Source organism: Eubalaena glacialis, chromosome 1 (assembly GCF_028564815.1).
Source record: "Eubalaena glacialis isolate mEubGla1 chromosome 1, mEubGla1.1.hap2.+ XY, whole genome shotgun sequence".
NCBI classification, from domain to species: Eukaryota; Metazoa; Chordata; class Mammalia; order Artiodactyla; family Balaenidae; genus Eubalaena; species Eubalaena glacialis.
The window spans coordinates 94,094,375-94,155,322 of NC_083716.1; the positions used below are offsets into that span (position 1 = coordinate 94,094,375).

Consider the following 60,948-nt stretch of genomic DNA (forward strand, 5'->3'; position numbering starts at 1 on the left):
TGGTATGAAGTGGTAGCTCATTTTGGTTTGATTTGCATTTCCCTAATGATTAATGATGCTGAGCATCTTTTCGTATAAATTGGCCATTTGTTTATCTTCTTTGGAGAAGTGTCTATTCAGATCCTTTGCCTATTTTAAATTAGTTGTCTTTTTATTGTTGAAGAGTTTTTTATACTTTCTGGACACTAGTCCCTTATCACACATGTAATTTCCAAATATTTTTTTCCATTCTGTATGTTTTCTTTTCGTTTACTTGGTAGTGTTCTTTGAAACACAGAGACTTTTAAATTTTTGATGAAGTCCAATTTATATATTTTTCTTTGGTTGTGTGTGCTTTTAGTGTACTATCTAAGAAATCATTACCTAATCTAAGATCATGAAGATTACACCAATGTTTTTGTCTAAGAGCTTTATAGTTTTATTTATTATATTTAAGGTTTTGATCAATTTTAAGTTAATTTTTGTGTATGGTGTGAGGTAAGGTCAAACTTTAATCCTTTGCAGGTGGATATCCATTTGTGCCAGCATCATTTGTTGAAAAGACTGTTTTCCCCCACTGAATGTCTTGGCATCTTTGTTTAAAATCAGTTGATTATACATGCATGGGTTTATTTCTAGACTTTCAGTTATATTCCATTGATCTATATGTCTACCCTTATGCCAGTGCCACACTTGATTAATGTTGCTTTGTAATAAGTTATTTATTTATTTCTTTAATTCTTTTACTATTTATATATTTGGCTGCACTGGGTATTAGTTGTGGCATGCAGGATCTTCGTTGCGACATGCGGGATCTTTAGTTGCAGCATACGAACTCTTAGTTGTGGCATGTGGGATCTAGTTCCCTGATCAGGGATTGAACCTGGGACCCCTACACTGGGAGCGCAGAGTCTTAGTCACTGGACCACAAGGGAAGTCGCTGTAATAAGTTTTGAAATTTGGAAGTGTGAGCCTTACAGCTTTGTTCTTCACTTTCAAGATTGTTTTGGACATTCTGGACCCTTTGCCTTTCTGTATGCATTTTTGATCAGCTTATCCATTTTGCCAGTTTAACAATGTTAAGTCTTTCAATCTGTAAATGCCTTTTCTTTTTTTAAAAAAAGTTAATTAATTTATTCATTTATTTATTTATTTTTGGCTGAGTTGGGTCTTCATTGCCGCGCGTGGACTTCCTCTAGTTGCAGCGAGCGGGGGGTACTCTTCATTGCGGTGCTCAATCTTCTCATTGCAGTGGCTTCTCTTGATGCGGAGCATGGGCTCTAGATGTGTGGGCTTCAGTAGTTGTGGCTCGTGGGCTCTAGAGCACAGGCTCAGTAGTTGTGGTGCACGGGCTTAGCTGCTCTGCGGCATGTGGAATCTTCCCGGACCAGGGCTCGAACCTGTGTCCCCTGCATTGGCAGGTGGATTGTTAATCACTGCACCACCAGAGAAGCCCATTAAATGCCTTTCAACCATCCCTGGTGGTCTAGTGTTTAGGATTCAGCACTCTCATAAATGTATTTTCATTTATTTAGGTCTTTAATTTCTTTCACTAATGCTTTGTAGTTTTGGGTGTACAAGTATTACACTTCTTTGGTTAAATTTATTCCTAAGTGTTTTTTTCTTTTTTGATTCTATTGTAAAGGAAACTGTTTTCTTAATTTCATTCTCAGATTGTTTATTGCTAATGTATAGAAATGCAACTGATTTTTGTATGTTTACCTTGTATCCTGTAAGCTTGCTGAGCTCATTTATTAGTTCTAATAGTTTTTTTGTGGATTCTTTATTATATATAAAATGATGTCATCAGCAAATACATTGTTTCACTTATTCTTCTAAAATCTGGATGTTCTTTATTTCTTTTTCTTGTCTAATTGCCCTGGCTAGAACCTTTAGTACAATGTTGAATAGAAGTGGCAAGAGCAAACATCTTTGCGTGGTTGCTGATTTTATGGTGAAAGCTTTCAATCTCACTATTAACTATGATGTTGGCTGTAGATATCAGGTTGAGGAAATTCCCTTCTATTCCTAGTTTGTTAAGTGTTTTTTTTTATTGTGAATGGCTGTTGGATTTTGTCAAATGCCTCTCCTGCATTTACTGAGATGATCATGCGGTTTTATCCTTTATCAATATGATGTATTACATTGAGTGATTTTTGTATGTTGAACCAACCTTGCATTCCTGGGAAAAATCCCATTTGAAGATAGCATGTAATAATTTTTATATGGTGCCAGGTTATTTTGTTGAGAATTTTTGGATCTGTATTGTTAGGGGATATTCGTCTATAGTTTCCTTGTCATGTCTTTATCTGATTTTGGTGTTAGGGTAATACTGGCCTCATAGAATAATTTAGAAAGTGCTGCCCCATATTTTATTTTCTGGAAGAGTTTATGAATTATTGGTATTGATCTTTTTTAACCATTTGATAGATTTTTTCTTCCTTTTTAAAAAAAATATTTATTTATTTATTTGGCTGTGCTGGGTCTTAGTTGTGGCACACGAGATCTTTGTTGCCTCATGCGGGATCTTCAGTTGTGGCATGCAGGCTCTTTTAGTTGTGGCATGCAAGATCTTTAGTTGTGGCATGCAAACTCTTAGTTGCAGCATGTGGGGTCTAGTTCCCTGACCAGGGATCGAACCTGGGCCCCCTGCATTGGGAGCATGCAGTCTTAGCCACTGGACCACCAGGGAAGTTCCTCTTCCAATTTTACTGAGATATAATTGATATACAGCACTATGTAAGTTTCAGGTGTACAGCATACTGATTTGACTTACAAGTATCATGAAATGATTATCTGTATCAGTTCATACAGATACAAAATTAAAGAAACAGAAAAAAAAATTTCCCTTGGGGTATGCGGGCTTCTCACTGCGGTAGCTTCTCTTGTTGTGGAGCATGGGCTCTAGGTGTGTGGGCCTCAGTAGTTGCGGCATGCAGGCTCAGTAGTTGTGACATGCGGGCCCTAGAGTGCACAGGCTTCAGTAGTTGAGGCACATAGGCTCAGTAGTTGTGGCACGTGGGCTCTAGGGTGCTCGGGCTTCAGTAGTTGTGGCTTGTGGGCTCTAGAGCGCAGGCTCAGTAGTTGTGGTGCATGGGCTTAGTTGCTCTATGGCATGTGGGGTCTTCCCGGACCAGGGATCAGATGTGTCCCCTGCATTGGCAGGCAGATTGTTAACCACAGCACCACCAGGGATGTCCCTAGATCTTCTGACCGATTTTTTGGTTTGTTTGTTTTTGTTTCTTAAATTAATTAATTAATTAATTAATTAATTTTTGGCTGAGTTGAGTCTTTGTTGCTGCGTGTGGACTTTCTCTAGTTGCGGAGAGCGGGGGCTACTCTTCATTGCGGTGTGCGGGCTTCTCATTGCAGTGACTTCTCTTGTTGTGGAGCACAGGATCTAGGCGTGCAGGCTTCAGTAGTTGAGGCTCACAGGCTCTAGAGCGCAGGCTCAGTAGTTGTGGCACACGGGCTTAGTTGCTCTGCGGCATGTGGGATCTTCCCAGACCAGGGCTCAAACCCGTGTCCCCTGCATTGGCAGGCGGATTCTTAACCGCTGCTCCACCAGGGAAGCCCTTCTGACCGTTTTCTAATCAAATATTTTTTCGAGTTTTATGAGTTCCTTATCTATTTTGGATATTAACCCCTTATTGTATGTATCATTTGCCTATGTCTTCTCCCATTCAGTAGGTTGCCTTTTCATTTTGTTGATGGCTTTCTTCACTCTGCAGAAATTTTTTAGTTTGATGTAGTCTCATTTTTTAATTTTTACTTTTGTTGCCCTTGTTTTTGCAGTCACATGCAAAAAAACCATTGCCAAGGCCAGTGTCAAGGAGTTTACTGCCTATGTTTTCTTCTAGGAATTTTATGATTTTACGCCTCTCATTTAAGTCTTTAATCAACTATGAGGCAGTTTTTGTGTATGGTGTAAGATAGGGGTCCAGTTTCATTCTTTAGTTCCTGGATGTCCAGTTTTCCCAACACCATTTATTGACAGACTATCCTTGCCCCATTGTATATTCTTGCCTTCTTTATCATAAATTAATTGATTATATGCATGAGTTTATTTCTGGGTTCTCTATTTTATTCCATTGATCTTTGTGTCTGTTTTCATGCCAATACCATACGGTTTTGATTACTATAGCTTTGTGATACACATTAAAATCAGGGTGTGTGGTGCCTCCATCTTTCTTGTTTCTCAAGATTGCATTGGCTATTTCAGATCTTTTGTGGCTCCATACAAATTTTAGGATTGTTTGTTCTATTACTGTGAAAAATGTAATGGAATTATTTTTTAATTTTTTTTAACAGTTTTTTAAAAAATTAATTAATTAATTAATTATTTTTTGGTTATGTTGGGTCGTTTCTGTGCGAGGACTTTCTCCAACTGTGGCAAGCAGGGGCCACTCTTCATCACGGTGCACGGGCCTCTCACTATCGCGGCCTCTCTTGTTGCGGAGCACAGACTCCAGACGCGCAGGCTGAGTAGTTGTGGCTCACGGGCTAGTTGCTCTGTGGCATGTTGGATCTTCCCAGACCAGGGCTCGAACCTGTGTCCCCTGCATTGGCAGGCAGATTCTCAACCACTGTGCCACCAGGGAAACCCCAATGTGATGGAATTTTGATAGGGATTGCATTGAATTTGTAGAGTGCTTTGGGTGGACATTCAAACACTTAAACAATATTAATTCTTCCAGCCCATTCTTTTTTTTTTTGTAACATCTTTATTGGCGTATAATTGTTTTACAATGTTATGTTAGTTTCTGCTGTATAACAAAGTGAATCAGCTATACGGATACATATGTCCCCATATCTCCTCCCTGTTGCATCTCCCTCCCACCCTCCCTATCCCACCTTTCTAGGTGGTCACAAAGAATGGAGCTGATCTCCCTGTGCTATGCAGTTGCTTCCCACTAGCTATCTATTTTAGATTTGGTAGTGTATATATGTCCATGTCACTCTCTCACTTCGTCCAAGCTTACCCTTCCCCTTCCCCGTGTCCTCAAGTCCATTCTCTACGTCTGCATCTTTATTCCTGTCCTGCCCCTAGGTTCGTCAGAACCTTTTTTTTTTTTAGATTCAATATGTATGTGTTAGCATACTTTTTTTTTCTGACTTACTTCACTCTGTATGACAGTCTCTAGGTCCACCCACCTCACTAGAGATAACTCAGTTTCTTTTCTTTTTATGGCTGAGTAATATTCCATTCTATATATGCGCCACATCTTCTTTATCCATTCATCTGTCAATGAACACTTAGGTTGCTTCCATGTCCTGGCTATTGTACATAGTGTTGCAATGAGCATAGTGGTACATGACTCTTTTAGAATTATGGTTTTCTCAGGGTATATGCCCAGTAGTGGGATTGCTGGGTCATATGGTAGTTCAATTTTTAGTTTTTAAAGGAACCTCCATACTGTTCTTCTTGGTGGCTGTATCAATTTACATTCCCACCAACAGTGCAAGAGGGTACCCTTTTCTCCACACCCTCTCCAGAATTTCTTGTTTGTAGATTTTTTGATGATAGCCATTCTGACTGGTGTGAGGTGATACCTCACTGTAGTCTTGATTTGCATTTCTCTAATGATAGTGATGTTGAGCATCCTTTCATGTGTTTGTTGGAAATCTGTATATCTTCTCTAGAGAAATGTCTATTTAGGTCTTCTGCCCATTTTTGGATTGGTTGTTTGTTTTTTTGATATTGAGCTTCATGAGCTGCTGGTATATTTTGGAGATTAATCCTTTGTCAATTGCTTCATTTGCAAATATTCTCTCCCATTCTGAGGGTTGTCTTTTCATCTTTTTTATGGTTTCCTTGGCAGTGCAAAACTTTTATGTTTAATTAGGTCCCATTTGTTTATATTTCCATTTCTCTAGGAGGTCGGTCAAAAAGCCTCTTGCTGTGATTTATGTCATAGACTGTTCCACCTATGTTTTCCTCTAAGAGTTTTATAGTGTCTAGCCTTATATTTAGGTCTTTAATCCATTTTGAGTTTATTTTTGTGTATGGTGTTAGAGAGTGTTCTAATTTCATTCTTTTACATGTAGCTGTCCAGTTTTTCCAGCACCACTTGCTGAAGAGGTTGTCTTTTCTCCATTGTATATTCTTGCCTCCTTTATCAAAGATAAGGTGACCATATGTGCGTGGGTTTATCTCTTGGATTTCTATGCTGTACCATTGATCTATATTTCTGGTTTTGTGCTGGTACCATACTGTCTTGATTACTGTATCTTTGTAGTGTGGTCTGAAGTCAGGGAGCCTGACTCCTCCAGCTCCGTTTTTCTTTCCCAAGACTGCTTTGGCTATTCAGGGTCTTTTGTGTTCCATACAAATTGTAAAAATTTTGCTCTAATTCTGTGAATAATGCCATTGATACATTAATAGGGATTGCATTGAATCTGTAGATTGCTTTGGGTAGGATAGTCATTTTCACAATATTGATTCTTCCAATCCAAGGACATGGTATATTTCTCCATCTGTTTATGTCATCTTTGATTTCGTTCATCAGTGTTTTATAATTTGCTGAGTACAAGGCTTTCACTGCCTTAGGTAGGTTTATTCCTAGGTATTTTATTCTTTTTTTTGCGATGATAAATGTGATGTTTTCTTACTTTCTCTTTCTGATTTTTGTTGTTAGTGTATAGGAAGGCCAGAGATTTCTGTGCATTAATTTTGTGTCCTGCAACCTTGCCAAATTCATTGATTTGTTCTAGTAGTTTTCTGGTGGCATCTTTAGGATTTTCTATATATAGTATCATGTCATCTGCAAACAGTGACAGTTTCACTTCTTCCTTTCCAATTTGTATTCCTTTTATTTCTTTTTCCTCTCTGATTGCCATGGCTAGGACTTCCAAAACTGTGTTGAAGAAGAGTGGTGAGAGTGAACATACTTGTCTTGTTCCTGACCTTAGTGGAAATGCTTTCAGTTTTTCACCAATGAGCATGATGTTTGTTGTGGGTATGTCACATATGGCCTTTATTATGTTGAGGTAGGTTCCCTCTATGCCCATTTTCTGGAGAGTTTTTTTCATAAATGTGTGTTGAATTTTGTCGAAAGCTTTTTCTGCATCTATTGAGATGATCGTATGGTTTTTATTCCTTAATTTGTTAATGTGGTGTATCACATTGTTTGATTTGCATATATTGAAGAATCCATGCATTCCTGAGATAAACCCCACTTGATCATGGTGTATGATCCTTTTAATGTGCTGTTGGATTCTGTTTGCTAGTATTTTGTTGAGGATTTTTGCATCTATGTTCATCAGTGATATTGGCCTGTAGTTCTCTTTCTTTGTGACATTTTTGTCTGGTTTTGGTATCAGAGTGAGGGTGGCCTCATAGAATGAGTTTTGTGGTGTTCTCCCTCTGCTAAATTTTGGAAGAGTTTCAGAAGGATAAGTCTTAGCTCTTCTCTAAATGTTTGATAGAATTCACCTGTGAAGCCATCTTGTCCTGAGCTTTTGTTTGTTGGAATATTTTTAATCACAGTCTCAATTTCAATGCTTGTGATTGGTCTGTTCATATTTTCTATTTCTTCCTGGTTCAGTCTCAGAAGGTTGTGCTTTTCTAAGTATTTGTCCATTTTTTCCAGGTTGTCCATTTTATTGGCATAGAGTTGCCTGTAATAATCTCTCATGATCCTTTGTATTTCTGCAGTGTCAGTGGTTACTTCTCCTTTTTCATTCCTAATTCTACTGATTCGAGTCTTCTCCCTTGTTTTCTTGATGAGTCTGGCTAATGGTTTATCAATTTCGTTTATCTTCTCAAAGAACCAGCTTTTAGTTTTACTGATCTTTGCTGTTGTTTCCTTCATTTCTTTTTCATTTATTTCTGATTTAATCCTTATGATTTCTTTCCTTCTGCTAAATTTGGGGGTTTTTGTTCTTCTTTCTCTAATTGCTTTAGGTGTAAGGTTAAGTTGTTTATTTGAGATGTTTCTTGTTTCTTGAGGTAAGATTGTATTGCTATAAACTTCCCTCTTAGAACTGCTTTTGCTGCATCCCATAGGTTTTGGATTGTCGTGTTTTCATTGTCATTTGTTTCTAGGTATTTTTTGATTTCTTCAGTGATCTCTTGGTTATTTAGTAGTGTATTGCTTAGCCTCCGTGTGTGTTTTTTTTTTACAGATTTTTTCCCTGTAATTGATATCTAGTGTCATAGCATTGTGGTAGGAAAAGATACTTGATATGATTTCAATTTTCTTAAATTTACCAAGGACTGATTTGTGACCCAAGATATGATCTTTCTTGGAGAATGTTCCATGAGCACGTGAGAAGAAGTGTATTTGTTGTTTTTGGATGGAATGTCCTATAAATATCATTTACGTCCATCTTGTTTAATATGTCATTTAAAGCTTGTGTTTCCTTATTTATTTTCATTTTGGATAATCTGTCCATTGGTGAAAGTGGGGTTTTAAAGTCCCCTACTATTGTTGTGTTACTGTTGATTTCCCCTTTTATGACTGTTAACATTTGCCTTGTGTATTGAGGTGCTCCTATGTTTGGTGCATAAATATTTACAATTGTTATGTCATTTTCTTGGATTGATCCTTTGATCATTATGTAGTGTCCTTCTTTGTCCTTTGTAATAGTCTTTTTTTTAAAGTCTATTTTGTCTGATATGAGAATTGCTACTCCAGCTTTCTTTTGATTTCCATGTGCATGGAATATCTTTTTCCATCCCCTTACTTTCAGTCTGTATGTGTCTATATTTCTGAAGTGGGTCTCTTGTAGACAGCATATATACAGGTCTTGTTTTTGTATCCATTCAGCCAGTCTATGTCTTTTGGTTGGAGCTTTTAATCCATTTACATTTAAGGTATTTATTGATACGTATGTTCCTATTACCATTTTCTTAACTGTTTTGGGTTTGTTTTTGTAGGTGTTTTCCTTCTCTGTGTTTCCTGCCTAGAGAAGTTCTTTTAGCATTTGTTGTAAAGCTGGTTTGGTGGTGCTGAATTCTCTTAGCTATTGCTTGTCTGTAAAGGTTTTAATTTCTCCATCGAATCTGAATGAGATCCTGGCTGGGTATAGCACTTTTGGTTGTTGGTTTTTCCCTTTCATCAGTTTAAATATGTCCTGCCACTGCCTTCTGGCATGCAGAGTTTCTGTTGAAATATCAGCCGTTAACCTTATGGGGATTCCCTTGTATGTTATTTGTTGCTTTTCCCTTGCTGCTTTTAATATTTTTTCTTTGTATTTAATTTTTGATAGTTTGATTAATATGTGTCTTGGTGTGTTTCTCCTTGGATTTATCCTGTAGGGGACACTCTGTGCTTCCTGGACTTGATTGATTATTTCCTTTCCCATATTAGGGAAGTTTTCAACTTTAATCTCTTCAAATATTTTCTCAGTCCCTTTCGTTTTCTATTCTTCTTCTGGAACCCCTATAATTCGAATGTTGGTGTGTTTAACGTTGTCCCAGAGGTCTCTGAGACTGTCCTGAATTCTTTTCATTCTTTTTTCTTTATTCTGCTCTGCTGTAGTTATTTCCACTATTTTATCTTTCAAGTCACTTATCTGTTCTCTGCCTCAGTTATTCTGGTATTGCTTCCTTCTAGAGAATTTTAAATTTCATTTATTGTGTTGTTCATCATTGTTTGTTTGCTCTTTAGTTCTTCTAGGTCCGTTTTAAACGTTTCTTGTATTTTCTCCATTCAATTTCCAAGATTTTGGATATCTTTTCAATCATTTCTCTGAATTCTTTTTCAGGTAGACTGCCCATTTCCTCTTCATTTGTTAGGTCTTGGGGGTTTTTACTTTGCTTCTTCATCTGCTGCATATTTCTCTGTCTTCTCATTTTGCTTAACTTACTGTGTTTGGGGTGTCCTTTTCACAGGCTGCAGGTTCGTAGTTCCCATTGTTTTTGGTGTCTGCCCTCAGTGGTTAAGGTTGGTTCTGTGGGTTGTGTAGGCTTCCTTTTGGAGGAGACTGGTGCCTGTGTTCTGGTGGATGATGCTGGATCTTGTCTCTCTGGTGGGCAGGACCTTGTCCCGTGGTGTGTTTTGGGGTGTCTCTGGACTTAGTATGATTTTAGACAGCCTCTCTGCTAATGGGTATAGTTGTGTTCCTGTCTTGCTAGTTGTTTGGCATAGGGTGTCCACCGCTGTAACTTGCTGGTCATTGAGTGGAGCTGAGTATTAGCATTGAGCTGGAGATCTCTGGGAGAGCTCTCACTGATTGATATTACATGGGGCCAGGAAGTCTCTGCTGTTCCAATGTCCTCTCCCACCTCAGAGTCTCAGGCCTGACACCAGGCCAGACCACCAAGACACTTTTGGGAAATCTGAGGTCTTCTGCCAGCATTCAGTAGGTGTTCTGTAGGAGTTGTTCCACATGTAGATGTAGTTTTGATGTATTTGTGTGGAGGATGGTGATCTCCACGTCTTACTCATCCACCATCTTGAAGGTCCTTCTAACCCATTCTTTCCATTTACTTGTGTCCTCTTCAATGTCTATCATTCAGTGTCTTATAGTTTTCCATGCACAGATCTTTCACCTCCTTGGTTAAATTTATTCTTAGGTTTTTCATTCTTTTTGATGCAGTTGTAAATGGGATTAAAAAAAAATCTCTCTCTCTAGTTCATTGTTAGTTTATAGAACTGCAACAGATTTTTGTATATTGATTTTGTACCCTGCAACTTTACTGAATTTATTAGTTCTAACAGTGTTTTTGGTGGAATCTTTAGGTTTTTTTATATACAAGATTATGTCATCAGCAAATAGAGACAATTTTACTTCCGCTTTCTGATTTGGATGACTTTAATTTCTTTTTCTTGCCTGATTGCTCTAGTAGGACTACCAGCACCAGTTGAATGTTAGAGAGGGCACCCTTGTCATTTTAGTTATAGGAAAAGCTTTCAAACTTTCACCATTGAGTATGGCATTAGCTGTGACCTTCCTTTTTTAAAAAATATTATTTATTTATTTATTTTGTTGTGCCAGGTCTTAGTTGCGGCAGGTGGGCTCCTTAGTTGCAGCTTGAGGGCTCCTTATTTGTGGCCCTCTGGCTCCTTAGTTGTGGCATGTGAACTCTTTGTTGTGGCATGCATGTGGGATCTAGTTCCTTTACCAAGGATTGAACCTGGGCCCCCTGCATTGAGAGCATGGAGTCTTACCTACTGCAGCACAAGGGAAGTCCCTGCTTTTTAATTTCCATGTATTCATGCATTTTCTTTAGCTTTCCTCCAGTTCTTGATTTCTCATTTTATTTCATTGAGGTCCAAAAAAGATGCATGTCATAATTTTTCTCTTCCTGAATTTGTTAAGATTTCTTTCATGGCCCAAGGTGTAATCTTTCCTAGAAAAGATTACATGTGTGCTTGAGAAAGTGTACATTCTCCTGCATTTGGAGGAAATTTTCTGTACAAGTCTGTTAGTTCCATTTGGTCCATAGTGTTGTTCAAATTTGTTGTTTCCTTATTTATTCTCTGTCTGGATAATCTATGCCTTTTATACAGTGAAGTGTTAAAGTCCGTAACTATTATTATATTGCTGTTTATTTCTCCTTTCAGATCTCTTACTATTTGCTTTATATATTTAGGTGTTTCAATGATAAGTGCATAAATATTTGCAAGCGTGATATCTTCTTGAGGGATTGACCCCTTTATCATTATAGAATGACTTTTATTGTCTCTTTTGACCACATTTAACTTAAAGTCTTCTTTCTGATATAAGTATAGCTACCACTACTACTTTTGCTTACCATTTCCTTAATATATCTTTTTCTGTATCTTTACTCTCAGTCTCTGTGCATATTTAAAGTGAAAGTAAATCTCTAGTAGGCAGCCTATCATTGGGTCTATTTTTTAAAAATACAGAGGGTTGGAATCAAGATGGCAGTGTGGGAAGATGCAGAGTTCACGTCTTCCCACAACTAGGGTGCCTGCTGGACACTGGTGGGGACCTGGACGCCCAAGGAGAGGGGAAGAACCCCCAAGCAAACCTGTAGGATGTGGGGGACTAAGGGGGGAGGAGAAGTGAGGGCCAGACAGGACCAGCACCCCTGAGGGGTGGCTGAGAGAGGGGGGGTTCCCATCCCTGGAGGGTCCCTCTAGGGCTCAGATCGGGGGGAGCAGCCCCAGCGTTTCCCCTGCCCAATCGGCCAGGGAAGTCTTCCCCGGCTATCTGGCTGGGTCGTACACCCTCAGAGGTCCCCTCCAGGCCGGGTTGGTCCTGGAGGCATAGGAGGGAGGCTGGGAAGATCAGGAGAGGCAGGCCGGAGGGGTCCTCCAGGATGAAGAAGCAGGAGAAGAGTGGAGGGTGTTTGCCCCAACCACTCAGGCTCAGGAAGCCTGCTGGGCTCCCAGGTGAGGTCCCCTGCCCTCTGAGACCAGAGACGGGAGGCACATCTGGGCCGCTTCTGTTCTGTTGAGCCTAAGCCCCACCACCAACCCCCCAGGGCATTTTCCAGCTCTGTGGGTCCTAAACATAGGCCCTGCTCACTGTGCAAACCTCGCCCCTGCTAAGGCTCTGCCCTCTACAGCCAAGGCCTTTTCCACCTTTTTTTTTTCTCCTCCTCTTTTTTACTATTGTGGTTCTGTTTTACTTTCCGGTTGTTGTTTCATCTATAATTTTATTTATATATATATATATTTTTAACATATCTGTTAGGTTCCTAGTCTAAGTTTATTTTTTACTTTGTTATGTTCTCTCTTTTTTTTTTTTTGCTACCCCACGTAGCTTGTGGGAAGTGAGCTCACAACCCGGGGGTCAGCCTGAAGCTCCTGTAGTGGGAGTTCTGAGTCCAAACCACTGGACTAACAGAAAACCTTAGACCCTAGGGAATATTCATCGGAGTGAGGTCTCCTGGAGGTAGTCATCTCAGCACCAAGACCCAGCTCTACCAAACAGCTTACAAACTCCAGTGTTTGAAACCTCAGGCCAAACAACCAGTAGGACAGGAACAAAATCCCTACTCATAAAAAAGGGGGAAAAAATGAGACGGCAAAAAATATGTCACAGATGAAAGAGCAAGGTAAAATCTACAAGACCAAATAAATGAAGAGGAAATAGGCAATCTACCTGAAAAAGAATTCAGAGTAATGATAGTAAAGATGATCCAGAATCTTGGAAATAGAATGGAGGCACAGATTGAGAAAATACAAGAAATGTTTAACAAAGACCAAGAAGAACTACAGAACAAACAAACACAGATGAACAACACAATAACTGAAATGAAAAATGCACTAGAAGGAATCAATAACAGAATAACTGAGGCAGAAGAAAGAATAAGTGAATTGGAAGACAAAATGGTGGAAATAATTGCCAAGGAGCAGAAAAAAGAAAAAAGAATGAAAAGAATTGAGGACAGTCTCAGAGACCTCTGGGACAACACAAAAGGCACCCACTTTCGAATTATAGGGGTCCCAAAGAAGAAGAGAAAAAGAAAGGGTCTGAGAAACTATTAGAAGAGATTATAGGGGAAAACGTCCCTAACATGGGAAAGGAAATTACCCAAGTCCAGGAAGCACAGAGAGTCCCATACAGGATAAACCCTAGGAGAAACATACCAAGAGACATATTAATCAAACTAACAAAAATTAAATTCAAAAGAAAAATATTAAAAGCAGCAAGGGAAAAATAAAAAATAACATACAAAGGAATCCCCATAAGGTTATCTGCTGATTTTTCAGCAGAAACTCTGCAGACCAGAAGGGAGTGGCAAGATACACTTAAAGTGATGAAAGAGAAAAACCCACAACCAAGATTACTCTACCCCACAAAGATCTCATCCAGATTTGACAGAGGAATAAAAAGCTTTTCAGACAAGCAAAAGCTAAGAGAATTCAGCACCACCAAACCAACTTTACAACAAATGCTGAAGGAACTTCTTTAGGCGGGAAACACGAAAGAAGAAAAAGACCCACAAAAACATTTAAGAAAATGGTAATAGGAACATACATATCGATAAAAACCTTGAATGTAAATGGATTAAATGCTCCAACCAAAAGACACAGACTGGCTGAATGGATACAAAAACAAGACCCATATATATGCTGTCTACAAGAGACCCACTTCAGACCTAGGGACACATACAGAATGAAAGTGAAGAGACGGAAAAACATATTCCAATCAAATGAAAATCAAAAGAAAGCTGGAGTAGCAATACTCATGTCAGATAAAATATACTTTAAAATAAAGAGTGTTACAAGAGATAAGGAAGGACACTACATAATGTTCAAAGGATCAATCCAAGAAAAAGAAATAACAATTATAAATATTTATGCACCCAACATAGGAGTACTTCAATTCATATGGCAAATGCTAACAGCCGTGAAAGGGGAAATCGACAGTAACACAATAATACTAGGAGACTTTAACACCTCACTTACACCAATGGACAGATCATCCAAACAGGAGGTAAACCAGGAAACACAAGCTATAAATGACAAAATAGATCAGATAGTTTTAAGTGATATTTATAGAACATTCCACCTGAAAGTGGCAGAATACACTTTCTTCTCAAGTGCACATGGAACATTCTACAGGATAGATCACATCTTCAGTCACAAATCAAGCTGCAGAAAATTTAAGAAAATTGAAATTGTATCAAGCATCTTTTTTGATCACAACACAATGAGACTGGAAATCAATTACACAAAAAAAAATGTAAAAACCACAAATACATGGAGGTTAAACACTGTTCTACTAAATAACCGAGAGATGACTGAAGAAATCAAAGAAGAAATTCAAAAATACATAGAAACAAATGAAGGAAATTTTCCAAGACTGAACCAGGAAAAATTAGAAAATATAAACACCAATCACAACAAATGAAATTGAAACTATAATTAAAAATCTTCCAACAAACAAAAGTCCAGAACCAGATAGCTTCACAGGCAAATTCTATCAAATATTAAAAGAAGAGCTAACACTGATCTTTCTCAAACTCTTCAAAAAACTTGCAGAGGGAGAAACACTCCCAAATTCATTCTATGAAGCCACCATCACCCTGATACCAAAACCAGAAAAAAGATATCACACACACACAAAATTACAGACAAATATCACTTATGAACATAGATGCGAAAATCCTGAAGAAAATACTAGCAAACAGAATCCAACAATATATTAAAGGGATCATACACCATGATCAAGTGGGATTTATCCCAGTGATGCAAGGATTCTTTAGTATATGCAAATCAAACAATGTGATACACCACATTAAAAAATTAAGGAATAAAAACCATATGATCATTTCAATAGATGCAGAAAAAGCATTTGACAAAATTCAATATGCATTTATGATAAAAACTCTCCAGAAAATGGGCATAGAGTGAACCTACCTCAACATAATAAAGGCCATATATGACAAACCCACAGCAAGCATCATACTCAATGGTGAAAAACTGAAAGCATTTCCACTAAGATCAGGAACAAGACAAGGATGTCTGCTTTAACCACTCTTATTCAACATAGGTTTGGAAATCCTAGCCATGGCAATCAGAGAGGAAAAAGAAATAAAAGGAATACAAATTGGAAAAGAAGAAGTAAAACTGTCAGTTTGCCGATGACATGATGCTATACGTAGAAAATCCTAAAACTGCCACCAGAATACTACCAGAACTAATCAATGAATTTGGTAAGGTTGCAGGATACAAAATTAATGCACAGAAATCTCTGGTATTCCTATACACCAATGGTGAAAATTCTGAAAGAGAAATTAAGGAAACACTCCCTTTTACCATTGCAACAAAAAGAATAAAATACCTAGGAATAAACTTACCTAAGGAGACAAAAGACCTATATGCAGAAAACTATAAGACACTGATGAAAGAAATTAATGATACAAACAGAGGGAGAGATATACCATGTTCTTGAATTGGAAGAATCAACATTGTGAAAATGACTATAGTACACAAAGCAATCTACAGATTCAATGCAATCCCTATCAAACTACCAATGGCATTTTTCACAGAACTAGAACAAAAATTTTCACAATTTGGTTGGAAACACAAAAGACCCCGAATAGCCAAAACAATCTTGAGAATGGAAAACAGAGCTGGAGGAATCAGGCTCCCTGACTTCAGACTATACTACAAAGCTACAGTAATCAAGACAGTATGGTACTGCACAAAAACAGAAATGTAGATCAATGGAACAGGATAGAAAGCCCAGAGATAAGCCCACGCACATATGGTCATCTCATTTTTGACAAAGGAGGAAAGAATATACAGTGGAGAAAAGACAGCCTCTTCAGTAAGTGGTGCTGGGAAAACGGGACAGCTACATGTAAAAGAATGAAATTAGAACATTCTCTAACACCATACACAAAAATAAACTCCAACTGGATTAAAGACCTAAATGTAAGGCCAGACACTATAACACTCTTAGAGGAAAACTTAGGCAGAACACTCTATGACATAACCCACAGCAAGATCCTTTTTGACCCACCTCCTAGAGTAATGGAAATAAAACCAAAAATAAACACATGGAACCTAATGAAACTTAAAAGCTTTTGCACAGCAAAGGAAACCATAAACAAGATGAAAAGACAACCCTCAGAATGGGAGAAAATATTTGCAAATGAAACAAGGGACAAAGGATTAATCTCCAAAATATACAAACAGGTCATGGAGCTCAAAGTCAAAAAAACAAACAATTTAATTAAAAAATGGGCAGAAGACCTAAATAGACATTTCACCTAAGAAGACATACACATGGCCAAAAGACACATGAAAAGATTCTCAACATCACTAATTATTAGAGAATTGCAAATCAAAACTACAATGAGGTATCACCTCACATTGGTCAGAATGTCCATTATCAAAATAGCTAGAAACAATAAATAGTGGAAAGGATGTATTGGAAAGGGAACCCTCCTGCACTGTTGGTGGGAATGTAAATTGATACAACCACTATGCAGAAGAGTATGGAGGTTCATTAAAAAACTAAAAATAGAACAACCATATGACCCAGCAATCCCACTGCTGGGCGTATACACTGAGAAAACCATAATTCAAAAAGAGACATGTACCAAAATGTTCACTGCAGCACTATTTACAGTAGCCAGGACATGGAACCAACCTAAATGTCCATTGACAGATGAATGGATAAAGAAGATGTGGCACATATATACAATGGAATATTACTCAGCCATAAAAAGAAATGAAATTGAGTTATGTGTAGTGAGGTGGATGGACCTAGAGTCATACAGAGTGAAGTAAGTCAGAAAGAGAAAAATACCATATGCTAACACATGTATATGGAATCCAAAAAAAAAAAAATAGTATTGATGAACCCAGTGGCAGGGCAGGAATAAAGACGTAGACATAGAGAATGGACTTGAGGACACAATGGGGGGGGGGAGGGGGAAACTGGGGCGAAGTGAGAATAGCATCGACATATATACACTACTGAATGTAAAGTAGTTAGCTAGCAGGAAGCAGCAGCATAGCACAGGGAGATCAGCTCAGTGCTTTGTGGTGGCCTAAAGGGGTGGGATAGGGAGGGTGGGAGGGAGGCTCAAGAGGGAGGGGATACGGGGATATATGTATGCATATGGCTGATTTACTTTGTTGTACAACAGAAACTAAGACAGTATTGTGAAGCAATTATACTCCAATAAAGATCTTTTTAAAAAATAGAATCATAATAAGCACTAAAAAAAAAAATCCATTCAGCCACTCTATGTCCATTGATTAGAGGTTCATTGATTAGCCAGGTCATGGCTAAATGCCCATCGACAGATGAATGGATAAAGAAAATGTGATACATATATATAATGGAATATTATGCAGCCATAAAAAGGAATGAAATTGGGTCATTTGTAGAGATGTGGATGGATCTAGAGACTGTCATACAGAGTGAAGTAAGTCAGTAAGAGAAAAACAAGTATCGTATATTAATGAATATATGTGGAACCTAGAAAAATGGTACAGATCAACCGGTTTGCAGATCAGAAATAGAGACACAGATGTAGAGAACAAATGTATTGGACACTAAGGGGGGAAAGTGGCGGAGGGTGGTGGTGGTGGTGGTGGTATGAATTGGGAGATTGGGATTGACATATATACACTAATATGTATAAAATAGATAACTAATAAGAACTTGCTGTATAAAAAATAAATAAATTAAAAAAAAAGGTTCACTTATATTTCAAGTACTACTGATAGGTAAGAACTTACTATTGCCATTTGGTTAATTGTTTTTGGACAGTGTCACAGGTTCCTTCTTCCTTGCTTCCTCTCCTGTTACTGTCCTTTGTGATTTAATGACTTTTTATTTGATATGCTTTGACACCTTTATAATATTTTTTGGTGTTTCTACTACAGGTTTTTCTTTTTATGGTTATCATGAGGCTTACTTAAAATTACTTGTAATATCGTTTTTGAAGCTGATAACAACTTAACTTCAAAAGCATACAAAACCTTTAGGACTTCCCTAGCACAGTGGTTAAAAATCCGCCTGCCAATGCAGGGGACACAGGTTCAAGCCCTGGTCCAGGAAGATCCGACATGCTGTGGAGCAACTAAGCCCATGTGCCACAACTACTGAGCCTATGCTCTGGAGCCTGTGAGCCACAACTACTGAGCCCACGTGCCAGAACTACTGAAGCCCGTGTGACTAGAGCCCATGTTCCGCAACAAGAGAAGACACCACAATAAGAAGCCCATGCATGGCAACGAAGAGTAGCCCCCGCTCGCTGCAACTAGAGAAAGCCCACGTGCAGCAATGAAGACTCAGTGCAGCCAAAAATAAATAAATAAATAAATATTTTTAATAAGACAGCAAAAATTCTAAAAAAAAAAAGCATAGAGAAGCTTTATTTTTTTTAAAATAGATCTTTATTGGAGTAAAATTACTTCACAATGCCATGTTAGTTTCTGTTGCACAACAGGGCGAATCAGCCATCTTCATACACATGTCCCCATATCCCCTCCTTCTTGAGCCTCCCTCCCATCCTCCCTATCCCACCCCTCTAGGTCATCGCAAAACACTGAGCCGATATCCCTGTGCTATGCTGCTGCTTTCCACTAGCCAACTATTTTACATTCAGTCGTGTATATATGTCGATACTAATCTCACTTCACCCCAGCTTCGTCCTCCGACCCCATGTCATCAAGTCCATTCTCTATGTCTACCTCTTTACTCCTGCCCAGCAACTAGGTTCATCAGTACCTTTTTTTCTTTTTTTTTTAGATTCCATATATATGCTTTAGCATATGGTATTTGTTTTTCTCTTTCTGACTTACTTCACTCTGTATGACAGACTCTAGGTCCATCCACCTCACTCCAAAATCTCAATTTCTTTTCTTTTCATGGCTGAGTAATATTCCATTGTATATATGTGCCACATCTTCTTTACCCATTCATCTGTCGATGGACATCTAGGTTGGTTCCATGTCCTGGCTATTGTAAATAGTGCTGCATGAACATTGTGGTGCATGTCTCTTTTTGAATTATGGTTTTCCCAGCAGTGGGATTTGCTGGGTCATATGGTAGTTCTATTTTTAGTTTTTTAAGAAACCTCCATACTGTTCTCCATAGTGGTTGTATCAATTTACATTCCCACAAACAGTGTAGGTGTAAATTGCCTTTTCACCACACCCTTTCCAGCATTTATTGTTTCTAGCTTTTGTGATAATGGCCATTCTGACAGCTGTGAGGTGATACCTCATTGTAGTTTTGATTTGCATTTCTCTAATAATAGTGATGTTCAGCATCTTTACTTGTGCCTCTTGACCATCTGTATGTCTTCCTTGGTGAAATGTCTCTTTAGGTCTTCCACCCATTTTTTAAACTTGATTGTTTGTTTTTTTGATATTGAGCTCCATGACCTGTTTGTATATTTTGGAGATTAATCCTTTGTCTGTTGTTTCATTTGCAAATATCTTCTCCCATTCTGAGGGTTGTCTTTTCATCTTGTTTATGGTTTCCTTTGCTGTGCAAAAGCTTTTAAGTTTAATTAAGTCCCATTTGTTTATTTTTGGTTTTATTTCTGTTACTCTAGGAGGTGGGTCAGAAAGATCTTGCTGTGGTTTATGTCAAAGAGTGTTTTTCCTATGTTTTCCTCTAAAAGTTTTACAGTGTCTGGTCTTACGTTTAAGTCTTTAACCCATTTGAAGTTTATTCTTGTGTATGGTGTTAGGTAGTGTTCTAATTTCATTCTTTTACATGTAGCTGTCTAGTTTTCCCAGCACCACTTATTGAAGAGGCTGTTTTTTCTCCATTGTATGTTCTTGTCTCCTTTATCATAAAATAGGTGCCCATATGTGCATGGGTTTATCTCTAGGCATTCTATCCTGTACCATTGATCTATATTTCTGTTTTTGTGCCACTACCATACTGTCTTGGTTACTGTAGCTTTGTGGTATAGTTTGAAGTCTGGGAGCCTGATTCCTCCAACTCTGTTATTCTTTCTCAAGATTGCTTTGGCTATTCAGGGTCTTTTGTATTTCCATACGATTTGTAAGATTTTTTGTTCTAATTCTGTGAAGAATGCCGTTGGTAGTTTGGTAGAGATTGCATTGAATCTGTAGATTGCTTTAGGTAGTAGAGTCATTTTCACAATATTGATTCTTCCAATCCAAGAACTTGGTACATTTCTCCATCTGTTTATGTCATCTTTCATTTCTTTCATCAGTGTTTTATGGTTTTCTGAGTACAAGTCTTTCACCTCCTTAGGCTGGTTTATTTGTAGGTATTTTATTCTTTTTGTTGGGATTGTAAATGGGAGTGTTTCCTTAATTTCTCTTTCTGATTTTTCGTTGTTGGTGTATAGGAATGCAAGAGATTTCTGTGCAGTAATTTTGTATCCTGCAACCTTACCAAATTCATTGATTAGTTCTGGTAGTATTCTGGTGGCAGTTTTAGGATTTTCTACGTATAGCATCATGTCATCGGCAAACTGACAGTTTTACTTCTTCTTTTCCAATTTGTATTCCTTTTATTTCTTTTTCCTCTCTGATTGCCATGGCTAGGATTTCCAAACCTATGTTGAATAAGAGTGGTTAAAGCAGACATCCTTGTCTTGTTCCTGATCTTAGTGGAAATGCTTTCAGTTTTTCACCATTGAGTATGATGCTTGCTGTGGGTTTGTCATATATGGCCTTTATTATGTTGAGGTAGGTTCACTCTATGCCCATTTTCTGGAGAGTTTTTATGATATATGCGTGTTGAATTTTGTCGAAAGATTTTTCTACATCTATTGAGATGATCATATGGTTTTTATTTCTTAATTTGTTAATGTGGTGTATCACATTGACTGATTTGCATATATTGAAGAATCCTCGCATCCCTGGGATAAATCCCACTTGATCATTGTGTATGATCCTTTTAATGTGCTGTTGCATCTGTTTGCTAGTATTTTGTGCAGGATTTTTGCATCTGTGTTCATTGGTGATATTGATCTATAATTTTCTTTTTCTGTGATATCTTTTTCTGGTTTTGGTATCAGGGTCATGGTAACTTCATAGAATGAATTTGGGAGTGTTTCTCCCTCTGCAATGTTTTGGAAGAGTTTGAGAAGGATAGGTGTTAGCTCTTCTCTAAATGTTTGAAAGAATTCACCTCTGAAGCCATCTGGTCCTGGACTTTTGTTTGTTGGAAGATTTTAAATTATGGTTTCAATTGCATTACTTGTGATATATCTGTTTATATTTTCTAATTCTTCCTCGTTCAGTCTTGGAAAATTGTACCTTTTGAAGAATTTGTCCATTTCTTCGTCATTGTCAATTTTATTGGCATGTAGTTTTTTGTAGTAGTTTCTTATAATTCTTTGTATTTCTGCAATGTCAGTTGTGATTTCGCCTTTCTCATTTCTAATTTTATTGATTTGCATCCTCTCCCCCTTTTTTTTTTTGGTGAGTCTGGCTAAGGGTTTATCAATTTTGTTTATCTTCTCAAACACAAGCTTTTGGTTTTGTTGATCCTTGCTATTGTTTTCTTCATTTCTCTTTCATTTGTTTCTGCTCTGATCTTTATGATTTCTTTCCTTCTACTGACTTTAGGTTTTCTTTGTTCTTCTTTCTCTAGTTGTTTTAAGTATAGAGTTAGATTTTTTTATTTGAGATTTTTCTTGTTCTTTGAGGTGAGATTGAATTGCTATAAACTTACCTTGTAGAAGTGCTTTTGCTCTGTCCCATAGGTTTTTGGTCGTCATGTTTTCGTTGTCATTTGTTTCTATGTATTGTTTAATTTCTTCTTTGATTTCTTCAGTGATCTCTTAGTTATTTAGTAGCACACTGTTTAGTCTCCATGTATTTGTGGTTTTTACAGTTTTTTTCCTGTAATTGATTTCCAATCTCATAGCATTGTGGTCATAAATGATGCTTGATATGATTTCAATTTTCTTAAATTTTCTGCGGCTTGATTTGTGACCAAAGATGTGATCTATCCTGGAGAATGTTCCATGTTCACTTGAGAAGAAATTGTATTCTGCCACTTTTTGGTTGAATGTTCTATAAATATCAATTAGATCTATCTGTTCTATTGTGTCATTTAAAGCTTGTGTTTCCTTACTTATTTTCTGTTTGGATGATCTGTCCATTGGTGTAAGTGGGATGTTGAAGTCCCCTACTATTTTTGTGTTACTATCGATTTCTCCTTCATGGTTGTTAGCATTTGCCTTATGTATTGGGGTGCTCCTATGTTGGGTGCATAAACATTTATAAAATTATATATTCTTCTTGAATTGATTCTTTGATCATTATGTAGTGTCCCTCCTTATCTCTTGTAACACTCTTTATTTTAAAGTGTATTTTATCTGATATGAATATTGCTACTCCAGCTATCTTTTTTTTTTAAACATCTTTATTGGAGTATAATTGCTTTACAATGGTGTGTTAGTTTCTGCTTTATAACAAAGTGAATCAGTTATACATATACATATGTTCCCATATCTCTTCCCTCTTGCATCTCCCTCCCTCCCACCCTCCCTATCCCACCCCTCTAGGTGGTCACAAAGCACCGAGCTGATCTCCCTGTGCTATGCGGCTGCGTCCCACTAGCTATCTATTTTACATTTGGTAGTGTATATATGTCTATGCCACTCTCTCACCCTGTCACATCTTAACCCTCCCCCTCCCCATATCCTCAAGTCCATTCTCTAGTAGGTCTGTGTCTTTATTCCCATCTTGCCACTAGGTTCTTCATGACCTCTTTTTTTTTTTTCCCTTAGATTCCATATATATGTGTTAGCATACTGTATTTGTTTTTCTCTTTCTGACTTACTTCACTCTGTATGACAGACTCTAACTCCATCCACCTCATTACAAACACCTCCATTTCATTTCTTTTTATGGCTGAGTAATATTCCATTGTATATATGTGCCACATCTTCTTTATCCATTCATCCGATGATGGACACTTAGGTTGCTTCCATGTCTTGGCTATTGTAAATAGAGCTGCAATGAACATTTTGGTACATGACTCTTTTTGAATTATGGTTTTCTCAGGGTATATGCCCAGTAATGGGATTGCTGGGTCATATGGTAGTTCTATTTTTAGTTTTTTAAGGAACCTCCATACTGTTCTCCATAGTGGCTGTATCAATTTACATTCCCACCAACAGTGCAAGAGTGTTCCCTTATCTCCACACCCTCTCCAGCATTTATTGTTTGTAGATTTTTTGATGATGGCCATTCTGACAGGTGTGAGATGATATCTCATTGTAGTTTTGATTTGCATTTCTCTAATGATTAATGATGTTGAGCATTCTTTCATGTGTCTGTTGGCTATCTGTATATCTTCTTTGGAGAAATATCTATTTAAATCTTCTGCCCATTTTTGGATTGGGTTGTGCGTTTTTTTGTTATTGAGCTGCATGAGCTGCTTGTAAATCTTGGAGATTAATCCTTTGTCAGTTGCTTCATTTGCAAATATTTTCTCCCATTCTGAGGGTTGTCTTTTGGTCTTGTTTATGGTTTCCTTTGCTGTGCAAAAGCTTTTAAGTTTCATTAGGTCCCATTTGTTTATTTGTGTTTTTATTTCCATTTCTCTAGGACCTGGGTCAAAAAGGATCTTGCTGTGATTTATGTCATAGAGTGTTCTGCCTATGTTTTCCTCTAAGAGTTTGATAGTGTCTGGTCTTACACTTAGGTCTTTAATCCATTTTGAGTTTATTTTTGTGTATGGTGTCAGGGAGTGTTCTAATTTCAAACTTTTACATGTACCTGTCCAATTTTCCCAGCACCACTTATTGAAGAGGCTGCCTTTTCTCCACTGTATACGCTTGCCTCCTTTATCAAAGATAAGGTGACCATATGTGCATGGGTTTATCTCTGGGCTTTCTATCCTGTTCCATTGATCTCTATTTCTGTTTTTGTGCCAGTACCAAACTGTATTGATTACTGTAGCTTTGTATACAGTCTGAAGTCAGGGAGCCTGATTTCTCCAGCTCCATTTTTCGTTCTCAAGATTGCTTTGGCTATTCGTGTCTTTTGTGTTTCCATACAAATTGTGAAATTTTTTGTTCTAGTTCTGTTAAAAATGCCAGTGGTAGTTTGATAGGGATTGCATTGAATCTGTAGATTGCTTTGGGTAGTAGAGTCATTTTCACAATGTTGATTCTTCCAATCCAAGAACATGGTATATCTCTCCATCTATTTGTATCATCTTTAATTTCTTTCATCAGTTTCTTATAAATTTCTGCATACAGGTCTTTTGTCTCCTTAGGTAGGTTTATTCCTAGATATTTTATTCTTTTTGTTGCAGTGGTAAACGGGAGTGTTTTCTTAAATTCACCTTCAGATTTTTCATCATTACTGTATAGGAATGCAAGAGATTTCTGTGCATTAATTTTGTATCCTGCTACTTTACCAAATTCACTGATTAGCTCTAGTAGTTTTCTGGTAGCATCTTTAGGATTCTCTACGTATAGTATCATGTCATCTGCAAACAGTGACAGCTTTACTTCTTCTTTTCCGATTTGGATTCTTTTTATTTCTTTTTCTTCTCTGATTGCTGTGGCTAACACTTCCAAAACTATGTTGAATAATAATGGTGAGAGTGGGCAATCTTGTCTTGTTCCTGATCTTAGTGGAAATGGTTTCAGTTTTTCACCATTGAGGACAATGTTGGCTGTGGGTTTGTCATATATGGCCTTTATTATGTTGAGGAAAGTTCCCTCTATGCCTACTTTCCACAGGGCTTTTATCATAAATGGGTGTTGAATTTTGTCAAAAGCTTTCTCTGCACCTATTGAGATGATCATATGGTTTTTCTTCTTCAATTTGTTAATATGATGTATCACGTTGATTGGTTTGCGTATATTGAAGAATCCTTGCATTCCTGGAATAAACCCCACTTGATCATGGTGTATGATCCTTTTAAGGTGCTGTTGGATTCTGTTTGTAGTATTTTGTTGAGGATTTTTGCATCTATGTTCATCAGTGATATTGGCCTGTAGTTTTCTTTCTTTGTGATATCTTTGTCTGGTTTTGGTATCAGGGTGATGGTGGCCTCGTAGAATGAGTTGGGGAGTGTTCCTCCCTCTGCAATATTTTGGAAGAGTTTGAGAAGGATAGGTGTTAGCTCTTCTCTAAATGTTTGATAGAATTCGCCTGTGAAGCCATCTGGTCCTGGGCTTTTGTTTGTTGGAAGATTTTTAATCACAGTTTCAATTTCAGTGCTTGTGATTGGTCTGTTCATATTTTCTATTTCTTCCTGGTTCAATCTCGGCAGGTTGTGCATTTCTAAGAATCTGTCCATTTCTTCCAGGTTGTCCATTTTATTGACATAGAGTTGCTTGTAGTAATCTCTCATGATCGTTTGTATTTCTGCAGTGTCAGTGGTTACTTCTCCTTTTTCATTTCTAATTCTATTGATTTGAGTCTTCTCCCTTTTTCTCTTGATGAGTCTGGCTAATGGTTTATCAATTTTGTCTATCTTCTCAAAGAACCGGCTTTTAGTTTCATTGATTTTTGCTATTGTTTCCTTCATTTCTTTTTCATTTATTTCTGATCTGATCTTTATGATTTCTCTCCTTCTGCTAGCTTTGGGGTTTTTTTGTTCTTCTTTCTCTAATTGCTTTAGGTGCAAGGTTAGGTTGTTTATTCGAGATGTTTCCTGTTTCTTGAGGTAGGCTTGTATTGCTATAAACTTCCCTCTTAGAACTGCTTTTGCTGCGTCCCATAGGTTTTGGGTCGTCGTGTCTCCATTGTCATTTGTTTCTAGGTATTTTTTGATTTCCCCTTTGATTTCTTCAGTGATCACTTCGTTATTAAGTAGTGTATTGTGTAGCCTCCATGTGTTTGTATTTTTTTACAGATCTTTTCCTGTAATTGATATCTAGTCTCATAGCGTTGTGGTCGGAAAAGATACTTGATACGATTTCAATTTTCTTAAATTTACCAAGGCTTGATTTGTGACCCAAGATATGATCTATCCTGGAGAATGTTCCATGAGCACTTGAGAAAAATGTGTATTCTGTTGTTTTTGGGTGGAATGTCCTATAAATATCAATTAAGTCCATCTTGTTTAATGTATCATTTAAAGCTTGTGTTTCCTTATTTATTTTCATTTTGGATGATCTGTCCATTGGTGAAAGTGGGGTGTTAAAGTCCCCTTCTATGATTGTGTTGCTGTTGATTTCCTCTTTTATGGCTGTTATTATTTGCCTTATGTATTGAGGTGCTCCTATGTTGGGTGCATAAATATTTACAATTGTTATACCTTCCTCTTGGATCGATCCCTTGATCATGATATAGGGTCCTTCTTTGTCTCTTGTAATAGTCTTTATTTTAAAGTCTATTTTGTCTGATATGAGAATTGCTACTCCAGCTTTCTTTTGATTTCCATTTGCATGGAATATCTTTTTCCATCCCCTCACTTTCAGTCTGTATGTGTCTCTAGGTCTAAAGTGGACCTCTTGTAGACAGCATATATATGGGTCTTGTTTTTGTATCCATTCAACCAGTCTGTGTCTTTTGGTGGGAGCATTTAATCCATTTACATTTAAGGTAATTATTGATATGTATGTTCCTATTCCCATTTTCTTAAATGTTTTGGGTTTGTTATTGTAGGTGTTTTCCTTTTCTTGTGTTTCTTGCCTAGAGAAGTTTCTTTAGCATTTGTTGTAAAGCTGGTTTGGTGGTGCTGAATTCTGTTAGCTTTTGTTTGGCTGAAAAGCTTTTGACTTCTCCATCGAATCTGAATGATATCCTTGCTGGGTAGAGTAATCTTGGTTGTAGATTTTTCTCCTTCATCACTTTAAGTATATCCTGCCACTTCCTTTTGGCCTGCAGAGTTCCCACTGAAAAATCAGCTGATAACCTTATGGGGATTTCTTTGTATGTTTTTTTTTCTTGCTGCTTTTAATATTTTTCCTTTGAATTTAATTTTTGTTAATTTGATTAATATGTGTCTTGGTGTGTTTTTCCTAGGGTTTATCCTGTATGGGATTCTCTGTGCTTCCTGGACTTGGTTGACTATTTCCTTTCCTATGTTGGGGAAGTTTTGCACTATAATCTCTTCAAATATTTTCTCAGACACTTTCTTTTTCTCTTCTTCTTCTGGGACCCCTGTAATTCGAATGTTGGTGCGCTTAATGTTGTCCCAGAGGTCTCTGAAATTATCTTCAATTCTTTTCATTCTTCTTTCTTTATTCTGCTCCTCAATAGTTATTTCCACCATTTTGTCTTCCAGCTCACTTATTCATTCTTCTGCCTCAGTTATTCTGTTATTCATTCCTTCTAGTGTATTTTTCATTTCAGGTATTGTGTTGTTCATCTCTGTTTGTTTGTTCTTTAGTTCTTCTAGATCTTTCTTAAACATTTCTTGTATTTTCTCAATATGTGTCTCCATTCTATTTCCAAGATTCTGGATCACCTTTACTATCATTACTCTGAATTCTTTTTCAGGTAAATTGCCTATTTCCTCTTCATTTACTTGGTCTTGTAGGTATTTACCTTGCTCCTTCATCTATGACATATTTTTCCCATCTCTCTCTCTCTTTTTTTTAATGTGTGGTATTGTGTTCCTGTTTTTCTGGTTGTTTGGCCTGACGCTTCCAACACTGGAATTTGTAGGCTATTGGGTAGAGTTGGGTCTTGGTGCTGAGATGAGGACCTCTGTGAGACCTCAGTCTGATGAATATTCCCTGGGGTCTGAGGTTCTCTGTTAGTCCAGTGCTTTGTACTCGGAACTCCCACCTCAGGAACTTTAACCTGACCCTGGGATCGTGAACCAAGATGCCACAAGCCACGTGGGGTGGCAAAAAAAAAGAGAAAAATAAGAAAATAAAAAATAAAATTAGACTAGGAACTAAGAGATATGTTAGAAAGAATGTAAATATAAAAGTATAGATGAATCAACAACTGGAATGTACATCAGTACCACAATAGTAAACAAGAGGAGGAGGGAAAGGGAGAAAAAAAAAACCCAAAAAAAGGTGGGTGGAAAGGCCTTGGCTGTCGACAGTGTGGCCTAAGCAAGGGCGAGGTTTGGACGGTAGTTGGGGTTAATGCTCAGGACCAACAGGGCTGGAAAAGGCCCTGGGGGCTTTGGGGAGGTGGGGCTTAGGCTCAAGGAACAGAAGGGGCTCAGGCTGCCCCCCACCCCTGGTCTCTGAGAGCAGGGGACCTCACCTGGGAGCCTAGCAGGCTTCCTGTGTTCGATTGGGAGGGGCAAACCCCCTCCTCTCCTCTCCTGCTCCTCTGATCTGGGGTCTGGGAGCACCCCTCTCACCTCCCTCTACTGATGTCCCCTATCTCCCTCCTATGCTCCCAGGACCAATGCGACCAGTGGGTGGGAGGGGGAGGGGGGCCTTGGAGGCCAGGGGATCAGCCTGGGAGCTCAGCAGGCTCCCTGGGCCCGAGTGGGCCAGGCGATCACCCTCTACTCCTCTCCCACTCTTCCCAGAGAGTCCCTACCCCGCCTCTCCTGATCTCCCTGGCCTCAGGGGCACCAATCCTTTCTGGCTTCCACTCTTCCTACCCCCTCAGTCCCCTACGTCCTACTGGTTCACTTTGGGTTTCCTCCCATCTCTTTGGGGGTCACAGTCCCCTCCCACAGCGGCCAGCAGGTGCCCTAGTTGTGGGGAGATGCTAACTCCACGTCTTCCCACACTGCCATCTTGACTCCTCCCCCATACATTTGTTTCTTAAGCTGCAAAGGAACTCCAGTTTTATAAGACTCACTCCTGTGGCCAAGAACCATAGCCCTGGAGTAAGAGCCCCAGTGACTCCCTAACACCAGAACTTCTTCCCTAGGAACTGATCTCCTCCGAGCCCCTCCTGGATCAGAAGCATACAGAAGCTTTATACTTTTACTCACCCCCCCCTCACATTTTTAGATATTGATATTATAATTTACGTCTTTTTGTATTATATATTTCATAGCAAGTTATTTTGTGTGTGTGTGTGTGTGTGTGTGTGTGTGTGTGTGTGTGTGGCCTCATGGCATGCAGGATTTTTGCTTCCCGGCCAGGAATTGAACACGTGCCCCCTGAAGTGGACCACTACTGGACCACCAGGGAAGTCCTGTTGTAGTTATTTTTAAAATACAATTTATTTTTTGACTTCAAAAGAGTTTTAAGTGAATTATGCACCACCTTTACAATATTAGAGAATCTGACTTGGATATATATTTACCATTAACAATGAGTTACACACAATCCCATGTTTTTATGATGTTAATTAGCATCATTTCATTTCAGTTTGAAGAACTCCCTTTATCATTTCTTGCAAGGCAAGTCTAGTGGTGATGAGATCTCCCAGCATTGTTTCTTCAGGAAAATCTTTATTTCTACTTTATTTCTGAAGAACAGCTTTGCTGCATATAGTATTCTTGGTTGACAGTTTTTTTCCTTCAATATTTTGAGTATATCATCTCACTCCCTTGACATGCAATGTTTCTGCTGAGACTGTTGCTAGTCTTATGGGCACTCCCTTGTGTGATGAGTGGCTTTTCTCATGCTGTTTTCAAAAATCTCTATTTGTCTTTGAATTTGACGTCTAATTATAATGTGTCTCAGTGCAGCCCTTTTTGGCTTCAACCTGTTTGGGTTCTTTTGGACTCCATGGATCTGGATATTTATTTTTCTTGCCATATTTGGGATGTTCTCACCCATTATTACTTTAAATAGAATTTCTGTCTCTTTTTCTTCTCCTCTGGGAGTCCCATATTGCATATAGTGTTTTTCTTTATTGGTATCCCAAAGTGCTTTAAGCATTCTACATTCTTTTTCAATATTTTTTTCCTCCTCTGACTGGATAATTTCCTATGACCTGATTCCAGTTCAGAAATTCTTTCTTCCAGTTGGCTGAGTCTCATGTCGATGCTCTCTATTGAATTCTTCAGTTCAGTTATGTGTTCTTCAGCTCTAGGATTTATGGTTTTTATGGTTTCTATTTCTTTTTTGAACTCTTATTTTGTCATGGACTGTTTTTCTAATTTTGTTTAGTTTTCTGTCTGTTTTTGTAGATCACTGAACTAGTTTGAGAGGATTATTCTGAGTTGTTTGTCAGTCAGTTCATAGTTCTCCTTTTCTTTACAGTCAGTTTTCTTTTGTGGTGTCTTGTTTACCTGAGTCTTCTTGATTCTTTGCTCTGGTATCTGCACATTTGAGTAGGTAGTCTCCTCTTCCAGACTTTACAGATTTGCTTCAGCAGGGATAGTCCTTCAAAAGTCAGCTCAGGTTGAGGTCCTGGATGGGTCAGCTCATAGCATCTTCGGTCTGGTGAAGATTGCTACTGAGGTTTCTGTTTGGGGAAGGGCACTACCTGAGCTCTGAGGTCAGGCAGGATGCTGCCAGCTGGGCTTCTTGGTTGAGTGCGCCTGCTAGCTGTGTTCTGCATTAAAGTGGGGCTGCTGGGTGGGCTTCTTCATTGGGTGAAGTTGCTGGGCTTTCATATGACCTATCTTTATATGACCTAAGACCTTTTCAGATGACATATAAATATATGTTTTGCAATCAGGTGGAGCTACTACTTGGTCTCTACAGTCACCTCTGGAGAAGGTTGCTGTGTTTTTGGGTTTTTTTCCTGGCAGGGTTGTGCTGTAGGGTAGTTGGACTCCTCAACTGGGCAGTGCTACAGGCTTTGTTCCACAGTCACTGCACTTAGAGTGGATTCTCAGGCCATGATCCCCAAGTGGATGGTGCCACTGGCTGGGGTCTCTGTTCATGCAGGCCCATAGGCAGGACTCCTCAGACAGCTGCTCAGGCTGTGGTCTGCTGTTAGGCAAGGATGCAGACTTTGCCTCAATGTTTGGCTGACCCTGAAGCTGGGCCTCAGGTAGACCCTGACTGTACTCTGCTTTTGGGTAATATCACTGGCCAGGCTTTTTTATTGGGAGAGGGCTCTTGCTATATTCTGCAGTTGGTTTGGGCTACAGACTGTGCTCTGAGGTTGGGATGGATCACTGGTTGTGTTTCCTTGTCAGGTGGGGCCACAGGCTATGCTCCATAGTTTGTTTGGTCACTGGCTGTGCTCCCTGCCTGAGCAACATCACAGGCTGCGTTCAGCACCTGAGGAAGGGCATACACTGAGCTCTGCTGTTGGACAGGGCTGTAAGCTGGGGTCCAGGCTGGCTGGTAACACAGGCTGGATTACAGTGTGTCCAAGGTCACTGTTATGGCTCATAGGTTATGCAGGGCAGAGGTTATTCTTTACAGTTGGGTAGGACTGCTGGGTTGGTTCCCCGCCATGCATCGCTGTAGGATGGGCTCTCCAGCTGCTCAGATTCTCTGGGAAGGTCTCCTTGTTGGTCAGGACTGGAGACTATTGACGGGGCTTTGAAGATGATTCCCTGTGCAGGCAGAGCCTTAGAACAGGCTCCATGGCAGATACAGCTCACTGGCTGGTGACCTGAATCAGAAAGAACTAGCCACTGAGCTCCCTGGGTAGACAGCGCCACTGACTGGGCTCTCTGCTAGGTGCAGCTGCAGTGATCTGCCACATTCCGACTGCTGGGTCCTGGAAGACCAGCCCCATTACCCTATGTCTCTATGATCCTCAGTAGTCAAGCCCCACAGATTTTCCCACTAATCCCATTAATCCCCAAGTGGGCCTCCTGGGAAGTGCCCTGCAGTGCTGGGGGAGCTGACTGTCCCTTCTGGGCTCTTTTCTTTCCCCTGGAGAAACTGTAGGCCCAGGTGGGGGGTGAGGTATGTGTCCTCTCAGTGTGGTGCTCTGCCTGCCTGGGGAGGGGTGATGCAGTTGGAGTGTTATTATCTAATGTGGTCCTTCTCAGTCTCTGTTTTCCAAGGGTGTGCTTCAGCCTCACCTCCTAGTTTTGGGATTTTTACAAAGGTGCTTGTCTATGACTAATTGCTAGTTAGTCTGCTTGTGAGGGGACTTAGGTTGGGAACAAGCTTTGTCACCATCTTGATGACATCCCTTTCCTGAGTTTTAAATTGTCTAACACCAGACACCAACACTGAGCATTAATATACTGCCATGTCTTAGGGGCATATCAGCTTCCAAAGCTGGTTGTCACAGAGTGGCTCCTCTCCTCATCCACTGGCAAGGACTGGTCACATGAACACACCTACCACAAGGGAGGCTAGGAATGCCGTCCAGCTGTGTGTCCAAAGAAGGAGAAGATGGATTTTGATGAACGACTAGAATTCTCTGCAATCGTGAATAACTCACTGGGATTTATTCTGCTTCACAAATCTTCATTGAGTACTGATTTTTTTTCTGACCACAGAACTAAGAGGTAAAAGGGTGACAGAACTGATTCAGCTGACCCTGGCCGGGAAGAAATTCATAGTCTAAAGAAGGATTAAAGATTTTGTGTGAATGAGCTACCATCCTAAGACACATAAGGATACTGTGAGTGAGCTGTAGAAGTTCAGTGAATTATTCTCGACGGGTAACTTGACTGAAGATGATAGCAACTGAGGTCTACTTTCAGATATAAACAAGATTTTATTGGTGGAAAAAGATGGCAGAAGGAACTAGAAAAACAACCGAGTAATGATAGGATGAAGGGACTGGGCAGCATTACATGTGGACAGGAAGCAGTACCTTCTAGAATCTGGCAGTATGAGAAAGGGCTGGAATCTTGCCCCAAATTGCCCTTATTCAAAGTTAGTCATTCTTTCACTCTTAGTCCACTGATATTTGTTGAGTTCCCCAAGCCCTGTGGGCCCTGTCTTGTATGTGGAGAGGTGGGGAGCAGAGTGTGGACTGACCTCTGTTTCCAAGGAACCCGCAGTCCCCTCTATCTCAACCAAACCAACACCCACATCAATTTCAGAAGAGGTACAAATGCAAGGGATATACTGGCCTCTGAACCAGAGACTTGTCTGCTTTTTACCTGCAAGGCTGGACTCGGGTCAGAACTTGAAACCTCTGTGTTCCTGTCCATTTGCATTGAGTTCTACATATTGTGTATGTGAGGGCTGAGCGGGACATATTTTATATGAGCTGGAGAGTGACATCACCTCTGTGAATGAGACCTGGACCCCGACCAGTCATCCTGCAGGTGAGAGAGCTGATCAATGTCACTGTAGTTAAACCCTCCTGGACACTGTTCCACCCCCTGTGTGGAAACCTGAGAGAGGAACCTGTAACCGATGGCAGGTATGCACCTGTGGTCATTCTTGCTGTAATGGTGACATTCCCTGGCTGAGGGCACAGGGCTAGGAGAAATAGATGTTATAGTTCATTTCTGCTTCCCTGTCTTGGCTGGAAAACCAAAGCAGTCAGGACTTAGGTCATTGTGTTAAAAACCTTTAGGCTGATCTGAAATCATAACATGCCCTGAAAATTTTCTCTTCTCATATAGTCTACTTTGTTTAAATACCACTGGGAATGATAAAAATAATCCTATTTTTCCACTCTGAAAAGCATAAAACACCAAACCTTGGGTTTTCTTTAAGACGATACAAAAAGTTTATATCGTTCAAACGTTCATTAAAGTGCAATATATCTCAAAAGGCTCCTTGCTTTGAAATGACATATTCTAATGATAAAACCATTGCCTGAGGAAAGAACAGAAATCTTCCTCCATCCCAGATGAGAAGGAATTCTGGATCAGATGTTAGGAGAGTGTGTCCTTGGACAATTCAGGTTCATGCTCTGGTCTTCAGTTTCCTTTCCCTATCTGTCAGGTGGACATAGGATGGGGGTCTAAATGGTTTCTAGAAACTCTTGTAGTTCAACAATCAATGGATGTGAGAGAACAAATGTGCTATAAACCATGAAACAGTTGATACAAATAGATTTTCCCTTAATATTCATAAGCTATTAGAATTTCGTAACCTCAGGGCACCAGCTCTAACATGAGTTATCAGAATGAAACTCCTTTACGTCTCTTGTGTCATGGAAAGTTACCCTTTATGTGAACAGTGGTGTATGTACTGCTCCTTCCATTTTACCAGGGTTTATTCTTGATCTTGAAGCTTTTTGTTGATAATTAGTGCAGATATATATTAAGTATGATGATCCCTGGATTAGCATCCATCGAGCAAACTCTAATCTTCAAACTCAGTTATAGTCATTAATTCTAACCCTAACTGCCAGGGAATTTCCCTAAGTCTTATTTTTAAAATCCTCATATTTATTCTTGTTCTGAGCAAGGTTTAAAGCAAACAACTGTTTATTGTTTTGAGGGGATTGCAGTGAATATATCGACAATTTTCATTTGCTTTTGCTCCTTCTGTGATGTATTTCTCACATATGCAGCCACATAACAAAACAAAACGTTCTTCTTTCTGCTTTGAAACAGCCACCCTCTTGCCAAGCTTAGGCTGCACACGCTTCACCTTTGTCTGGAAGATCAAAGCATCAAGTAAAAGATGTGTGTTTGCGTCCACGCAGCTTCCCAGAGCCCGCCTGCATCACACTTCTGTAGCCAACAGCCCTCATCCTTTCTTTCCAGGGTGGTTGACCCCTATTTCCCCTGGGGTGAGCTTTACGGAATTTTGACCCATATCGTTTGAGTTTGTTGGGATTTGGGGGAAAAGCAATTGCCTAATCCTGGTTGTTCCGAGCAGGAGACACATAGGAAATTTGAAAGGAAAGAACATGAGCTTTCTTTTTCTTTTAATTACAAAAATTAAAAAAAAATTTTTCTGGCCATACCACACCCTCGGCAGTGAAAGTGTGGAGTTCTAACCACTGGACCACCAGGGAATTCCCTCTTTTTATTTTTGTAAACAGTTTTATTGAGATATAATTTACATGCCATACAGCCCATTAAAATTATACAATTCAGTGGTTCTTAATAAATCCATAGAGTTGTTCAACCATCACTATACTTTTAGAACATTTCCATCACCCCAACAGGAGCCTTGGGCCCTAAATGTGATAACTCCTCATTTGTCCTCTCCCCTGGCTCTAATGAACAGTAATGTACCTACAGTCTCTATGGATTTGCCAGTTAGGACCATTCATATAAATGGAATCCTGTCATATGTGGTCTTTAAAGTGTGAATTTTCCTTGTAGCATAAAATGAAAAACTCATGCATAATTGTATCATGTATCAGTTATTCATTCATCTCTATGGTTGAATACTTTTCTCATATGAATATACCTTATTTTATTTATCCATTGATCCATTGACAGCATTTAGGTCATTTTCTCCTTTTTTTTTTTTTTAGACAGTAAATATGGTCTATTTTTGCTTCTTTCCAATAGAATACATTTGATCACCTTTTTTTTTATACAGCAGGTTTTTATTAGTCATCAATTTTATACACATCAGTGTATACATGTCAATCCCAAACGCCCAATTCATCACAGCACCAGCCCCACACCCCCGCGGCTTTCCCCCCTTGGTGTCCATACATTTGTTCTTTACATTTGTGTCTCAATTTCTGCCCTGCAAACCGGTTCATCTGTATCGTTTTTCTAGGTTCCACATATATGCGTTAGTATACGATATTTGTTTTTCTCTTTCGGACTTACTCCACTCTGTATGACAGTCTCTAGATCCATCCACGTCTCAACAAATGACCCAATTTGGTTCCTTTTAATGGCTGAGTAATATTCCATTGTATATATGTACCACATCTTCTTTATCCATTCGTCTGTCGATGGGCTTTAGGTTGCTTCCATGACCTGGCTATTGTAAATAGTGCTGCAATGAACATTGGGGTGCATGTGTCTTTTTGAATTATGGTTTTCTCTGGGTATATGCCCAGTAGTGGAATTGCTGGATCATATGGTAATTCTATTTTTAGTTTTTTAAGGAATCTCCGTACTGTTCTCCATAGTGGCTCTATCAGTTTACATTCCCACAAACAGTGCAAGAAGGTTCTCTTTTCTCCACACCCTCTCCAGCATTTGTTGTTTCTAGATTTTCTGATGAAGCCCATTCTAACTGGTGTGAGGTGATACCTCATTGTAGTTTTGATTTGCATTTCTCTAATAATTAGTGATGTTGAGCAGCTGTTCATGTGCTTCTTGGCCATCTGTATGTCTTCTTTGGAGAAATGTCTATTTAGGTTTTCTGCCCATTTTTGGATTGGGTTGTTTGTTTTTTTTTAGTATCGAGCTGCATGAGCTGTTTATATACTTTGGAGATTAATCCTTGTCCATTGATTCATTTGCAAATATTTTCTCCCATTCTGAGGGCTGTCTTTTGGTCTTGTTTATGGTTTCCTTTGCTGTGCAAAAGCTTTTAAGGTTCATTAGGTCCCATTTGTTTATTTAGGTTTTTATTTCCATTACTCTAGGAGGTGAATCACAAAAGATGTTGCTGTGATTTCTGTAAAAGAGTGTTCTTCCTATGTTTTCTTCTAAGTGTTTTATAGTGTCCGGTCTTACATTTAGGTCTCTAATCCATTTTGAGTTTATTTTTGTGTATGGTGTTAGGGAGTGTTCTAATTTCATTCTTTTACATGTAGCTGTCCAGTTTTCCCAGCACCACTTATTGAAGAGACTGTCTTTTCTCCATTGTATATCCTTGCCTCCTTTGTCATAGATTAGTTGACCATAGGTGCGTGGGTTTATCTCTGGGCTTTCTATCTTGTTCCATTGATCTATATTTCTGGTTTTTTGCCAGTACCATATGGTCTTGATTACTGTAGCTTTGTAGTATAGTCTGAAGTCAGGGAGTCTGATTCCCCCAGCTCCGTTTTTTTCCCTCAAGACTGCTTTGGCTATTCAGGGTCTTTTGTGTCTCCATACAAATTTTAAGATTTTTTTGTTCTAGTTCTGTAAAAAATGCCATTGGTAATTTGATAGGGATTGCATTGAATCTGTAGATTGCTTTGGGTAGTATAGTCATTTTCACAATATTGATTCTTCCAATCCAAGAACATGGTATATCTCTCCATCTATTGGTATCATCTTTAATTTCTTTCGTCAGTGTCTTATAGTTTTCTGCATACAAGTCTTTTGTCTCCCTAGGTAGGTTTATTCCTAAGTATTTTATTCTTTTTGTTACAATGGTAAATGGGAGTGTTTCCTTAATTTCTCTTTCAGATATTTCATCATTAGTGTATAGGATACAAGAGATTTCTGTGCATTAATTTTGTATCCTGCAACTTTACCAAATTCATTGATTAGCTTTAGTAATTTTCTGGTGGCATCCTTAGGATTCTCTCTATATAGTATCACATCATCTGCAAACAGTGAAAGTTTTACTTCTTCTTTTCCAATTTGTATTCCTTTTATTTCTTTTTCTTCTCTGATTGCTGAGGCTAGGACATCCAAAACTATGTTGAATAATAGCAGTGAGAGTGGCTATCATTGTGTTGTTCCTGATCTTAGAGGAAATGCTTTCAGTTTTTCACCATTGAGAATGATGTTTGCTGTGTGTTTGTCATATATGGCCTTTATTATGGTGAGGTAGCTTCCCTTTATGCCCACTTTCTGGAGAGTTTTTGTCATAAATGCGTGTTGAATTTTGTCGAAATCTTTTCCTTTTTTTTAACATCTTTATTGGAGTATAATTGCTTTACAATGGTGTCTTAGTTTCTGCTTTATAACAAAGTGAATCAGTTACACATATACATATGTTCCCATATCTCTTCCTCTTGCATCTCCCTCCCTCCCATCCTCCCTATTCCACCACTCTAGGTGGTCACAAAGCACCAAGCTGATCTCCCTGTGCTATGCCGCTGCTTCCCACTAGCTATCTATTTTACGTTTGTAGTATATATATGTCCATTCCACTCTCTCACTTTGTCACAGCTTACTCTTTCCCCTCTCCATATCCTCAAGTCCATTCTCTAGTAGGTCTGTGTCTTTATTCCTGTCTTACCACTAGGTTCTTCATGACCATTTTTTCCCCCTTAGATTCCATATATATATGTTAGCATACCGTATTTGTTTTTCTCTTTCTGACTTACTTCACTCTGTATGACAGACTCTAGGTCCATCCACCTCACTACAAATAACTCAATTTCGTTTCCTTTTATGGCTGAGTAATATTCCATTGTATATATGTGCCACATCTTCTTTATCCATTCATTTGTCGATGGACACTTAGGTTGCTTCCATGTCCTGGCTATTGTAAATAGAGCTGCAATGAACATTTTGGTACATGACTCTTTTTGAATTATGGTTTTCACAGGGTATATGCCCAGTAGTGGGATTGCTGGGTCATACGGTAATTCTATTTTTAAGTAACCTCCATACTGTTCTTCATAGTGGCTGTATTAATTTATATTCCCACCAAGAGTACAAGAGTGTTCCCTTTTCTCCACACCCTCTCCAGCATTTATTGTTTGTAGATTTTTTGATGATGGCCATTCTGACCGGTGTGAGATGATATCTCATTGTAGTTTTGATTTGCATTTCTCTAATGATTAATGATGTTGAGCATTCTTTCATGTGTTTGTTGGCAATCTGTGTATCTTCTTTGGAGAAATGTCTATTTAGGTCTTCTGCCCAGTTTTGGATTGGGTTTTTTGTTTTTTGTTTTTGTTTTTTTTTCCAGTTTGTTTGTTTTATTGACACCTGGATGCTCAGGCCTTGACCGCGTACTTCCGCTGCTGCTTCTTGGTCTTCAGGTTCTCTTCGTGTTTGTTGAGCCGGCGGCGCATGGCACGCGTTTTCTTGGGCCGCAGATCCAGGGGCTTGTACTTCTTGCCCTTATAGAATTTCCTGAGGTTCTCTTTCTGAGTCTGGTTAATGACGGTGAGTACACGGGCGATGGATTTGCGAACAACTCGGATCTTGGAGAGTTTGGAAGCCACGCCGCCTGTTACTTTAGCCACGCGTAGCTGGGACAGCTCCACTTTCAGGTCCTCCAGCTGTTTCAGCAGCTCCTCCTTCTTCTTGCCGCGAAGGTCTCGAGCCTTAATCTTGGCCATGACTGTACAGTGAGCCTCCGCTGCCTTCTCGGAGGGAAAGAGCGGTTTTTTGTTTTTTTGTTACTGAGCTGCATGAGGTGCTTGTAAATTTTGGAGATTAATCCTTTGTCAGTTGCTTCATTTGCAAATATTTTCTCCCATTCTGAGGGTTGTCTTTTCATCTTGTTTATGGTTTCCTTTGCTGTGCAAAAGCTTTTAAGTTTCATTAGGTCCCATTTGTTTATATTTGTTTTTATTTCCATTTCTCTAGGAGCTGGGTAAAAAAGGATCTTCCTGTGATTTATGTCATAGAGTGTTCTGCCTATGTTTTCCTCCAAGAGTTTGATAGTGTCTGACCTTACATTTAGGTCTTTATTACATTTTGAGTTTATTTTTGTGTATAGTGTTAGGGAGTGTTCTAATTTCATACTTTTACATGTACCTGTCCAGTTTTCCCAGCACCACTTATTGAAGAGGCTGTCTTTTCTCCACTGTATACGCTTGCCTCCTTTATCAAAGATAAGGTGACCATATGTGCATGGGTTTATCTCTGGGCTTTCTATCCTGTTCCATTGATCTGTATTTCCGTTTTTGTGCCAGTACCATACTGTCTTGATTACTGTAGCTTTCTAGTATAGTCTGAAATCAGGGAGCCTGATTTCTCCAGCTCCATTTTTCGTTCTCAAGATTGCTTTGTTTATTCAGGGTCTTTTGTGTTTCCATACAAATTTTAAGATTTTTTGTTCTAGTTCTGTAAAAAATGCCATTGGTAATTTGATAAGGATTGCATTGAATCTGTAGATTGCTCTGGGTAGTAGAGTCATTTTCACAATGTTGATTCTCACAATCCAAGAGCATGGTACATCTCTCCATCTATTTGTATCATCTTTAGTTTCTTTCATCAGTGTCTTATAATTTTCTGCATACAGGTCTTTTGTCTCCTTAGGTAGGTTTATTCCTAGATATTTTATTCTTTTTGTTGCAGTGGTAAATGAGAGTGTTTTCTTAATTTCACCTTCAGATTTTTCGTCATTAGTGTATAGGAATGCAAGAGATTTCTGTGCATTAATTTTGTATCCTGCTACTTTACCAAATTCATTGATTAGCTCTAGTAGTTTTCTGGTAGCATCTTTAGGATTCTCTATGTATAGTATCATGTCATCTGCAAACAGTGACAGCTTTATTTCTTCTTTTCCGATTTGGATTCCTTTTCTTTTTTTTTCTTCTCTGATTGCTGTGGCTAACACTTCCAAAACTATGTTGAATAATAGTGGTGAGAGTGGGCAACCTTGTCTTGTTCCTGATCTTAGTGGAAATGCTTTCAGTTTTTCACCATTGAGGACGATGTTGGCTGTGGGTTTGTAATATATGGCCTTTATTATGTTAAGGTAAGTTCCCTCTATGCCTAGTTTCTGAAGGGTTTTTTTTTTATCATAAATCGGTGTTGAATTTTGTCAAAAGCTTTCTCTGCATCTATTGAGATGATCATATGGTTTTTCTCCTTCAATTTGTTAATATGGTGTATCACATTGATTGATTTGCGTATATTGAAGAATCCTTGCATTCCTGGAATAAACCCCACTTGATCATGGTGTATGATCTTTTTAATGTGCTGTTGGATTCTGTTTGCTAGTATTTTGTTGAGGATTTTTGCATCTATGTTCATCAGTGATATTGGCCTGTAGTTTTCTTTCTTCGTGACACCTTTGGTTTTGGTATCAGGGTGATGGTGGCCTTGTAGAATCAGTTGGGGAGTGTTCCTCTCTCTGCAATACTTTGGAAGAGTTTGAGAAGGATAGGTGTTAGCTCTTCTCTAAGTGTTTGATAGAATTCGCCTGTGAAGCCATCTGATCCTGGGCTTTTGTTTGTTGGAAGATTTTTAATCACAATTTCAATTTCAGTGCTTGTGATTGGTCTGTTCATATTTTCTATTTCTTCCTGGTTCAGTCTCGGCAGCTTGTGCATTTCTAAGAATTTGTCCATTTCTTCTAGGTTGTCCATTTTATTGGCATAGAGTTGCTTGTAGTAATCTCTCATGATCGTTTGTATTTCTGCAGTGTCAGTTGTTACTTCTCCTTTTTCATTTTTAATTCTATTGATTTGAGTCTTCTCCCTTTTTCTCTTGAAGAGTCTGCCTAATGGTTTATCAATTTTGTTCATGTTCTAAAAGAACCAGATTTTAGTTTCTTTGATCTTTGCTATCATTTCATTCATTTCTTTTTCATTTATTTCTGATCTGATCTTTATGATTTCTTTCCTTCTGCTAACTTTGGGGTTTTTTTGTTCTTCTTTCTCTAATTGCTTTAGGTGCAAGGTTAGGTTGTTTATTTGAGATGTTTCTTAAGGTAGGATTGTATTGCTATAAACTTCCCTCTTAAAACTGCTTTTGCTGCATCTCATAGGTTTTGGGTTGTCGTGTCTCCATTTTCATTTGTTTCTAGGTATTTTTTATTTCCCCTTTGATTTCTTCAGTGATCACTTGGTTATTAAATAGTGTGTTGTTTAGCCTCCATGCGTTTGTATTTTTTACAGATCTTTTCCTGTAATTGATATCTAGTCTCATAGCGTTTTGGTCGGAAAAGATACTTGATATGATTTCAGTTTTCTTAAATTTAGCAAGGTTTGATTTCTGACCCAAGATATGATCTATCTTGGAGAATGTTCCATGAGCACTTGAGAAGAAAGTGTATTCTGATGTGTTTGGGTGGAATGTCCTATAAATATCAATTAAGTCCATCTTGTTTAATGTATCATTTAAAGCTTGTGTTTCCTTATTTATTTTCATTTTGGATGATCTGTCCATTGGTGAAAGTGGGGTGTTAAAGTCCCCTACTATGATTGTGTTACTGTCGATTTCCCCTTTTATGGCTGTTAGTATTTGCCTTATGTATTGAGGTGCTCCTATGTTGGGTGCATAAATATTTACAATTGTTATATTTTCTTGGAGCAATCCCTTGATCATTATGTCGTGTCATTCTTTGTCTCTTGTAATAGTCTTTATTGTAAAGTCCATTTTGTCTGTTATGAGAATTGCTACCCCAGCTTTCTCTTGATTTACATTTGCATGGAATATCTTTCCATCCCCTCACTTTCAGTCTGTATGTGTCCCTAGGTCTGAAGTGGGTCTCTTGTAGGCAGCATATATACGGGTCTTGTTTTTCTATCCATTCAGCCAGTCTGTGTCTTTTGGTGGGAGCATTTAATTCTTTTACATTTAAGGTAATTATCGATATGTATGTTCCTATTCCCATTTTCTTAAATGTTTTGGGTTTGTTATTGTAGGTGTTTTCCTTCTCTTGTGTTTCTTGCCTAGAAAAGTTCCTTTAGCGTTTGTTGTAAAGCTGGTTTGGTGGTGCTGAACTCTCTCAGCTTTTGCTTATCTGTAAAGGTTTTAATTTCTCCATCAAATCTGAATGAGATCCTTGCTGGTTAGAGTAATCTTGGTTGTAGGTTTTTCTCCTTCATCACTTTAAGTATGTTCTGCCACTCCCTTATGGCTTGCAGTGTTTCTGCTGAAAGATCAGCTGTTAACCTTATGGGGATTCCCTTGTGTGTTATTTGTTGTTTTTCCCTTGCTGCTTTTTTTTAAAATTTATTTATTTTATTTATTTATTTTTGGCTATGTTGGGTCTTCATTCCTGCATGCAGGCTTTCTCTAGTTGCGGCGAGCAGTGACTACTCTTTGTTGCGGTGCGTGGGCTTCTCATTGCAGTGGCTTCACTTGTTGCAGAGCACGGGCTCTAGGCGCATGAGCTTCAGTAGTTGTGGCATGCAGGCTCAGTTGTTGTGGCTCACGGGCTCTAAAGCATGGGCTCAGTAGTTGTGGCACACGGGCTTAGTTGCTCCGCAGCATGTGGGATCTTCCCGGACCAGGGCTTGAACCAGTGTCCCCTGCATTGGCAGGCGGATTCTTAACCGCTGCACCACCAGGCAAGTCCCTGCTTTTTTTTTTTTAACGTCTTTATTGGAGTATAATTGCTTTACAATGGTGTGTTACTTTCTGCTTTTTTAAAAAAATATTTATTTATTTATTTATTTATTTATGGCTGTGTTGGGTCTTAGTTCCTGTGCGAGGGCTTTCACCAGTTGCAGCAAGTGAGGGCCACTCTTCATCGCGGTGCATGGGCCTCTTACTATTGCCGCCTCTCTTGTTGCGGAGCACAGGCACCAGACACGCAGGCTCAGTAGGTGTGGCGTACGGGCTTAGTTGCTCCGTTGCATGTGGGATCTTCCCAGACCAGGGCTCCAACCCGTGTCCCCTGCATTGGCAGGCAGATTGTCAACCACTGCGCCACCAGGGAAGCCCGCTTTCTGCTTTATAACAGAGTGAATCAGTTATACATATACATATGTTCCCATATCTCTTCCCTTTTGCATCTCCCTCCCTTCCACCCTCCGTATCCCACCCCTCTAGGTGGTCACAAAGCAGAGCTGATCTCCCTGTGCTATGCGGTTGCTTCCCACTAGCTATCTATTTTACGTTTGGTAGTGTATACATGTCCATGCCACTCTCTCACTTTGTCACTTCTTACACTTCCCCCTCCCCATATCCTCAAGGGCATTCTCTGGTAGGTCTGTGTCTTTATTCCCGTCTTGCCACTAGGTTCTTCATGACCTTTTTTTTCCCCCTTAGATTCCATATATCTGTGTTAGCATACTGTATTTGTTTTTCTCTTTCTGACTTACTACACTCTGTATGACAGATTCTAACTCCATCCACCTCACTACAAATAACTCCATTTCGTTTCCTTTTATGGCTGAGTAATATTCCAGTGTATATACATGCCACACCTTCTTTATCCATTCATCCGATGATGGACATTTAGGTTGCTTCCATGTCCTGGCTATTGTAAATAGAGCTGCAATGAACATTTTGGTACATGACTCTTTTTAAATTATGGTTTTCTCAGGGTATATGCCCAGTAGTGGGATTTCTGGGTCGTATGGTAGTTCTATTTTTAGTTTTTTAAGGAACCTCCATACTGTTCTCCATAGTGGCTGTATCAATTTACATTCCTACCAACAGTGCAAGAGGGTTCCCTTTTCTCCACATCCTCTCCAGCATTTATTGTTTCTAGATTTTTTGATGATGGCCATTCTGACAGGTGTGAGGTGATATCTCATTGTAGTTTTGATTTGCATTTCTCTAATGATTAATGATGTTGAGCATTCTTCCATGTGTTTGTTGGCAATCCGTATATCTTCTTTGGAGAAATGTCTATTTAGGTCTTCTCCCATCCCTTGCTGCTTTTAATATGTTTTATTTATATTTAATTTTTGATAGTTTGATTAATATGTGTCTTGGCGTGTTTCTTCTTGAATTTATCCTGTATGGGACTCTCTGTGCTTCCAGGACTTGATTAACTATTTCCTTTCCCATATTAGGGAAGTTTACAACTATAATCTCTTCAAATATTTTCTCAGTCCCTTTCTTTTTCTCTTCTTCTTCTGGGACCCATATAATTCGAATGTTGGTGCTTTTAATGTTGTCCCAGAGGTCTCTGAGACTGTCCTCAGTTCTTTTCATTCTTTTTTCTTTATTCTGCTCTGCAGTAGTTATTTCCACTATTTTATCTTCCAGGTCACTTATCCGTTCTTCTGCCTCAGTTATTCTGCTATCGATCCCTTCTAGAGTATTTTAAATTTCATTTATTTTGTTGTTCATCATTACTTGTTTCCTCTTTAGTTCTTCTACGTCCTTGTTAAATGTTTCTTGCATTTTGTCTATTCTATTTCCAAGATTTTGGGTCATCTTTACTATCATTATTCTGAATTGTTTTTCAGGTAGACTGCCTATTTCCTCTTCATTTGTTAGGTCTGGTGTGTTTTTACCTTGCTCCTTCATCTGCTGTGTGTTTTTCTGTCTTCTCATTTTGCTTATCTTACTGTGTTTGGGGTCTCCTTTTCGCAGGCCGCAGGTTCATAGTTCCTGTTGTTTTTGGTGTCTGTCCCCAGTGGCTAAGGTTGGTTCAGTGGGTTTTGTAGGCTTCCTGGTGGAGTGGACTAGTCCCTGTGTTCTGGTGGATGAGCCTGAATCTTGTCTTTCTGGTGGGCTGGTCCACGTCTGGTAGTGTGTTTTGGGGTGTCTGTGGCCTTATTATGATTTTAGGCAGTCTCTCTGCTAATGGATGTGGCTGTGTTCCTGTGTTGCTAGTTGTTTGGCATAGGGTGTCCAGCACTGTAGCTTGCTGGCCGTTGAGTGAAGCTGGGTCTTGGTGTTCAGATGGAGATCTCTGGGAGATTTTCGCCATTTGGTATTACGTGGAGCTGGGAGGTCTCTTGTGGACCAGTTTCCTGAAGTTGGCTCTCCCACTTCAGAGGCACAGCCCTGATGCCTGGCTGGAGCACCAAGAGTCTTTCATCCACACGGCTCAGAATAAAAGGGAGAAAAAATAGAAAGAAAGAAAGAAAGAGGATAAAATAAAGTAAGATAAAATAAAATAAAGTTATTAAAATAAAAAATAATTATTAAGAAATACATTTTTTAAAAGTAAAAAAACAAAAAAACAGAAACAAAAAAACAACGGATGGACAGAACCCTAGGACAAATGGTGAAAGCAAAGCTATACAGACAAAATCTCACACAGAAGCATACACATACATACTCACAAAAAGAAGAATAGGGGAAAAAATAATATATCTTTCTCCCTAAGTCCACCTCCTCAATTTGGGATGATTCGTTGTCTATTCAGGTATTCCACAAATGCAGGGTACATCAAGTTGATTGTGGAGCTTTAATCCGCTGCTTCTGAGGCTGGTGGGAGAAATTTCCCTTTCTCTTATTTGTTCGCACAGCTCCCGGGGTTCAGCTTTGGATTTTGACCTGCCTCTGCATGTAGGTCGCCTGAGGGCATCTCTTCTTCGCTCAAACAGGACGGGGTTAAAGGAGCAGCTGATTCAGGGGCTCTGGCTCACTCAGGCCGGGGGGAGGGAGGGGTACGAAGTGCAGGGCGAGCTTGGGGCAGCAGAGGCCGGCATGAAGTTGCACCAGCCTGAGGTGCACCATGTGTTCTCCTGGGGCAGTTGTCCCTGGATCACGGGACCCTGGCAGTGGCGGGCTGCACAGGCTCCCGGGAGAGGGGGTGTGGATAGTGACCTGTGCTTGCACACAGGTTTTTTGGTGGCTGCAGCAGCAGCCTTAGCGTCTCATGCCCGTCTCTGGGTTCTGCGCTGATGGCCGCGGCTCGCGCCTGTCTCTGGAGCTCTTTTAAGCAGCACGCTTAATCCCCTCTCCTCCCGCACCAGGAAACAAAGAGGGAAGAAAAAGTCTCTTGCCTCTTCGGCAGCTGCAGACTTTTTCCCGGACTCCCTCCCGGCTAGCTGTGGTGCACTAACCCCTTCAGGCTGTGTTCACGCCGCCAACCCCAGTCCTCTCCCTGCGATCCGACCGAAGCCCAAGCCTCAGCTCCCAGCCCCCGCCTGCCCCGGCAGGTGAGCAGACAAGCCTAACGGGCTGGTGAATGCTGGTCGGCACTGCTCCTCTGTGCGGGAATCTCTCCTCTTTGCCCGCCATACCCCTGTTGCTGCGCACTCCTCTGTGGCTCCGAAGCGTCCCCCCTCCACCACCTGCAGTCTCCGCCCATGAAGGGGCTTCCTAGTGTGTGGAAACCTTTCCTCCTTCACAGCTTCCTCCCACTGGTGCGGGTCCCGTCCCTATTCTTTTGTCTCTGTTGTTTCTTTTTTCTTTTGCCCTACCCAGGTACGTGGGGAGTTTCTTGCCTTTTGGGAGGTCTGAGGTCTTCTGCCAGTGTTCAGTGGGTGTTCTATATGAGCAGTTCCACGTGTAGATGTATTTCTGATGTATCTGTGGGGAGGAAGTTGATCTCCACGTCTTACTCTTCTGCCATCTTCTCCTCTCTCCCAAAAGCTTTTTCTGCATCTATTGAGATGATCATATGGTTTTTATTCTTCAATTTGTTAATATGGTGTATCATATTGATTGATTTGCATATATTGAAGAATCCTTGCATCCCTGGGATAAATCCCACATTATCATGGTGTATGATCCTTTTAATGTGTTGTTGGATTCTGTTTGCTAGTATTCTGTTGAGGATTTTTGCATCTATATTCATCAGTGATATTGGTCTGTTATTTACTTTTTTTGTAGTATCTTTGTCTGGTTTTGGTATCAGGGTGATGGTGGCCTCATAGAATGAATTTGGGAGTGTTCCTTCCTCTGCAATTTTTTGCAAGTGTTTGAGAAGGATGGGTGTTAGCTCTTCTCTAAATGTTTGATAGAATTCACCTGTGAAGCCTTCTGGTCCTGGACTTTTGTTTGTTGTAAGATTTTTAATCACAGTTTCAATTTCATTACTTGTGATTGGTCTGTTCATATTTTCTATTTCTTCCTGGTTCAGTCTTGGAAGGTTATACCTTTCTCAGAATTTGTCCATTTCTTCCAGGTTGTCCATTTTATTGGCCTAGAGTTGCATGTGGTAGTCTCTTAGGATGCTTTGTATTTCTGTGGTGTCTGTTGTAACTTGTCCTTTTTCATTTCTAATTTTATTGATTTGAGTCCTCTCTCTCTTTTTCTTGATGAGTTTGGTTAATAGTTTATCAATTTTGTTTATCTTCTCAAAAAACCAGCTTTTAGTTTTATTGATCTTTGCTATTGTTTTCTTTGTTTCTATTTCATTTATTTCTGCTCTGATCTTTATGATTTCTTTCCTTCTGCTAACTTTGGGTTTTGTTTGTTCTTCTTTCTCTAGTTCCTTTAGATGTAAGGTTAGATTATTTATTTGAGATTTTTCTTGTTTCTTGAGGTAGGCTTGTAAAGCTATAAACTTCCCTCTTAGATCTGTTTTTGCCGCATCCCATAGGATTTGGATTGTCGTGTTTTCATTGTCATTTGTCTCTAGGTATTTTTTGATTTTTTCAGTGATGTCTTGGTTATTTAGTAACGTAGTGTTTAGCCTCCATGCGTTTGTGTTTTTTACGTTTTTTCCCCTGTAATTCATTTCTAGTCTCATAGTGTTGTGGTCAGAAAAGATGCTTGATATGATTTCAATTTTCTTAAATTTACTGAGGCTTGATTTGTGACCTAAGATGTGATCTATCCTGGAGAATGTTCCGTGTGTACTTGAGAAGAAAGTGTAATCTGCTGTGTTTGGATGGAATGTCCTATAAATATCAATTAAATCTATCTGGTCTATTGTGTCATTTAAAGCTCTGTTTCCTTATTTATTTTCATTTTGGATGATCTGTCCATTGGTGTAAGTGAGGTGTTAAAATCCCCCACTATTATTGTGTTACTGTCGATTTCCTCTTTTACAGCTGTTAACAGTTGCCTTATGTATTGAGGTGCTCCTATGTTGGGTGCATATATATTTATAATTGTTATAGCTTCTTCTTGGATTGATCCCTTGATCATTATGTAGTGTCCTTCCTTGTCTCTTGTAACATTCTTTATTTTAAAGTCTATTTTATCTGATATGAGAATTGCTCCTCCAGCTTTCTTTTGATTTTCATTTGCATGGAATATCTTTTTCCATCCCCTCACTTTCAGTCTGTACGTGTCCCTAGATCTGAAGTGGGTCTCTTGTAGACAGAATATATGTGGGTCTTGGTTTTATATCCATTCAGCAAGCCTTTGTCTTTTGGTTGGAGCATTTAATCCATTCACGTTTAAGGTAATTATTGATACGTATGTTCCTATGACCATTTTCTTAATTGTTTGGGGTTTGTTTTTGTAGTTCCTTGTCTTCTCTTGTGTTTCCCACTTAGAGAAGTTCCTTTAGCACTTGTTGTAGAGCTGGTTTGGTGGTGCTGAATTCTCTTAGCTTTTGCTTGTCTGTAAAGCTTTTGATTTCTCCATCGAATCTGAAAGAGATCCTTGCCAGGTAGAGTAATCTTGGTTGTAGGTTCTTCCCTTTTATCACTTTAAATATATCATGCCACTCCCTTCTGGCTTGTAGAGTTTCTGCTGAGAAATCAGCTGTTAACCTTATGGGAATTCCCTTGTATGTTATTTGTCGTTTTTCCCTTGTTGCTTGCAATAATTGTTCTGTGTCTTTAATTTTTGCCAATTTGATTACGATGTGTCTCGACGTGTTTCTCCTTGGGTTTTCCTTGGGTTTATCCTGTATGGGACTCGCTGCGCTTCCTGGACTTGGGTGGCTATTTCCTTTCCCATGATAGGGAAGTTTTCGACTACAATCTCTTCAAATATTTTCTTGGGTCCTTTCTCTCTCTCTTCTCCTTCTGGCACCCCTATCATGAGAATGTTGTTGCATTTAATGTTGTCCCAGAGGTCTCTTAGGCTGTCTTCATTTCTTTTCATTCTTTTTTCTTAATTCTGTTCCACAGCAGTGAATTCCACCATTCTGTCTTCCAGGTCACTTATCAGTTCTTCTGCCTCAGTTATTCTGCTATTGATTCCTTCTAGTGTAGTTTTCATTTCAGTTATTGTATTGTTCATCTCTGTTTGTTTGTTCTTTAATTCTTCTAGGTCTTTGTTAAACATTTCTTACATCTTCTCGATCTTTGCCTCCATTGTTTTTCTGAGGTCCTGGATCATCTTCACTATCATTATTCTGAATTCTTTTTCTGGAAGGTTTCCTATCTCCACTTCATTTAGTTGTTTTTCTGGGGTTTTATCTTGTTATTTCATGTGGTACATAGCCCTCTGCCATTTCAACTTGTCTACCTTTCTGTGAATGTGGTTTTTGTTCCACAGGTTACAGGATTGTAGTTCTTCTTGCTTCTGTTGTCTTTCCTCTGGTGGATGAGGCTATCTTAAGAGGCTTGTTCCATTTTCTCCTTTTGTTCATAATGAATAATGCTGCTGCGAACAGGCACATACAAATTTTTCATATGTTTTCTTTTCTCTTAGAGGTTTATCTAGGATTGAAAGTTCTGTGTCCTAGAATAACCTTATGTTCAACTTTTTGAAGAACTGTCAGACCATTTTTCAAATGGGCTACACCATTTCATATTTCTGTCAGGAATGTATGAGGGTTTCAATTTTTCCACATTATGACAAGTATTTATTATCATCTGGTTTTTAATTATTGCCATGCTCATGAACATGAAGTGGTTCCTCATTCCTCCTTTGATTTGTCCTTCTTAATAAATAATAGTATTGAGAATATTTCATGTGCTTATTTGTCTCTTTTATGTCTTCTTGGAGAAACGTCTATGCAGATTCTTTCCCCATATTTTAATGGGGTAATCTGTCTTTTATTATTGACTTACAAGAATTCAATATATTCTCTATACAATCTCTTCTTAGACACATGAATGCCAACATTTTACCACATTTTCTGGTTTGTCTTTTCACTCTTGATAGTGTCCTTTGATTCACAAATGCTTCTAATTTTTATGAATCTTTATTTATATTTTCCTTTGTGCTGTCCTTTGGTGATATACCTAAGATACCAATGCCTAAATTCTTCTAAAAATTTTATAGTTTTAGTTCTTATTTTAGGACTTTAACTAACTTAGAGTTAATTTTTCTAAATGGTGTAAGGAAGGAGTTCAATTCAACCTTTGCATGGGAATATCCAGTTGTCCCAACAGAATTTGTTAAAAAGACTGTTCTTTCCCCCATGAATTTTGTAATCCTGTCAAGTTCTGTATTAATTGACTATAAACACGAGGATTTATTTCTGGATTCTCAATTCTATTGCATTGATCTTTATGTCTATTTTTATGCCAGTACCACACTATCTTCAGAATTGTGGGTTTACAGTTTAAGTTTTGAAATTGAGAAGTGTGAGTCCTTCAGCTTTGGTTTTCTCTTTCAAGATTTGGTTGTTCTGGGTCCTTTGCATTTATGTGTGAAATTTTGTATTGGCTTTTTAAAATTGAAATACATTTGTCATATAACACTGTATAAATTTAAGGTGTACAACATGTTGATTTGATACATTTGTATGTTTTAATATGATTGCCATAGCAGTGATAGTTAGCACCTCTATCATGTGACATAATTATCATTTCTTTTTTGTGACCAGAATAATTAGGAACTAGCCTTTTACAGAGTGAAAAGTCTATAATACAGTATTTTTGCCTATATTTACTATACTGTGTATTAGATCGCTAGGGCTTGTTTACTACTAGCTGCAAATTTGTATCCTTAAACAACATCTCTTCTATTCCCCCATTCAACAGCCCCTGGTAACCACCCTTTTCCTCTGTTTTTATAAGCTGGCTTTTTCAGATTCCACACGTAAGTGATACTATACAGTATTTGTCTTTGCTACTATACAGTATTAGTCTTTCTTTGTCTGACTTATCTCACTTAGCATAATGTTCTCAAGGCTAGTCCATGTAGCAAATGGCAAGATTTCCTTCTTCCTCATGGCTGAATAATATTTTTGTATGTATAAACACCACATCTTCTTTATCCATTTATCTATTGATGGGCACTTAGTGTGTTTCCATATCTTCTCTATTGTGAATACTGCTGCCGTAAACATGGGACTGCATACATCTCTTTGATATCCTGTTTTCATTTCCTGTGGGTATACACCCCGAGGTGGAATTGCTGTATCTATGATAGTTCTATTTTAAATTTTTTGAGGAACCTCCATATTATTTTACATAGTAGCTGAAACAATTTACCTTCCCACCAACAGTGTACAAGTGTTCCCTTTCCTACACATTCTCACCAACACTTGTTATCTCTTGTCTTCTGGATGATAGCCATGCTAACAGGCGTGAGGTGATATCTCATTGTGGTTTTGATTTGCATTTCCCTGATGATTAGTGATTTTGAGCACATTTTAATGTACTTTGGCCATTTGGTTGTCTTCTTTGGAAAAATGACTATTTAGTTCCTCTGTCCATTTTTTAGTTGGATCTTTTGTTGTTGTTGTTGTTATTGAGTTGTATGAATTGGTTTTTTTTTGTTTTTTGTTTTTGGCTGCATCGGGTCTTCATTGTTGTGCACAGGCTTTCTCTAGTTGCAGCGAGCGGGGGCTGCTCTTCCTTGCGGTGCATGGGCTTCTCATTGTGGTGGCTTCTCTTGTTGCAGAGCATAGGCTCTAGGGTGCATGGACTTCAGTAGTTGTGGCTTGCGGGCTCTAGAGCACAGGCTCAGTAATTGTGGTGCATGCACTTAGTTGCTTTGCGGCATGTGGGATCTTCCCGGACCGGAGATGGAACCCATGTCCCCTGAACTGGCAGGCAGATTCTCAAGCACTGCACCACCAGGGAAGTCCTTTGTAAGTTCTTTATATACTTTGGATATTTACCCCTATTCTGATATGTGGTTTGCAAATATTTTCTCCAATTCTATAGGTTGTCTTTCCATTTAAATTTGGGTTTTTTTGTTTTTTTGCTGTGCAGAAGCTTTTGTGTTTAATGTTGTCCTACTGGTTGATTTTTTGCTTTTCATATCATATCTAAGAAATCATTGCCAAGACCAAGGTCACGGAGCTTCTTCCCTACATTTTTTAAGGAGTTTTACAGTATCATGTCTCATATTTAAGTCTTTGATCCATTTCTAGTTTGTGAGGGTGGTGTAAGATTGGGGTCGTCTTTCAATTTTCTCATGTATTTATCCAGTTTTCCCAACACCATTTGTTGAAGAGACTATCGTCTCCCCATTGGATATTTTCACTTCCTTGATGGATATTCGTTTACTATATATGTGGCAATTTAATTTTGGGCTCTCTATTCTGGTCCTTGGTGTATACGCCTATTTTCATACCAGTAAGATATTGTTTTGGTTACTAAAACTTTGTACTATAATTTGATATCAGGAAGTATGATGTCTCTGGCTTTGTTTCTTTCCCTCAAGTTTGTTTTTGCTATTTGAGGTAATTTGTGTTTCCATATAAATGAAAAAAAAAATATTTTTACTGTTTCTGTGAAGAATGACAATGGAATTTTGTTAAGGATTGTGTTGAATCTGTAGGTGGTTTTGGGTGGCATGGGCAATTTAACAATATTATTTCAACACATTAACAGGAAACATCTTTCTATTTGTTTGTGTCTTCTTCAATTTCTTTCAACAAAATCTTGTAATTTTCATTGTACACAACATTCACTTCCTTGGTTAAATTTATGTTTATTTATCTTATTGTTTTTATGCTATTATGAAAGGGGTAGTTTTAAATTTTCTTTTTTAGATGTTTCATTATTAGTATATAGAAATGCAACTGATTTCTGAGTACTGATTTTATATCCTGCAAATTTACTGAAATCATTGATTAGCTCCAGTAGATTTCTGGTAGTGTATTTGGGCTTTCTACTTCTTCCTTTCCAATTTGGATGCATTTTACTGCTTTGTCTTACCCAATTGCTCTGGCTTGGACTTCCAGGATTATATTGAATAAAAATAGTGAGAGTGGGCATCCTTGTCTTGTTCCTGATCTTAGAGGAAAACCTTTCAATTTTTTTTTACCAATCGAGAATAATATTAGCTGTGAGTTTGTCCTATATGACCTTTACTGTGTTGAAGTATGTTCCTTCTATACCCAAACTGTTGAGGAATTTTATCACGAAAGAATGTTGTATTTTGTCAGCTGGTTTTCTACATCTATTGAGATGATCATGTGGTTTTTATCTTTCATGCGATTAGTGTGATGAGTTACACTTATTGATTTGTGTATGTTGAACTATCATAGCAGCACAAGGGTAAATCCCAGTTGGTCATGGTGTATAATTCTTTTAACATGTTCTTGAATTTAGTTTGCATATATATATATATATATATATATATATATATATATATATATATATATTTTTTTTTAGACTGACGTTCTATTTTTTTAAATATCTTTATTGGAGTAAAATTGCTTTACAATGTTGTGTTAGTTGCTGCTGTATAACAAAGTGAATCAGCTATATATATACATATATACCCATATCCCCTCCCTCCTGCGTCTCCCTCCACCCTTCCTATCTCACCGCTCTAGGGGGTCAAAAAGCACCTAACTGATCTACCTGTGTTAGGTGGCTGCTTCCCACTAGCTATCTATTTTACATTTGGTAGTGTATATATGTCCATGCCACTCTCTTACTTCGTCCCAGCTTACCCTTCCCCCTCCCTGTGTCCTCAAGTCCATTCTCTACTTCTGCATCTTTATTCCTGTCCTGCCCCTAGGTTCTTCAAAACCTTTTTTTTTTTTTCAGATTCCATATATATGTGTTAGCATATGGTATTTGTTTTTCTCCTGATTTACTTCACTCTGGATGAAAGACTCTAGGTCCATCCACCTCACTACAAATAACTCAATTTCGTTTCTTTTTACGGCTGAGTAATATTCCATTATATATATGTGTCACATCTTCTATATCCATTCATCTGTTGATGGACACTTAGGTTGCTTCCATGTCCTGGCTATTGTAAATAGAGCTGCAATGAACATTGTGGTACATGACTCTTTTTGAATTATGGTTTCCTCAAGGTATGTGTCCAGTAGTTGGATTGCTGGGTCATATGGTAGTTCTCTTTTTAGGTTTTTAAGGAACGTCCATACTGTTCTCCATAGTGGCTGTATCAATTTACATTCCCACCAACAGTGCAAGAGCTTTCCCTTTTCTCCACACCCTCTCCAGCATTTATTGTTTGTAGATTTTTTGATGATGGCCATTCTGACTGGTGTGAGGTGATACCTCATGGTAGTTTTGATTTGCATTTCTCTAATGATTAGTGATGTTGAGTATCCTTTCATGTGTTTGTTGGCAATCTGTATATCTTCTTTGGAGAAATGTGTATTTAGGTCTTCTGCTCAGTTTTGGATTGGGTTTTTTGTTTTTTTTGATATTGAGCTGCATGAGCTCCTTGTAAATTTTGGAGATTAATCCTTTGTCAGTTGCTTCATTGGCAAATATTCTCTCTCATTCTGAGGGTTCTCTTTCCGTCTTGTTTATGGTTTCCTTTGCTGTGCAAAAGCTTTTAAGTTTCATTAGGTCCCATTTGTTTATTTTTGTTTTTATTTCCGTTACTCTAGGAGGTGGGTCAAAAAGGATCTTGCTGTGATTTATGTCATAGAGTGTTCTGCCTATGTTTTCCTCTAAGAGTTTGATAGTGTCTGGCCTTACATTTAGGTCTTTAATCCATTTAGAGTTTATTTTTGTGTATGGTGTTAGGGAATGTTCTAATTTCATTCTTTTACATGTAGCTGTCCAGTGTTCCCAGCACCACTTATTGAAGATGTTGTCTTTTCTCCATTGTATATTCTTGCCTCCTTTATCAAAAACAAGGTGACTGTATTGTGTGGGTTTATCTCTGGGCTTTCTATTCTGTTCCATTGATCTCTATTTCTGTTTTTGTGCCAGTACCATACTGTTTTGATTACTTTAGCTTTGTATTATAGTCTGAAGTCAGGAAGCCTGATTCCTCCAGCTCCATTTTTCTTTCTCAAGATAGCTTTGGCTATTCAGGGTCTTTTTTGTTCCATACAAATTGTGAAATTTTTTGTTCTAGTTCTGTGAAAACTGCCATTGGTAGTTTGATAGGGATTGCATTGAATCTGTAGATTGCTTTTGGTAGTATAGTCATTTTCACAATGTTGATTCTTCCAATCCAAGGACATGGAATATCTCTCCATCTGTTTGTATCATCTTTAATTTCTTTCATCAGTGCCTTAAAGTTTTCTGCATACAGGTCTTTTGTCTCCTTAAGCAGGTTTATTCCTAGGTATTTTATTCTTCTGGTTGCAATGGTAAATGCGAGTGTTTCTTTAATTTCTCTTTCAGATTTTTCATCATTAGTGTATAGGAATGCAAGAGATTTCTGTGCATTAATTTTGTATCCTGCTACTTTACCAAATTCATTGGTTAGCTCTAGTAGTTGTCTGGTAGAGTCTTTAGGATTCTCTATGTATAGTATCATGTCATCTACAAACAGTGACAGATTTATTTCTTCTTTTCTGATTTGGATTCCTTTTATTTCTTTTTCTTCTCTGATTGCTGTGGCTAAAACTTCCAAAACTATGTTGAATAATAGTGGTGAGAGTGGACAACCCCGTCTTGCTGCTGATCTTAGAGGAAATGGTTTCAGTTTTTCACCATTGAGAACGATGTTGGCTGTGGGTTTGTAATATATGGCCTTTATTATGTTAAGGTAAGTTCCCTCTATGCCTAGTTTCTGAAGGGTTTTTTTTTTATCATAAATCGGTGTTGAATTTTGTCAAAAGCTTTCTCTGCATCTATTGAGATGATCATATGGTGTTTTCCTTCAATTCGTTAATATGGTGTATCACATAGATTGATTTCCGTATATTGAAGAATCCTTGCATTCCTGTGATAAACCCCACTTGATCATGGTGTATGATCCTTTAATGTGCTATTGGATTCTGTTTGCTAGTATTTTGTTGAGGATTTTTGCATCTATGTTCATCAGTGATATTGGCCTGTAGTTTTCTTTCTTCGTAACACCTTTGTCTGGTTTTGGTATCAGGGTGATGGTGGCCTTGTAGAATGAGTTTGGGAGTGTTCTTCCCTCTGGTATATTTTGGAAGAGTTTGAGAAGGATAGGTGTTATCTGTTCTCTAAATGTTTGATAGAAATCGCCTGTGAAACCATCAGGTTCTGGGCTTTTGTTTGTCGGAAGATTTTTAATCACAGTCTCAATTTCAGTGCTTGCGATTAGTTTGTTTATATTTTCTATTTCTTCCTGGTTCAGTCTCAGAAGGTTGTGCTTTTCTAACAATTTGTCCATTTCTTCTAGGTTGTCCATTTTATTGACATATATTTGCTTGCAGTAATCTCCCATGATCCTTTGTATTTCTGCAGTGTCAGTTGTTACTTCTCTTTTTCATTTCTAATTCTATTGATTTGAGTCTTCCCCCTTTTTTTTCTTGATGAGTCTAGCTCATGGTTTATCAATTTTGTTTATCTTCTCAAAGAACCAGCTTTTAGTTTTATTGATCTTTGCTATTGTTTCCTTCTTTTCTTTTTCATTTATTTCTGATCTGCTCCTTATGATTTCTTTCCTTCCGTTAATTTGGGTAATTTTGTTCTTCTGTCTCTGACTGCTTTAGATGTAAGGTTAAGTTGTTTATTTGAGATGTTTCTTATTTCTTGAGGTAGGCTTGTATTGCTATAAACTTCCCTCTTAGAACTGATTTGCTGCATCCCATAGGTTTTGAGTCGTTACGTTTTCATTGTCATTTGTTTCTAGATATTTTTTGATTTACTCTTTGATTTCTTCAGTGATCTCTTGGTTATTTAGTTGTGTATTGTTTAGCCTCCATGTGTTTGTATTTTTTACAGATCTTTTCCTGTAATTGATATCTAGTCTCATAGCATTGTGGTCGGAAAAGATACTTGGTATGATTTCAATTTTCCTAAATTTACCATGGCTTTTTTTGTGACCCAGTATATGATCTATCCTGGAGAATATTCCATGAGCACATGAGAAGAAAGTATATTTTGTTGTTTTTGGATGGAATGTCTTATAAATATCAATTATGTCCATCTTGTTTAATGTATCATTTAAACCTTGTGTTTCCTTATTTATTTTCATTTTGAATGATATGCCCATTGGTGAAAGTGGGGTGTTAAAGTCCCCTACTATGATTGTGTTACTGTCGATTTCCCCTTTTATGGCTGTTAGCATTTTCCTTATGTATTGAGGTGCTCCTATGTTGGGTGCATATTTACAATTGTTATATCTTCTTGGATTGATCACTTGATCATTATGTAGTGTCCTTCTTTGTCTCCTGTAATAGTCTTTGTTTTAAAGTGTATTTTGTCTGATATGAGAATTGCTACTCCAGCTTCTTTGATTTCCATTTGCATGGAATATCTTTTCTATCCACTCACTTTCAGTCCTTATGTGTCCCTAGGTCTGAAATGGGTCTCTTGTAGGCAGCATATATACAAGTTTTGTGTTTGTATCCATTCAGCCAGTCTATGTCTTTTGGTGGGAGCATTTAATCCATTTACATTTCAGGTAGTTTTCGATATGCATGTTTTTATCGCCATTTTCTTAATTGTTTTAGGTTTGTTATTGTAGGTCTTTGCCTTCTCTTGTGTTCCCTGCCTAGAGAATTTCCTTTAGCATTTGTTGTAAAGCTGGTTTTGTGGTGCTGAATTCTCTTAGCTTTTGCTTGTCTGTAAAGGTTTTAATTTCTCCGTCGAATCTCAGTGAGATCCTTGCTCGGTAGAGTAATCTTGGTTGTAGGTTTTTTCCTTTCATCACTTTAAATATGCCCTGCTACTCCCTTCTGGCTTGCAGAGTTTCTGCTGAAAGATCAGCTGTTAACCTCATGCTGATTCCCTTTATGTTATTTGTTGCTGTTCCCTTGCTGCTTTTAATATTTTTTCTTTGTATTTAATTTTTGATAATTTGATTAATATGTGTCTTGGCGTGTTTCTCCTTGGATTTATCCTGTATGGGACTCTCTGCGCTTCCTGGACTTGATTCACTATTTCCTTTCCCATATTAGGGAAGTTTTCAACTATAATCTCTTCTATATTTTCTCAGTCCCATTCTTTTCCTCTTCTTCTTCTGGGACCCCTATAATTTGAATGTTGGTGCATTTAATGTTTTCCTAGAGGTCTCTGAGACTGTCCTCCATTCTTTTCAGTCTTTTTCTTTATTCTGCTCTGCAGTAGTTATTTCCAGTATTTTATCTTCCAGGTCACTTATCCATTCTTTTGCCTCAGTTATTCCACTTTTGATTCCTTTTAGAGAATTTTTAATTTCATTTATTGTGTTGATCATCATTGTTTGTTTGCTGTTTAGTTCGTCTAGGTCCTTGTTAAACGTTTCTTGTATTTTCTCCATTCTATTTCCAAGATTTCGGATGATCTTTACTATCAATATTCTGAATTCTTTTTCAGGTAGACTGCCTATTCCTCTTCATTTTGTTGGTCTGGTGGTTTTTTACCTTGCTTCTTCATCTGCCATGTGTTTCTCTCTCTTTTCATTTTGCTTATATTACTGTGTCTGGGGTCTCCTTTTCGCAGGTTGCAGTTTCATAGTTCCTGTTGTTTTTGGTGTCTGCCCCCAGTGGCTAAGGTTGGTTCAGTGGGTTGTGTAGGCTTCCTGGTGTAGGGGACTGGTGCCTGTGTTCTGGTGGATCAGCCCGGATCTTGTCTTTTTGGTGGGCAGGATCACATCTGGTGATGTGTTTTGGGGTGTCTGTGACCAAATTATGATTTTAGGCAGCCTCTCTGTTAATGGGTGGGGTTGTATTCCTGTCTTGCTAGTTGTTTGGCATAGGGTGTCCAGCACTGTAACTTGCTGGTCGTTGAGTGGAGCTGGTTCTGAGCGTTGAGATGGAGATCTCTGGGAGAGCTTTCACCATTTGATATTACGTGGAGCTGGGATGTCTCTGGTGGACCAATGTCCTGAACTCGGCTGGCCCACCTAGAGGCACAGGCCTGACACTTGGCCAGAGCAACAAGACCCTGTCAGCCACACTTTTGGAGGTCAGAAGTGAGATGTGGCTGTCCCTGGACTAAAAGTGTGGTGATGTCAGCGCTGCGCTCCTTCTGGTGGCTCTAGGCTGGAATTTGTAGAATCCTCGTCTTTCCCAGCTCTGAGAGGCTGCTTGGCCTTAGTTTGCTTATATTGTGTTGAAACATTTTTATGACTATTCATTGGAGTTATTGATCTATAGTTTTCTTTTCTTGTATTGTTCTTAAGTGGCTTTGGTATCAGGGTAATGCATACCTCACAGAATGAATTGAAAAGTGTTCCCTTCTCTTAAAATTTTGAAAGATTTTGAGAAGGATTGGCATTAATTCTTTGTTAAATATTTGGCCGAATTTGCCATAGAAGCCTCCTGGTCCTGGAAAGAATTAGAAAATCTGAACAGATCAATAACTAGTAAAGAGATTGAATCAGTAATCAAAAACCTCTCAACATACTATTGGCTTTTAAATGTGTGCAAAACATATGTTGAGATTTTGATAGGAATTTTATTGACTTTGTAGATCTGTTATCTTAACAATATTAAGCAAGTTGATTCGTTAATATGAACTGTCTTTTGATTTAAGTCTTTTAAAATTAATTTCAAAATGTTTTGTAGTTTTCAATGAGAAAGTTCTATAGTTTTTCTTAACATCTTTATTGGAGTATAATTGCTTTACAATGGTGTGTTAGTTTCTGCTTTATAACAAAGTAAATCAGTTATACATATACATATGTTCCCATATCTCTTCCCTCTTGCATCTCCCTCCCTCCCACCCTCCCTATCCCACCCCTCTAGGTGGTCACGAAGCACAGAGCTGATCTCCCTGTGCTATGTGGTTGCTTCCCATTAGCTATCTATTTTACATTAAGTAGTGTATATATGTCCATGCCACTCTCTCACTTTGTCACATCTTACCATTCCCCCTCCCCATATCCTCAAGTCCATTCTCTAGTAGGTCTGTGTCTTTATTCCCGTCTTGCCACTAGGTTCTTCATGACCTTTTTTTTTTCCCTTAGATTCCGTATATATGTGTTAGCATACTGTATTTGTTTTTCTCTTTCTGACTTACTTCACACTGTATGACAGACTCTAACTCCATCCACCTCACTACAAATAAATCAATTTCATTTCTTTTTATGGCTGAGTAATATTCCATGGTATATATGTGCCACATCTTCTTTATCCATTCATATGTCAATGGACACTTAGGTTGCTTCCATGTCCTGGCTATTGTAAATAGAGCTGCAATGAACACTTTGGTACATGACTATTTTTGAATTATGGTTTTCTCAGGGTATATGCCCAGTAGTGGGATTGCTGGGTCATATGGTAGTTCTATTTTTAGTTTTTTAAGGAACCTCCATACTGTTCTCCATAGTGGCTGTATCAATTTACATTCCCACCAACAGTGCAAGAGTGTTCCCTTTTCTCCACACCCTCTCCAGCATTTATTGTTTGTAGATTTTTTGATGATGGCCATTCTGACAGGTGTGAGATGATATCTCATTGTA

General features: G+C 38.6%; 1 protein-coding gene across 1 annotated transcript; it reads right to left on the reverse strand.

The window, feature by feature from the left end:
• Window positions 1-38,789: 38,789 nt before the first annotated feature.
• On the reverse strand, window positions 38,790-39,173 carry LOC133096929 (large ribosomal subunit protein uL29-like). The gene has a single exon (XM_061198829.1). The coding sequence runs from the start codon at window positions 39,135-39,137 to the stop codon at window positions 38,790-38,792; it is 348 nt and encodes a 115-aa protein (XP_061054812.1). The 5' UTR covers window positions 39,138-39,173.
• Window positions 39,174-60,948: the final 21,775 nt, after the last annotated feature.

What these genes read in the sequence shown, in the direction of transcription:
- LOC133096929 (XM_061198829.1), bottom strand. Translation starts at nt 39,137, where the DNA reads ATGGCCAAGATTAAGGCTCGAGACCTTCGCGGCAAGAAGAAGGAGGAG.